Raw genomic sequence first — 63,896 nt, 5'->3', positions numbered from 1 at the left:
CAATCAAACATTTCCCAGGCATTTAGAAAACCCAAAAAACAATTCCCGACATATAACCTCATTAAACAAATTGTGGAACATATCTAAACAGCTACAGTGCGTCCCGGAATTTGCAAAGTATAGTCCTATATCACATAATGGCACCTTTGAGGAATTGGCAAAAATAAAGCAGAGCGCCTGATGGAGAGAGTTTGGGGTGACACACCTCCACCATATATTTAAAGATGGAGTTTTGTTACCCTTCTCTACAATGCAGGAAAGTTTATCCTTACCTCCACACATGTATTATTATTACATACAGCTGAGACATGTAGTAATAGTACAGGGGGGCACAGGTGGATAGAATATATCACCCACCTAAGTGTTCAATTTAATCCAGTCTGTTGACAGCGCTAAAGGTTGAATGTTATAATATGATACTTCCTGAATTTCCTAAAGGCCATCCATTCAATGCAACAGCACAATGGGAAAAGATTATAGGCCCGCTTATGGGAGACCCATGGGATGAGTCATTTTAATCTGTGGTGATATGCCCCCCTAATGTAGCTCAGAAGATGTCCCACTTATATATTGAGAACACAGTACACTCCACTATGACTTTACAAAATGGGTACCCTAAATTACACACTTTCCTGTAGAAGCACGAGAGATCATGATGACTTGATCAGTCTATTATTGGCGTGACACCCCTATTAGAAGGGGATGGTGGATAAACTCAATAGGTTGTTTTAAGATAATGTGCCACTAGACCCCAAATGCTGCCTTCTAGGTATTCTTGGTGAGGTGCTACCCGAAGAATTCACAAAGAAAGAATTAACTTGCCCTTTTCCAGGCCCATAAACTAGTTCTGCAGTTCTGGAAATGCCATGACCTACCCTTTCACAAGGCTTGAGTGACTAATGTAGGTAATGATCTTTCAATAGAACACCATATATACCAACATAGAGGTTTTCCTGGTAAATTTGAGAAAGTGCGAGGACCCGTGGCTTGATACTTCGAGAACATATACACATGAGATTGTTACAATGCCCAGGAGGGCAGAGACAATGTACAGTATTTGGTCCATCTTTTAATGTATCTTGTAGCCCCACCTTTTGTTCTCTTTTATTCTATATTTGAAGCTACTCTTGTTTATTTAGATGACAGCAAATCCCATGGAAATGTCTTTTTTTCTTGGTATGGTTTTACTGCTCTTGAATGCCACAATCTGTTCAGTAAAGCTTAACTTAATTAAAAACAAATCCAGCACACCGGCATGTGGGAACTTTCCATATTTCCTTAACTTTCCTACAGCTTTCCTAACCCCATCATTGGATTGTAAATTCACCACGCCAGGGTGTGAAACTGGGACTGGCACAGCCTCAAAGGAAACCATTAATACCAAGACCCTGATGCAGGCATGAAGATAGGGCTTTCCCCTGGACCTGAAGAGTCTGGACATGAGAGCAGACGAACAGACGTTTGTATGGAGGCAGGAAGATTCTGCACAGGACCATGTCTAAAGTCAGACCCAGCTACTCCAATCTGTGAGACTGGTCCAGCGATGACTTCCTCAGATTGAGGATTTAACTGAAGCTCCACTGTCTGGTAAATATGGGCTTACAGAGAAAGGGAGGACTGATCTATTAACAAGAGTTCTTCCAGGTACCCCACAACATGAAAATTCTAAGTGCAGAGCAGAGCCAAGAACAGGACAAGCACCTTGGTGAATATCCAGGGGGTCGCAGAAAGGCCAAAGGGGAGGGTGATGAATTGGTAATTCATATTGTCCATTGAAAAAAGCAGATAGAGTTGATGAGAAATAAAGAAAGTAATGTGCAAGTAATGATATTGGATGTCTATTGAGGCTAGAAAATCCCCTGGAAGGAGGGAAGATATTATCAACCCTGAAGTTTCCATGTGGAACAACTAGGAACAAATTGAGAGTCTTCAGATCCAGAATGGGCTGGACTCCTCCATTTGGTTTGGTATTTGTGAAAATGTTCAAGTAGAACATTGGCTTGAAAAATATTATTCTGCTGGTGCAGTTGCACTGACGCATTGAGACAAGATCTGCTGGACAGAAACACGCAGATCTGCCCACCAAAGGGAGAGAGTGGTGAGTTTGAAAGCATGAAGCAAAGAGGAGGCAGAATGTGATTCTGCATATTATAACGCCTGAAAATGACACTCTGGAGACAAGTTTTTTTCTAGGTCCAGAAGGTCAATAGATGTCTCCCTACTCTGAAAATGGGGTGTCCCATTACTGAGAAAGAGTCTCAGAACCAGATTTGGCTGGTTTATAGGGCCATGTCTTCTTACACAAGTAAATTTTGGTCTTAGATTTGTAACTGGAAGACTAAGAGGAAAGAAAAAAAGCTTTTTACCCTCAATCGGGGAAATCCTATTGGTAGAGGCAGAGACCTTTTTTCTTTAATCTCCACAATATACTTCACCTTCACCATCAAAGGATAACCGCTCAAGGCACTTCTTGCATGGGAACTCAGATCACCAGCATTTAAGCCAAAGGATCCTATGCATGCAGATGAAGAGAAAAATCATCCCCAAGATTTAACAAAGTGTGTCTGCCAAACCATTCACACAGTAGCATTGGGCCATAAGTAAAAGGTCTTAAATGACTGTGGCACTCGTTTGGATGGAACTAGGATCTTGGGCTATGAGTTTAGTCCAGACAGAAATTGTATGGCAGACTGCCGTAAAAGCAACCACAGGTTGCATGGCCAGACACTTTACAGAGGGCCTCTAACTTCGTCTGCTGGGACCTTGAACACAGGATTATGCTTCACAGGGGCTGTGGAGGTCTTGTCAAAACCGGAAATGGCAGTATCTACCACAGGAACACAGGCCAGTCTCCATACAGGCTCAACTAGAAAGTGGACCAGGGAAGTCTTACCTGGTTTAGGTATTTTAAGGGACTTCATACTGAATACCTTGGGGTGAGCAGACTCGGGCTGCTCTAATGCTAAGCAGAAGCATAAAACGTCAATAAGGATAGCTATGGTATCCTGAATATTGCATGAAATCTCTGCTATAGGTGTGTAATCCTGATCCATTTCCTCAGAAAGAGAGGGATCATTCTCAACTATCACCTTCTCCTCAGGGAATGTGCCTGGCTCAATGGCAAAGTCAATGATTGATTCAGGATGGGATGTTGAAAGGAAGGGACATGGGTGTGGCCTCTGCTATCTGCAGCCTCAAAAAGGTCCAAATTTATTTCCATGATATCTAACATTGTGGCAGAAGAGTCCTTTCTGCACAGGAAAGAGGAAGCTTGGGTGGCAGATAGGGCAGTAGAATGTCCAGAGGAAGTCAGGGGGTCAGATTCGGGGCAACAGTAAGTGTAAAGGGTACTAGGGCACAGAGTAAATAAACCACCACCACCACCACCTCTGTTGGAGTGGGATGGTGGTTTTATCCAATGGGGTTGATTTCCTAAAGACAAATAGGTTCTTTACTTTGCAAGTGAAGTTGTACTTTGAAAGGGTCTTTGCCCAGAGATTAGTGATTGACATGATGCTCTGCTAACTTCCATCATTCAATCACATGAAAGATCATCATGATTTTTTTTTCCTTGCACGCGATTTGGTATTCTTTGTAAGTGCAAACTTCACCACATTCAGCTAAGCTCTGGGGCACATTCTTTTGCAAAGTGCAACTTCCCTTGCAAATTGAACATCTTATTTGCCTTTAGTAAATCAGCTCCCTGTTTTGTTCATGATATGAGCAGCTTACATTCAGACCCCCTATTTTCAGATTTGTTACATTGCAGCCTGATTCTACAGTTGTTTAAATTAAATTTTTTTCTCTAATTAATCTACACTCAGTACCCCATATTGATAAAGTGAAAACAGAATTTTAGAAATGTCTGTTAATTTATTAAAAAGAAAAAACTGAAATATCACATGTACTTAAGTATTCAGACCCTTTACTCTTTAAGCACCCTTTAAGCACCTTTAGCAGCAATTACAGCCTTGGGTCTTTATGGGTGACCTGACAAGCTTTGTACACCTGGATTGGGGGATTTTCTGCCATTCTTCTTCACAAATCCTCTCAAGCTTAGTCAGGTTGGATGGGGACCCATTTTCAGGTGTCTCCAGAGATGTTCAATCGGGCTCAAGTCAGGGCTTTGGCTGGGGCACTCTAGGACATTCATAGAGTTTTCCATAAGCCACTACTGTGTTGTCTTTGCTGTGTGCTTAGGAACATTGTCATGTTGAAAGGTGAGAGAACCGAAAACGAATCTGAGGTTGATACTGTTTGAGAGCGAGGCTGGAGTGGAAACCGAGGGTCGGAGTGGTGCTATATTACCCATCATGGATGTGTTTGGGGTTAATCTCTAAAGTGCTGCTAGCTTTTCAATAGATTGAGAGCCCAACAGCTCCTGCAAGAGTTCCTACTTACTCTTGGTTGTCACCAGGATTTCTGAAGTGTCTCTTCTTCCTCTGAATCTCACTGGATGAGTGGTTGCTTGGAAGCACTTTTCATTTATTTGTGAACTTTATTTGACGATGTTTACACAAGAACTTGATTTTTAATTATCACTTCTTCTTTATTGTACTATTATTTTTTGTATAGCGCTGCACTTTTTGTATTGCATATTTTGACCTGTTCTAGCTGCTTTTTTTTTTTATTTAATTCTAGTACAGAAATTCACTTGGTTTTATTGGCTATGTTGGAAGGTGAACCTTTGACCCAGTCAGAGGTCCTGAGTGCTATGGAACAGGTTTTCATTGAGGATATCTCTGTACTTTGCTCGATTCAGCTTTCCCTCAACCCTGACCAGTCACCCAGTCCCCGCTGCTGATAAACATCCCAACAGCATAATGCTGCCACCACCATGCTTCACTGTTGGGATGGTATTGGGCAGGTATTGAGTGGTGCCTGATAATGTTTAGAATTGAGGCCAAACAGTTCAATCTTGGTTTCATCAAACCAGAGCATCTTGTTCCTCTCAGTCTGAGAGTCCTTCAGGTACTTTTTTGCAAACTCCAAGGGAGCTCTCATGTGTTGGGAAGAGGATTCTGTCTAGCCACTCTGCCATAAAGCCCAGATTGGTGGAGGACATCAGATTCTTGGTCACCTCTCTTCCTTAGGCCCTTCTACCCCGATTGCTCAGTTTGGCTGGGTGAACAGCTCTTGGAAGAGTTCTAGTTGTGCCAAACTTCTTCCGTTTGAGAATTATGAAGGCCACTGTGCTCTTGGAAACCTTCAGTGCAGGGGAATTTTATTTTGTAGCCTTCCCCAGATCTGTGCCCTGCAATAATCATGTCTGCAGGTAGTTCCTTTGACCTCATGGCTTTTGCTGTGATACAGTATGCATTGTCAGCTGTGAGGCCTTTTATAGAGAGGTGTATGCCATTCAAAATCATGTCCAATAAATTTAATTTACAATGGGTGGACTCCAATCAAGGTGTACAAACATCTCAGTAGCGATCAAGAGAAATGGGAGACACCTGAACTCTTTGTTGTTGCAAAGGGTCTTAATACTTATGCCAATGAGATATTTCAGTATTTAATTGTTCATAAATTTGCAAACATTTCTAAAATTCCGTTTTCACTATGCCATTATGGGGAACTGAGTGTAGATTAATGAGAAAAAAATGAACTTAAACAACTATAGTATGAGGCTGAAACATAACAAAATTGAAAAAGTGAATGGGCTCTGAATATTTTATGAACACACTATGTACATGTAGTCAGCACGTTTGATTGCTACTATCTCTTGTGACTTTGTTTGTAGGTGCTGTAACTTTCACGAAAACCAATCAATATATACTTATTGGAATTGATTTTAATCAAAAACATGTAGCAGAATACATTTTGGCCAAAATTTATGAAGAAATTAGATTTCTTAATTGTTTTATTGGATAGGTTTTATAGCAGAAAGTAAAGTATAGAAATAAAAAATATTGTTTTTTTTTCAAAACTTTTCAGTGTTTTTTTGTTTGTAGAGCAATGAATTAAACACCCAGTGGTGATAAAATACCACCAAAAGAAAGCTCTATTTGTTTGAAAAAATGATGTAAATTTATTTTGGGTACAGTGTTGCATGACCGCGCAATTGTCAGTTAAAGTAGCGCAGTGCTGAATTGCAAAAATGGCCTGGTCATGAAGTGGGGCAAATCTTCTGGAGCTCAAGTGGCTAATATATTAGTGTTTTATATTTTAAAAATAGTGTAACGCTGTTCATGTACCCCATGCACAATATAACATGATTGTATCAGAGTTATTTAGAAAGGTACATGGTGATTTATTTTTTATATTGTTCAGAGTGTACATGAATAGCACTATACTATTTTGCACATATACCTAAGTTCTGAGCTGGTGAATAAACAGAGGTAGGAGCAGCTTTTCAATTAGTTTATAGGACACTGGTTTGAAAGGCAGAATGGAAAATTTATTTTATTTTTATTTTAATAGTATTTTTGAGCATTTTTCCAGCAGAAAAAAATCACTAAAACGGTATTACCAGCATTTTTTATCCAGCGCTTTTTCCAGTGTTTTTTTAGCTAAAAAAAAATGCTAGTGTGCATGGAGCCTTACTCCCTCTTTTGATTTGCATACATAGACCCACAGTCCATCTGACGCTTGACTACCCTTGACCACAACTGGCCGAACAGAACTCTACCCATCCTGATCCTAAGCACGAGAACTCTTGTCACAGAAAGGTACAGCTACGGGATACGCCACTACACACCGACTATCTACAACCAAGCGCCCTGAGAGACTTTCCACCTCACTTGTCCGCCGCTTCCTCCCTAAAAGGCCACCTGTACTCCTCCTCCTCGTACTCTTCTCCTCCGTCCCCAAAATCTCTTCTATCTATCCCCCGCTCCTCCCAAACAACTATACATTGCACCCTCACTGCTTCTTTCTCTCCTCTACGGCTCTCCCCACCTCCTCCTGCTGCTCCACTCTCCCACTGCCCTGAACGCCACCAATGATAGAATCACACGCTCCTGTACATCTCGATCCCATGCCACCTTTCTTACCCTTCTTCTCCTGCTATCCCTATCTCCCCAAATCCTGGTCCTCCTCCACCTCACTCACCCACAAGGCACCTACCTACTTCCATAAACTGCCGCAACCCTCTCAACCTAATACCAGTCCCCCTGTTCCCCAAAACCACCCCTCCGTTTTCGTGTGCACTCCTGAACGCCCGTTCGGTTTGCAACAAACTTACCGCCATCCACAACCTCTTTGTCTCCCACTCCCTCAACCTCCTGGCGATCACCGAAACCTGGATCCAAACCACCGACTCTACCTCCCCTGCAGCACTCTCCTATGGAGGTCTCACCTGGACCCACTCACCCAGACCCAGCGGTCGAAAAGGTGGTGGGGTTGGTATGCTCCTGTCACTGCAGAGCACCTTTTAAGTCCTCCCAAACCCTCTCTCTCTATCCTTCTCCTCCTTTGAGGCCCACTGCATCCGACTGTTCTCTCCAATCCCCCTGAGGATTGCAGTAATCTATCGGCCCCCTGGACCCGTATCCCGCTTCCTCGACGACTTCTCCACCTGGTTACCCTTCTTTCTCCCCTCTGAGCTGCCTACCATCATCCTTGGGGACTTCAACATCCCTACCAACATCAATAGCCCGGCCACATGCCAACTCCTCCATCTAACCTCTTCTTTCGCACTCGCACAGTGCATACAGTCCTCCACCTACTCCGACGGGAACACTCTGACCTTGTGTTCTCTCATCTCTGCACACCCCACAACCTCACAAACACCCCTTTTCCCCTCTCTGACCACAACCTCATCACCTTCTCCGTCTCCTCGTCTTCTTACACCTACCCCTCCAAATGTCAAACCATCACCAGCGGAAACCTCCACAACCTGAACCCTGCCCCCTTCCACTCTGCGGCTGACCAACTTTACGACAGTATCCTTCCCCTGTCCTGCCCTGACCTGGCCACTACTGTCTATAACAACTCGCTGTCAGCCGCTCTTGACTCCTTAGCACCCCTAACCACACGAAATATTAGACCCCGACCGCTTCAACGCTGGCAGAATGACCACACCAAAAACCTCAAGCGACGCAGTCGCGTGCTAGAGTGACTATGGCGCAAAACCAGATCCCAGCAAGCGTTCACTCAATACAAAGCCGCCTTCCTGACCTACACGTCCTCCCTCCATGCTGCCAAGCAAGCCTACTTTGTAACCCTCATCAATACCCTCTCCTCCAGCCCTCGCCGGCTCTTTTCCACCTTTAATTCCCTGCTCTCTCCGCCCCCACCTCCACCCAGTACCTCACTCACCGCCCACGAGATTGCTAACCACTTCCAAAACAAGATCGACGCAATTCGTAGGGACATCACCACTGCTCAGACTTCCGCCCTACCTAGCATCCCTCACACGAAAACCCCCTCAACACTCCTCTCTTTCGACCTCGCCACTGTCCAGACCTCCACCCTGCGCAACATGCCTCATGCTAAAACCTCCTCAACACTCCTTTGACCACGTTACCACCAAAGAGGTCACTAAGGTCTTCTCTGAAGCTCGCCTTACCACCTGCCCCCTTGACCCTGTCCCCACACAACTCCTACGATCACCCTCCTCCTCCATCCTACGCTCCCTCACTCACATCTTTAATCTCTCCCTCTCTACTGGCAAATTCCCCTCCCCCCTGAAGCACGCGCACATCACTCCCATACTTAAAAAACCCTCCCTGGATCCCACCGACCTAAACAACCTTAGACTCATTTCCCTGCTGCCATTTTCATCTAAACTCCTTGAGCGCTTAGCCTATAATTGCCTAAGCTCCCACCTCACCGACAACAACCTCCTTGATCCCCTACAATCTGGCTTCCACCCTCTACACTCCACTGAAACCGCCCTACTCAAACTCACCAACGACCTGCTAACCGCCAAAGCCAATGGCCACTACTCAGTGCTACTACTCCTCGACCTCGACCAGCTTTCAACGTGGTCGACCACCCCCTCCTCCTCAAAAAACTATACTCTTTTGGCCTCAGAGACTCCGCTCTCTCCTGGCTCTCTTCCTATCTATCCCAACACTCCTTCAGTGTTACCTATAACACTGCCACCTCCCCCTCACTCCCCCTCTCTGTTGGGGTCCCCCAAGGCTCTGTCCTCAGGCCCCTTCTCTTCTCCGTCTATACCTTCTCCCTTGGCCAACTGATACACTCCCACGGCTTCTACTACCATCTCTATGCCGATGACACTCAAATCTATCTCTCTACCCCTCGCCTCACTCCTTCAGTCTCCGCCCGAATCACTAGCCTTCTGAACGACATATCAAACTGGATGTCACTCCACTTCCTGAAATTAAACCTTGCCAAAACCGAGCTCCTAGTTTTCCCACCAGCCCGCGCCCCCCCACCCGACCTCTCCATCACGACCAACAACGCCACCATCAGCCCCACCACACAAGCCAGAGTACTAGGTGTCATTCTAGACTCCAATCTGTCTTTCCAGCCCCAGATCCAATCACTGACAAATTCATGCAGACTCCACCTCTGCAACATCTCCAAAATAAGCACGTTCCTAACTCCAGGAACTACAAAGCAACTCATTCACTCCCTTATCATCTCCCGACTTGACTATTGCAACTCCCTCCTCGCCGGCCTACCCCAACACAGGCTATCCCCGCTTCAGTCTATCCTGAATTCTGCGGCCAGACTCATCCACCTTACCAACTGCTCCGTATCCGCCACTCCCCTCTGCCAATCCCTCCACTGGCTTCCGACTGCCCAACGCATAAAATTCAAAATATTAACATTAATGTACAAAGCTGTTCATAACACTGCCCCAAACTACATCACCGACCTGATATCCATCTACCACCCAAAACGCACTCTCCGCTCCTCACAAGACCTCCTACTCTCCAGTTCCCTGGTCTCCTCCTCCCATGCCTGTCTCCAGGACTTCTCCAGGGCTTCCCCCATCCTCTGGAACTCACTACCCCAATCCATCAGACTGTCACCTTCCCTCCTCACCTTCAGGCGCACCCTGGAAACCCATCTCTTCAGAGAAGCCTACCCCGCCCTCACCTAATTTGCTGATCTCCTCCGGTCTTCCCACCACTCCATCCCCCACAGCTATTTCCTCCTGTACCACTCTCCCCTCCTTCCTAGATTGTAAGCTCCAAGGAACAGGGCCCTCGAACCCCTCGTGTATTGTATTGTATTGTTACTGTTCTGTCTTGTGTACTGTCTCCCATTATAATGTACAGCGCTGAGCAAACCGTTGGCGCTATATAAATACTGTATAATAATAATAATAATATATATGAAATTGCCAATTTAAATTTAAATATAAAACACTTATCAGAGTTTTGCTGGATATGTACAATTTTGCCTCCCTTTTATGTGTATTTTGTTCTGTCATAGACAGTGTCAATCAGCCTGTACTGACTGGTCAGTTTGCAGCATTACTCATTACAGTTTGTTAATAATAGTCTACAGGCTTGTTTTCAATACTTTCAAAATTAAAACTATGTGTAAGAACTTGTCATAAAAACAGTTTTCTGATTTGTGATTTTACACATGCAGTACATGAGGACAGTGTGGGATTTATAAGGGCAACAGCTCTGGACCCCCTGACAGAAGGCCCCCCCATACAAAAATAGCATAAAACAGTATTACAAAATATATAAAATAATACAATATAAATAATAATAATAATAATAATACATTACTTTCTTTATTAAATGTATCTTGATAAATAATATTTTGCTTGCCATCATCTGTAAAAGTTTTTTACTCTGGACTGGTATATTGGGGTTGATTTACTAAAACTGGAGGGTGCAGAACTTCTAACTTCCTCTTGTTCAATTAAGCTTTGAAAACCTGGAAGCCAACTGATTTCTATGTAGAACTGCACCAGATTTAGCACTCTCCAGTTTTACTAAATCAACCCCTTTGCCTCCTTGATTTACTAATAGCAAATAGATTGTCCCCAAAAAAGTACCCTGGGCCCTCCAAGGTCTAAATCTGACCCTACCTGCGTAACTTGAGTCCCCGGGGGTTACAGGAAATATCCACTTTCACTTCACAGTGTATATTTACCTGTATGATGATGCGGTGTTAAAAAAATTAGGTCGCAGTCTTAATATCTGTTTATCCATGTGAAGTAAATCGTGTGAGTAAGCAGGTAACCATGCTTAAGACGCTATTAATACCAAAAGGTCAAGCACTGAACGTACCTACAGGTTCATAAATACAGCTGTCATTTTTTTAAATTAAAACTTTTTATATAGTATTGTTTATTTTGATACTGATTAATTATACAATAATATGGATTAAATTATAAATTTTGGGTATGTCCAAAATTGGTCCTGATTGCATTCCGATAGTTGACTCTGATAATTTAAAGTGACACTGGTTTTAAAAAAATCTGTCCAAATATGTACTCTTAACTCAGAAAATTATGTGTAAAAATTACGATATCTCCCTAAATAAAATTAAATTAAATACCAAAGTATACCCAATAGCATAAATAACACCTTCACCCTAAAAGTGTATAAATCTGTAAATAATCATATGCTACCTATACCATATATATTCAGAAAAAATATTTAAAAAATTATAAAAAATAAAAATATCAAAAAGTGTCCATAAATGACAATAAACCAAAAGTCCCAAATTCAGATCAGTGTATAAACATATACTAGTGTCCTTCAAAAATAATAAAGTCACACAGTGATAATTTAAGAAATCCTGGTGTTACAGCCTTTCCTGTGACTCCCACGACCAAAGTAACCTAAAAAAAAAAGAAAATTTACATAGTGCGTTATCTCTAATAAACCAATAAAAACAATGCACTGTTAAACATAAAAACACTATGAAAAAAACTGTGTAAGACACACATGATTACTGACAGTGAAAAAAGTGACCAGACCAGAGGAGAAGAGGAGTTGATGGAGGAGTTATATACCGTATTTTTTGCTCCATAAGATCCCCCCAAAAAATGAGGGGAAATGTCTGCGCGTCTTATGGAGCGAATATTGACCAGGACTTCCCCCCGCCGCCGTGTTAGAATATCGGGCCGGCCGCTCGGCTCTTCTGTGGCAGAAGAGAGGAGGAGTCTGAGTCAGCAGTGCAGCAATGCCAGGCAGGGCCCAAAGCAGCTGCCTCTTAAAGTGGAGTTCCAGCTGAAAAAAAAAAAAAAGTCAGCAGCTATAAAAACTGTTTCACTGGCCATCTTCTCTCCCTGGTGCCGGCATCTTTAGTGTGGGAACCCGGCTGTGACAGCTTGCGGCTCCATAGCCAGGTACCCTCTGCGCATGCGTGAGAATGGCTGTGCTTTGTGAATGACCCCGTAGTCTTCTGGGACCTGTCACATGTCCTCGAAGACTACGGGGAGGGAAGTGGAAGGACAACTTCTGCTTCTGATTGCCTAGGCGATTGCAGTGGAAGTGGGAGCGGGTAGCTGTCAAATTCGGGTACCCACTCCCCCCCCCCGCTCCCCAAAGATCTGCAGTCTCTGACCTGATCTCGGATTCTGCTCTTGACTTGTCGCTAGGTCCTGACCCGGCTTGATCCTGACTTTGGCTCTGCTTATGATTTGGTACTTCACTGATTTGGTACTACTTGATGACCCTGGCTAATCCTGTGACCTCGCTTCTGTCTCCAATCTTGGCTTCCTGACCTGTTTGATTGCTTGCCCGCTGTCTGCTGTTGCAGCTCTGCACTTTGCTAAGTATTCCGGCCGCCAGCCTGGTGAAAGCTCTGACAAGCCACATGTCCTGGGCCTGCAGCATAAGTGAAGTGCCCCTTTAACCTTGGCTGGACTACTGAGCATGGTTACTGTTCCTGACCTGATGGTTCACCAATCTCCTTGAAACCGCATCTCCTGTTGCAGATTCTCCTATCAACTTGTGCTGGCACTCATTTTCCTTCTGTCCCTTGGCACCCTCTGTTCCACTCCCAGTGGGCCTGGAGATACAAGAGAGGCCGACCTCGTCATTTCAGTCTCCTCTCAGGTACGTGACTGGAACTGACTGCAAGACTTCACCAAAGGGATCTGGTTTAAAGAAGGACTGTCTACTGGATTGTGTCTGGAGGAAGCCAGAAGGTGGCAGCTGTTCTTGGGACTTTTAAATAATGATCCTGAATTGATTCCTGTGACTTTTAGGATATAAGGGAAAGAGGTAGCTGGGGACTGAGACAGCTCTCATAGGATCTCAGATATTGGCCATTCCCCATCGTCAGCATTGCCCTGGACTGTGAGCTTAGATTACAGGACCTGCCTATACAGTGCAGTGTTCCTGAAATTGCATTGGGTACCAATAGCTGTGCAGTGGGGCAGGGTAACTAGATGCCAAAGAGACTTGCCTCATGGTCCCCAGCTGTGAGGCCTTAGACTGTCCAATAGTCACACTTGCATAAGTAGAAGATTGTCCTTTCACAGCCAATTGCTAACCATTTTGGAGAATCCCATGCCCTCAACCCCTCTCTAGTTTTAACAGCAATAAATCGCAAGAATGCAACCCCTAGACTGTTTATTGGTGCTGGAGTGAATAGACTGCTCCTTGGGTGGCTGGTGGCTTCTATGTTGTTTGGAGGAGAACCCTGCAGGGATAGCGCTACACAGGCAACAAGGTACCATGGGATATATAGTCCTTAGAAATTGAAAGTAAAGAGCAGAGGAGAGGCTGCAAAGCATGCAGGGAATCCAGGAAGTTGTGCAAATAGATGACCAGCAGATAGGCAGCATTCACAGCATAAAAGCAAATGTTTCAAGTAACCTTGTATTGGATTGTCAAATATAATTATTTGTTTTGCTTTTACAATGCTGATGTTTTAAAATGAAAGCGAATGCTGTGATCATAGATTTCCTTTAAAGCAGAGTTCCAGCTGAAAAAAAAACTAGCTGCTGACTATTAAAATACAGACAGTTACCTGTCTCTCGGTCTAGCTGTGACTTCACCATTGCTGGTTTCACTGGCCGTCTTCTCTCCCAGGCGCCAGCATCTTTAGTGTGGCAGCTTGCGGCTAGGCGATCAGAGCGCCCCCCCCCCCGCTTCCCAAAGGTGGCAATCCTTAAAGGGGAGCGGGGGACGAAGCATTAAAGCGGAAATTCCCCTTTTGGGTGGAACTCCACTTTAAGGTGAAGGTCACATGACAGCTTTTCACTCCAGGGATTTTTTTTAATATAAAATCACAGCATGTGGATAACTTATCAACCTTACCATTGCTGTATAATCAGTGTAACAGTGTATGGGGAACAAATCCATTCTAAAATTCAGTATTTAGAAGAAAAAAAAAGTGTTTTTTTTTTTCATTTGAGAGGAGGAAAATTGCTTGTGTGAAAATAGCATTTATTTATTTTGGGCCAGCTGGAAAAAACCCCAGAAAGCAATTGATAGATGGCAAACACTTAGCAAGTGCTACTGTGACAGAGTTTAAGGCACTTAAGGCCAGCCACTAACACTTCCCATCACAAGGAGGTAAAGGGGGCAGGATGGGGTGGGTTCTCCCAAGATGTTTAATGGGAGAACTTGGTAAAATTTGGATATCAGAGCTCCTAGGATTTAGTAGTCCTAGAGGTATCAACGGTAAATCTAAAGTAATATTCCTGCATCACAACAATGCATATACATTAAAAATCTTCTAAACTATATCTCAAGAGCTAAAGAGTGACACTACGGTTAAAAATAATGCATATTTAGGATCTTTTTAATTAAAATAACTTCAATAATAATTCACAATCATAGTCAAAATTGTTAAGTAAGCATGTAATTTACATTTTATAAGCCAAAATGAATAACAATTTGAATTAAATTACGTAACGCACATATAATTTTATTACACATTAAAAATAAATATATATGTATTTTACAATCAAAGTTATTCCATAAAAATATGCTGGACACAAAGTTTTAGTTGGAACTCCTGCAAGTGGTGTTAGAAAGAAGAAGAATAATGTAAGTGAAAGATGTGGAATTTCTCCTTGGGCAAAGAGGTAACAGCAGCTAGGGTACCTCCTGTTTTTATAAACACAGCAGATACTGACAACATGATAAAACCATTGATGTAATAACAAGTTGGTCAAGGGCAGCTACTTCCATCGGCATTCTCGGTGCAGGAAAAAAAGTTCTATGGCTTCGGCAATGCAAGCACAATCTTGTAGGCTTGGTATTTGAAGTTTTTAGCTGGTGTCAGAAACACTCACCAAATGTCTACTTTTAAAGTCAATCGGGTTGATTTACTAAAGGCAAATAGGTTGTTTACTTTGCAAGGCAAGGTTCTCCAAAGCGGTGAATGTTGTGAAATTTAATTTTGCAATGAATACATAATCACATGCAAGAAAAATAAAGAAAATTAATTTTTGCTTGCACATGATTGGACGGTGGAAGTTACCAGAGCTCATCTCATTCACTAAGTTCTGGGGAAACTTCCTTTGCAAAGTGCAACTTCCTTGCAATGTAAACATTCTATTTGCCTTTAGTAAATCAACCCCATTTTCCCTAAATTATTCATAATCAACAAATCCTCTCTCAACTGTTTGAATGAACCAGCTGGTGATAGAAGATTTCTGATCAATTGCTGGGGGGAAGGGGCACTTTGATGCTCTTTCCATTAAATAATAGATCATAGAGACTGCAAGCTTTATTCATTGCATTGACAATAATTTTTTTAATTACATGTTATATTTAATTACATGTTAAATTAAATACTGTAATTGAAAATTATCTACCAATGCACTAAGAACAGTGAAAATAATTTTTACAATGTTTTATACATTTTTTATATGATCATCTATATGCTAGTGTGGATAAAGCCTGAATTTTACCCCAAGCATGGATAGGGCCTTTTGTTCGCTTACTCTTTATTTCAAAAGTCCTTAAAGTAGAATTATGGCTTCTTATAAAATAGATGTTGCAACACTTAATTATGTATTTTCTCTATGCTTCTAATTTTCTCTGATTTCCCCTGTAAAGTCCCGCAAATACCTATTAATCCTGTCAGTGAAGTCCACCTAATGCAGCTTCCTGTGATGGTGTGGCAACAACACTGCACTGCTCGTTAATTTAGAGCAGAGTTGTCACCTTTTCATGTAGGCTGTATCTTCTAGTACTACAGTGAAATGAAAAAATGCTGCCGGGGGAGTGGTTATCATCTTTGTCACTACTGATTCGCAACCCAGTAGCTTGCCACATAGAAGAAAAATAGATTTGAAATAGATTTTAAAAATATTCTTCCCAAATATATTGCCATATATTTGAAATGCTACAATTTTGGCCATATTCCATATATTTCAAAATATATTTCAATATATATATATATATATATATACCACATGTTGAAATGCGTGTATATTACAAAATATATGAAAAATATATTTAAAAATATATTTTTTAAAAATATATTCTTCAGATTTTTTTTAATTCAAATATATTTTTCTTCCATATGGGTTGACAATCAGCACCTCCCCAAACCTAGCCCTGCCCACTGCTTTCTGGACTGACAGCACTGCTCCCTTGCTAAAAGTGTACTGTAATCTGCAGGGTCTGAGGGGGAAAGGGGAGGAGGGCAAGTGAGACATAAATGGACAATCTGGCTCAGTCAGGGAGGGTAAAGGATGATTTTTGTTTACTTTATGTGACTTGTGTATCACATAGTAACTGAATTTGGTACTTATTTAGACTGTCATACAGGAACCTTTATTGTACATGCATGAAATGATCTTTTACCATGTCAGCTAAATGCAAAAATCAGGCTTGCAGGAAAGGCAGCAGAGTCTTAAGATGTATATTTGTTACTCTGGGCAACAGGCATTTTTCTTCTGACAGAGAATGTAGAGTAATTACTTTTCCCCAAGATGGAGGCTGTAGAAGAAATTGTACACTACTCCTTTACCACTTTGGGTTCACAGCATGGTCACTATCTCTGATCTTCTATTAGGTGCCCATTTTTGAGTTGGAGTGCAAATAGAGAAAAATAGTTTGTAATAGGTTGGAATCGTATTTTCCTATGTGAAAAAATTGAAAATGTGATGTTGAATATAGATAATGAATGATAAACTTCTAAACAGCTGAAAAGACATTGCAACATGGAGAAGTAAAGAGCAGAATAACAGATCAAGAACAATGGAACTTTTTTGAAATTGGTAGTACATGACTCTATAGGGCACTTAGGAGTTGTTTATTTATGCACATCATAGTGAAATGTCCATTATGCATAGGATTTCAGGTGGATCTTCACAGATCTTTGATTCTGTAGAAATAAAAAAAAATCAAAATCAAATTGATACTTATTATTCTGTCTGTCCGCCCCATAAAAAAGCATTCCTGAGTGACACTTAAGCTACTGTTGCTTAGCAACACAGCATCAATAGCTGAAGCATTGCTCAGCGGAGTGATTCAGGGCTGGTGCGCTGTACGGTCTCCCTCCTACTTGTGTCTCCAGTTTTTGCAGCGGGCGCCACTTGTCCTTTAGAGTCCTTTAGAGTTGGAAGTGGCACGTAGAGCAGTGGTACCTGGTGGTACCCCCCTTGGCGCTCCTGCTGATGTGGCACCCGGGGCAAGTGCCCCCCCAAGTTTTGGACCTTTATTAAAGGGAGATTTTCATGGCTTTAGCTAATTAAAATGTTTATTTTTCGGATACAAATTCATCTCCCAAAAAGGTATTTTTATAATGTGTTTAACCGCTTACCTACAGGGCACTTATACTCCCTTCCTGCTCAGGCCAATTTCCAGCTCTCAGCGCTGTCACATTTGAATGACAATTGCGTGGTCATGCAACACTGTACCCATATGAATTTTTTTATCATTTTTTTGTGACAGATAGAGCTTTATTTTGGTGGTATTTAATCACTTCTGGGTTTTTTATTTTTTCTTAAACAAACCAAAAACCACTAAAAATTTTGAAAAAAAAAATGTTTTTTCTTAGTTTTTGGTTTAAAATTTTGTAAATAAATGATTTTTCTGCTTCACTGATGTGCGCTAATGAGGCTGTAGTGATGGGCACAGATAAGATGCACTGATGGACACTGATAGGTGCCACTGATGAGGAGGCACTGGTAGGTGGCACTGTTGGGCATTGACAGGCATCACTGATGGGCACTGAAAGGCAGCACTGATATATGGCACTGATATATGGCACTGATAGGCGACACTGATAGGCGGCACTGACTGGCACTGTTAGGTGGCACTGACTGGCACTGTTAGGTGGCACTGACTAGCACTGATAGGCGGCACTGACTGGCACTGATAGGCGGCACTGATAGGCGGCACTGATGCGCACTGATGGGTGACACTGAAGGGCAGCTAAGATGGGCACTGATATGTGGCATTGATGTGCACTGGTAGGCACTGATATGTGGCATTGATGTGGCACTGATGGACACTGGCACGTGGCACTTCTGGGCCACACTGATCATCAGGGCACACTGATCATCAGTGCCCTGATGATCAGTGTACATGTCCCCTCCGCGGAATGCCGATTACCGGCTCTCCTCTCCTCTCGAGCTGTCAGCGTGACAGCTCGAGAGGACAGAAATGCCGATAACCGGAATTTCCCTGTTTACATGTGATCAGCTGTGATTGGACACAGCTGATTACATTACCGAGCCGACATCTTTGGCTCTTTCCGTGGATTGGTGATCCGCTGTGTCCGAGGGACATAGAGACCACTGATCGCCGCGCTGCGCGCTCCCTGAGTCGCGCATGCGTGGTGAGAAAGGAAGGCCGTCAAAAAATGGCCTATCAGAACGAGAGAACCACCTTGTGCCCATCATTGGACTATGGCGGGCGGGAGGTGGTTAAATATTCCATTAACTAACTGATGTTGTTTAACTTGTTAATCCATATCAGCTAGGAAACAGAGAAAGAGATGCCCCTCCCAGGGGTGTATTTATTCCTTGTGCTGCCCTAGGCAACTCTAAAATTGGGTGTCCCCCACCCCACCAGCATCCCGACTCCCCACCTACCCCCGCAACCACCACCCTCTGCCACCTGCAACCACCGGTCACCAACAAACCCTGCCCGCTGTGGGATCTCTTGTGTGCTGGGTATGCCATGCCCCATAACTATATGTTGGTGGTGATGAGGGTGGCTCTGGGCTCTAGATGAGGAGTGGCTCTGGAGGGAGATGAAGGATGTGCCAGCCGGAGCATCTGGGTCCTCCTCAACTCCATCCGAGGGGATGGCCTGCTCTTGTTGAGGACAGGTGAATTGACCCGGTGTGCAGGGGCAGGAGTGGGGAACCTGCAGGAGAGTCGGTTTGGGAAGCAGGGAGCTTGGATGAGTTTGTTAGGGAAGCTGCTGTCCTACAACAGCAGGCGCTGGTGCCGCCCCCCCAAACATTGCCGTCCCACGCAAGCACCTTGTTTGCTTCGTGGTAAATACGCTGCAGGCCCCTCCTCTGACTATCCCCCAGATATTATTCCCTCCTCTGACTAGCCCCCAGGATATTCGGACAGTTCACCAGCTGGTGATTGGCTGCAGAATATCCTCAAGTGTATCATCAGCTTGCTGCAAGGGGCTGACTAGAGAGCAATAAAGACTTGAAAAAAAGTATTTTTATTACTGCTTAGTCCTGAACACAATAAAAATATCAAGAACATAAATGTATCAAGGAAATACAATATACTGGTACATTTCTCTTTGAAGGCATTTTCACCCACATGAAAAACAGCAGAGCTCATGTCTAGTGCCTTGAGAATATGAAGACAGATTCAGGTATTTGCAGATTCAGGTCATGCATTCGTAGCTAGTACCTGAATCTGTCTAGGTACCTTTTATATATTTGCCTGCAGTTCCTATTTGTTTTGCTAATGGAATAAAAGATACAGGAAGAATGATGTTCATGTGACACAAACTAAGCTGTTCTAATGAAAATGTGGGCACTCAACCCTTCATTCAAACATGCCAAAAACATGTCAGATAAGCCCTCAAAATTGATTGTCTATATTAGGGGTTCCAAAACTATTGCCCACAACCCACACACTTCCCACTGCAACATTTTATCTGTCCCCCAGCTAGGATCACTGGCATATTCTCAATGTACACTGATTGAGGATTAAGGTCAGCAGAGACTGCCTATGGTCACTTTCTGATGTAAGGGGGGCTCTGATGGGGTCCCTGAAGTAAAATGGGGGATCTGATGGAGACCCTGATGTAAAGGGGAAATCTGATGGAGACCCTGATATAAAAGAGACTTTAATAGGGAACCTGATGTAAGGGGGACTCTGATGTAAGGTGCACTCTGATACGGACCCTGATATAAGTGGGAGCTCTGATGGGGACCCTGATGTAAAGGGGGATCTGATGGTGACCCTGATGTAAAGGGGGATCTGATGGGGACCCTGATGTAAAGGATGACTCTGATGGTGAACCTGATGTAAGGCGACACTGATGTAAAGAGCACTCTGATAGGCCTCCTGATGTAAAGAGGAACTCTGATGGGGACCCTGATGTAAAGGGGGAATCTGATGGGGACCTTGATACAAAAGGGTGACTGTGATGGGAAACCTGATATAAGTGGGACTCTGATTTAAGAGCCACTCTGATGGAAACTCTAATGTTAGGGGTAACTCTGATGGGGACTCTGGTGAGGGGGGAATTTTTTTTCAATATTTGTAAAATACACTATATTGCCAACAGTATTGGGACGCCTGCCTTTACAAGCACATGAACTTTAATGGCATTCCAGTTTTAGTCCGTAGGGTTCAATGTTGAGTTGGCCCACCCTTTGCAGCTATAATAGCTTCAACTCTTCTGGGAAGGCTGTCCACAAGGTTTAGGAGTGTGTCTATGATAATGGTTGACCATTCTTCCAGAAGCACATTTGTGAGGTTAGGCAATGATGTCAGATGAGTAGTTCTGGCTCGCAATCTCCACTCTAATTCATCCCAAATCTGTTATACCAGGTCAGGACTCTGTGTAGGCCAGTCAAGTTCCGCCAACCCAAACTTGGTTATCCATGTCTTTATGGACCTTGCTTTGTGCACTGGTGCACAGTCATGTTGGAATAAGAAGGGGCCATCCCCAAAAATGTTCCTACAAAGTTGGCAGCATGAAATTGTCCAAAATGTCTTGGTATGCTGACGCCCTAAGAGTTCCCTTCACTGGAACTAAGGGGCCAATCCCAACCCCTGAAAAACAACCCACACCATAATCCCCTCTACACTTGGCACGATGCAGTCAGGCAAGTAATGTTCCCCTTGCAACTGCCAAACCCAGACACATCCATCGGACTGCCAGACAGAGAAGCATTATTTGTCACTCCAGAGAACACATCTCCACTGCTACAGAGTCCAGGGGTGGCGTGCTTTACACCACTGCATCCGACACTTTCCATTGCACTTGGTGGTGTAAGGCTTGGATGCAGCTGCTTGGCCATGGAAACCCATTCCATGAAGCTCTCTATTGCACTGTTGTGCTAATCTGAAGGCCACACAAAGTTTGGAGGTCTTTAGCTATTGACTCTGCAGACAGTTGGCGACTTCTGTGCACTGTATGCTTCAGCATGCGCTGACCCAGCTCTATCATTTCACTTGGTCTACCACTTCGTGGCAGAGTTGCTGTTGTTCCCAGTTGCTTCCACTTCATTATAATACCACTAACAGTTGACTGTGGAATATTTAGTAACAAGGAAACCTCACGGATGGACTTATTGCACAGGTGGCAACCTATCACGGAACCACGCTTGAGTTAACTGAACTCCTGAGAGCGACCCATTCTTTCACAAATGTTAGTAGAAGCAGTCTGCATGTCTAGGTGCTTCATTTTATACACCTGGGGCCATGGAGGTGATTGGAACACCTGAATCCAATGATTTGGAGGGGTGTCCCAATACTGTTGGCAATAAGTGTATATGACCTGTGCACTGAAACATTTGGAGACCCTTATATATCACAACCAACATCTTAAGTAGTGCTAGAAATCAGAATGACAAATGAGTATCCTACCTTTACTTTATATTCCTAATTTGAGTGGAGTATTCCTCAGGAAAAGCAGCGCTCATTGTTGTTGTATAGATGGTCATACTAAAATGAACAGACAAATAAGGGCCAATAAATGATTATTACGTAAAGAAGTCCTGCAGTTCCTGTACGTGTTCTTTGAGAAGGATGAGTAATGATGCTGTAATACTGGGGATTCATCATCTTTCATCACTATCTAAAGAAGAAAATCTAAAAAATATGGAATATCCATTGACAGAGATACTACACTAAATACTAGTACTAAATAGAAAAATATTATTCTCTACGCCTGAACATATTAGATAAAATATATAGAAAACACAATGCATTGCTTTTAATTCATCTTTTGTAAAAAAAAATGCTTTAACAATAATAATAATAAGATAATACTTACTTGTTGAGCACTGGCTCTACAGACAGCACCTATACGATAGAGGTGCAAAGAATAATTTTTAGAATTCTTACTGAAAATGTTAATTACTGGCAATACAAAATAGTACATATCTGAAGGCCACACAGATATGTACTATATCTTATTCTGTTATACTGATATAACAGTCTAGTACTTTAAACATTACATTTAGATTTCCTTTTAAAAAATGTTTTAAGTTCTTTTTACTTTTTTGTGCTGCAGTTCAGCACTTCCTCCTTTCTCGCCTAGGTTAGAATGATGTCACACTTGATTTCATGCGTGCTCACATTTACTGAAGGGCCCTGCCTGGCTGTTGGGACCCAGCAGAGATCTTTGACACATCTGTGCATGCATGGGGTTTCAAAAAATGCATGCGCAAAAGATGGTGCAAACATGGAGGTCTCCTATCTCTGGTTGTGTGCACATGCGTGGAGAAACTTGCCATATGAGCCGATGCACCACAGGTGTGTGCCAGGTCCCGATGGCCAAGGCAGAGCTCTTCTGTACATCTGCGCATGCTAACTAACATTTGCATGTTATCCTGTTGGTCTGTCATTTGTAATAGACCAGTTTGAGGTGTGACATACATGGCAAAGTAGTCCATTAAAAGGAATGGGCTGCCATATGAGCATAACATCATACTGCAAATGGGGTCTTAAGCTGCATTTACCTAAACAGAGTGTTTTTATTTGAAAAGGTTTGCGGGGTTAAAAGAAAATTTCAGAGCACAAACCTCAAAAAGGCACATGAGCTTCTTTGGCATGTTGCATAGGACAGTCCACAAAACAAGCACATAAAGGTACATATGTGTGTCACAGTGTGAATGAGGCACTAAGAGTGATCTGTGGTGGATCCCTTTTCAGAGAGCAGTGCAGGAGCGACCGAAAGACATTCAGGAGGCGATTCTGCCACCTCCTGAATGTCTCTTTTTTTTGCAGAGCTAAATTAGGTTTTATGAATAAGAAAACTGCGCTCCAACTGTGAGCCTAGTGTTTGGCTAAAAGTTGTGGTGTGGCCTCATTCACTTAAGTGGGTCGGACCTTGCGGTAGTACTGCCTGCTAAATGTGACACAGACATAATTCATGTTTTGCCACAAAGCAAAGCATTGTTGCTGGAACATGTGTCTGACCCCTATCCTCTTCTCTTTGTATTGCATCCTTTGTGTGAAATCCCTGGTGTTCCTGCCAGACCCTCTGCTTTCCTATGAAAAACTGACAACACTGTAGAACGCAGAATGGTCAGTTTGCTCGCTGTGCTGGGAACTCAGTGTGCTCTATTCCAATGATCAGACTTCTGCTCACACCCCCCCCCACCCCCTGCACAGCCATTCACTGGGAAGTTATGTGTTCTGCTGTTTCTCCTTCCCCAGCTCTCTGTTCTCAGCTGCATAAGGAGCTTAGAGGGTCACTTATAAAACAGGGGAAAAGTATTTATAATTTTTTTTATATCTAAACACAAATGTTTTGCCTTTCGTTTATTTTTTAAACTGAATGGGTTGTTTTACAAGATGAGGGTTTACTTATACTTTAATGGGGAGGTCTGGGGGTAGTACAGCCTTTTATAACTGGCCCTCAAAAGCAAACATAAACTCAGTATGAGGCTCCATGCACACCAGCATTTTTTATAAGCTCAAAAAATGCTAGAAACAAAAGCTGGATGAAAAACACTGATAATAGCGTTTTTGTGCTGGCTTGTAGTAACGTTTTAGTAGTGTTTAGGGGTGTTAGTGTTTTATTAGTGTTTTTACAGTACATGTAGAAAAAAAAGGTCGAATAAAAGCTGTTAGGAGTGTTTTAGTAACGTTTAGGAGAGTTCAGTGTTTTTTTCTCCTGGCAAAATGCTCCCAAAAACTCTAAAAATATTTTTTTTTGTTCTGCTCCTAAACGCTGAAGTTAGCCTAAAATAGTGTGCATGTACACATAGGGTAACACTATTTTGCTTCCAGGAGCAGAAAAAATGCTGATAACAGCTTCTAGGAGCTTAGAAAACACTAGTGTGTATGGAGCCTTAAGCTACATTCACACTGGCAATAGGGCAAATTGCAGTGATGGGAAACTTCTGATTCTTGCTGCAGCTGTGAGCTGCTAGATGTGGCCACTGGCCCCATTCACTTTAGTGACAGGTCGCCAGCAGCCACACCTATTCACGGCTGTCCATGATTACCTGCAGTAATCGCTGCTGGATGCACACAACAATGTGGCTGCCACTGACCTTTCATTATACTGGAATGGGCCAGTGACTGCACCTAGTTGCTGTCAGCTGCAATAGCTATCTTTAGCAGGCTACCGTGCAAGTAAAACTGATTCTAAAGGCATATTTTTTTTTTAAGAAAAAATAACAAACATGTTATACTTACCTGCTCTGTATAGTGGTTTTGCACAGAGCAGCCAGGATCCCCCTCTTCTTGGGTCCCCCGCAGGCTCTCCTGGCCCCTCCCTTCTGTCTGGTGCCCCCGCAGCAAACAGCTTGCTATGGGGGCATCCGCTGTTCTGTGTGTCCATTGACACACGGAGCCGTGGCTCAGCTCCCTCTCTTTTCTCACTGACTCACTGGCTGTGATTGATAACAGTGGGAGCCAATGGCTCCTGCTTCTGTCTCAGCCAATGAGGAGAGGGAGACCCAGGATTTCCAAGACTCCAGTGCTCATCGCTGGATCTAGAGGGAGCTTAGGTGAGTATTAGGAGGGGCTGGGATGTTGCGCACAGAAGGTTTTTTACCTTCATGCATAGAATGCAAATCTTGACACTTTGGAACCACTTAAAGGCTAGCTAATTAAAACTGACCACGTACAAATCTCCTTATGTTCAAATATAAAACAATGAAATCAGAAGAAGAGCATGACATATGAATTGTTCAGTATTCAATATTCTTATACATTTTTTTGGTGTTAGGTAAAGTAATAGGATGGATCCAACCTTATATAAAGAGACAGTATTGATGTTTGCTTGTCCAGTAGCATTCATGGCTTTTATAGCTGGAGTTCTAAAAAAGAAAAAAAATAACAAAAATAACTTGAATCAGAAGCAGTCCTGGAGCTATGAGAACCAACAATTTTTTTTACAACCTTAGGACAATTTTAAACAAATGTGAAAATACCTGTGAGCCACTGGAAATGTATAATGTGATATATATAATGTAAAATCTTTATATATAATAAAAGTGAGTTCACTAGCTCCTCTTTACATCCTCATATATGTATGCTAAAATAAAAAATAAATATTAAATAAATATGTGGTGCTGCGCCCTCTATGTGAACAGGTGTCTAAATATTAATAATGGTATTAATCATCAATAATCAGAAATAATATATTATAAAAAAATATATCAAATTGCAATGATGAATATGGGATCTTATATTATATAAAAAATATTCAACTAATAAAAATAAGTCCAGCCAAGTATGAAGTTCCTTCATGAGATTGACATACTCAAAAGTACTTGTGGAATACTCACACTTTCGCATCAGTCTATAAGTGTATTGATTTTGAAGAGCAAAGGATTACCCTGATGTAATACTCTGTTGGGAGCTGAGTGGGTTATTCACCTCTTCACTGTTAAATATACTGCAGTGAGTAAATGTGGGATGAGAATCCTCCTTTCCTTGGGCTTTCCATTCCTGGATATACTGCTGTAAATGAGTATGGGATATGAATCCTCCCTTCCTTAGACTGTGTGCTCCTTCTCCGCATGTGTGCCGGGAAAAAAAAAGATAAAGGGATACTTCGTACTTGGCTGGACTTATTTTTATTAGTTGAATATTTTTTATATAATATAAGATCCCATATTCATCATTGCAATTTGATATATTTTTTTATAATATATTATTTCTGATTATTGATGAGTAATACCGTTATTAATATTTAGACACCTGTTTGCTTAGGACAATTTTACCTGTGATGATGATGATACCATCACAATTTACTGTTTTTGTCCTCCTGCTAAATTACACTCAAGGTTTTTGATTCTTTGAACTAATTCAACCCTCAGACCTCACCATTTCCCGTAGCTTTTCTTACTTTGTACAAGATTAGATTATGAACCAATAGAAAAACAAAACTCTTCCTATCAAAAACTATGATAACAGAATGCCTTCCACACTCTTTCCCTGTGCTAAAAACTTCATGTACCACATCAACCCTATCCACACAGCAAAGAACAGCAGCATCCTATCCATCCACCACATTAAAGGCAGTCAAAATCTGGTAACTAACTTGGCGATGGGTTCCCTGGTAGCAAGAGGGTCAGTGCTCTGACTCCCTCCCCAGCGGCTGGTTCCCCATAAGCAAAGGGACCCAACCCATATAATGGAGACAGACAATCTTTTCCAGGCTCCAGACTACATAACAGTAACCAGCCACCATCTAGGCACAGCTGCCCAGGGATTGGCCAGACCTTGCTAAATATTTAGGCTGGGTATTTGAATTCCCCCCGCTTCTAGAAACTTCTTTCAGAGCAGGAGTCTCCAAACTTTTTGAACAAAGGGCTAGTTTACAGTCCTTCAGACTTTGAGGGGGCAGACAGTGGCCAGTGTGAGTAGAAAACGTCCTGGCATCAATGGGAGTTGGAATTAGTAGGAGAAATAGTGCCCCATTGTTGGTTTTAGGGAAGAAATAGGGCCCCATAATTGGTGTCATTGGTAGGAATTGTGCCTCAATATTGGTATCAGGGGAATAAATGCCCCATCATTGGTGTCAGTGGGAGGAATAGTGCCTCACTGCTGGTATCAGGGCAAGGAATAGTGCCCCATCATTGGTGTTAGTGGAAAGAATTGGGCCCTGCAGTTTCTCTTTCTTTCTTTCTCTCTCTCTCTCTCTCTCTCTCCTGTTTTCCTCCCTCCTGTTTTCTTTCCCTCCTTCTCTCTTTCCCTTCTTCCTTCTTTCCCTCCCTCTTTCCTTCTTTCCCTTTTTCCTTCTTTCTGTCCCTCCTTCCTTCTTTCTTTCTATGTGTCTCTCTTTCTCTCTCTCTCTCTCTCCTGTTTCTCTCCTTTTTTTTCTTTCTTTCCCTCCTTCTATACATCTCTCTCTTCTCTTCTCTCTCTCTCTCTCTCTCTCTCTCTCTCTCTCTCTCCTGTTTTCCTCCTTCCTTTCCCTCCTTCTTTCTTTACCTCCTTCTTTCTTTCCTTTCAGTCAATCACCTGAGCTGAATCCGATTGAGCATGCATTTCACTTGCTGAAGACAAAACTGAAGGGAAAATGCCCCAAGAACAAGCAGGAACTGAAGACAGTTGCAGTAGAGGCCTGGCAGAGCATCACCAGGGATGAAACCCAGCGTCTGGTGATGTCTATGCGTTCCAGACTTCAGGCTGTAATTGACTGCAAAGGATTTGCAACCAAGTATTAAACAGTGAAAGTTTGATTTATGATTATTATTCTGTCCCATTACTTTTGGTCCCTTAACAAGTGGGAGGCACATATGCAAACTGTTGTAATTCCTACACCGTTCACCTGATTTGGATGCAAATACCCTCAAATTAAAGCTGACAGTCTGTAGTTAAAGCACATCATGTTTCATTTCAAATCCATTGTGGTGGTGTATAGAGCCAAAAATGTTAGAATTGTGTCAATGTCCCAATATTTATGGACCTGACTGTAGGTGGATAGAAGAGCTTGTCTTGAATATTAATAATGAATTGTATAGTATTTTTGGTTTGTGGTACTGTGCAGTTCCACTTTAACCACAATTCATCTGGGTGTCTCCCTAATTCAGACATTAGCAGCCTAGTATTCAGTGATTTTACTATGAAGGGCTGTCCCTCCCTCATGCCATGCATTCAGGTAGACAAGGGCATGGCTGAATTTGTCATAAGATACCTGTAATTAAAGGCCACAGAAAAAAAGAGACTGCTTTTCCTACTGTCACAATCTTGATCAATCTGACTGATTATTTTGAGGCTCTGTCTCATACCGTCGGTCATCATATGGTGGTGGGGTGGTCCAGTGATCGTAGTTTGTTTCTACATGGAACCATCTGTAATGAGAGATAAAACAAAGGTTTAAAACACTTGAGATGTTTTTACAGCTAAATCACATTTGCAAATTTGCTCCACAAACATACTAATCTTTTCTTTATTACCACTTAACATGTATCAGGTATTCAGCAGTGACATGATGCATGACATTACCTACTGGAACTTCTTTAACTTAAGTAAAATCATGTTGTATACATTTCAGTGATACAAGAACCCAAGCCCATTCATAGTCTCATGGTTTACAGTTTGACTGCATTATATTAGTGGCATTTGATCTTAAAGACACAGGAATTAATTTATTAAAAGCAAAAAAGTAGTTCAATTTGCAAAGGAAGCTGTACAGTGCAATGGAATTTCCCTAAGAGCTTAACTAATGTGGTGAAATTTCACTTTGCAAAGAATAGCCATTTGCAAGCAAGGAAAATAAAAAACAGCATTTTGCTTGCACCGAGCCTAACCTCATTCACTAAGATTTGGGAAAAAATTCCCTTGCAAAGTGCAACTTCCCTTGCAAAGAGAGTAGCCTAATTATCTTTAGTAAATCAATCATATATGATCACTTAAAGGCTTAAAAGTTACAGTGAGGCCAGTTGCACACAGGCGTAATAATTTACTGATGTTTATACTTGTTGACAGAAAGAAGAGTATTGTTACGTAAAGACCTTGTATAAACACATGTATAGAGTTGCGTAAGTGTATAGACCAGTAAAATTCTTCTTCATTGCCAGTGTTATAAAAAAAACTCATTTATACTCGCATAAACATGCTTATAGATGCGTAAACACGTGTTTGCACATAAATCACTGCACTCAAATGTAACATTTTCTATTTTTGTTTTATGGCTTTGTACTCAATACAGTATTACTGATCTTTACTCAGCTGTGTTCATTGTTCCATAGAGAATAATGCATCTCATTTCAAATCAGTAAAAAATTTGGTGTTTTTACTCCCGTGCGCAAGAGGCCTAAATGCAACCAAAACAGATTAAAAGTTTGTTTTAGTGTCACTTCCATATAGAACTAGCTGGCGCCTATAGGAACAGGAGGTCAAGGGGAGCCTTGTGGGAAATTTCCTACTCTCTTCCATACCCTAATTAAAGCAGATCATTTGCCAACCTTTCCAAGTGCTGAACCTAATATATATTTATCACACAATAAAATGTGATATTGTGTACAAACCATATTGACCAGTGACGCATGTCGTGTGATGAATTGTAATTAGGCTTCACTCACTCTCCTCTTTGGGGATCCAAAGGCCAGAGGTCTGCAGGCCCATCCCGATTTCTGGTGATGACCAACCCTTCTCTTGCCTTAGTGCCACCCATAATGTAATATGTATCAGCTATAATTGGAGTCTTTGAAAGCAGCAGTGCAGCCTCCTCAAAATCTCTGGCATTATTCAATACCTGATGGAGAGAAGGATACAACAGAATATTATTTTTCTTATTTTACTTCTGCAGCCCTTACAGTTTCAACACTGAATTGGTAAAGCAACAAACAAATTTATTTGAAAGTGAATTATTCTATAATTATGCTAGACAGCTTGGCTCTTGTACTTACATCTCTTATCAGCCAGCTGACAGGTGAACTTCTCTTGAAAAGTGCAGAGATGGCATTCTCCCACCACTTCCCTTTTGCTGTGTTTCAGTGAAATATAAAAGTTAAAATTTCTCCTTAATAAATACAAGGTTTAAATCTGTGAATCTACATGTCTGCATGCAATGCTAAAACCAGGAAGGAATCACATATTGTATTTAAATTAAATTCAACGTGGTTTATACATTCTTCCTTTCTGTGTTAATCAGGGCTGAAATATACAATTTTATATTTGTAATAATTAACAGTGGTGTTCCATTCAACGTTGGTGCATTTAGGTCATTTTTATAATCAAACCCTTTAAATATTTGTTCTGATGTGGTGATGTTTAACAACTTGCCACCCAGGCTAATTCTGGCATTTCTCTCCTACAAGTAAAAATCATAATTTTTTGGCTAGAAAATTACTCAGAACCCCCAATATATATATATATATATATATATATATATATATAAATATGATTATTATTATTGTTATTAAAATTAATAATAATAATAATAATAATAATGCGGTTGCTGCAATTTTTTATGTCACAAGGTATTTGTGCAGTGATTTTTCAAACGCATTTTGTTTGGAAAAAATATTTTCATGCAAAAAACACAATATACACCCCATTTTTTTGTAAAATATAAAAGATGATGTTACGCCGAGTAAATAGATACCTAAAATGTTATGCTTTAAAAGTGTGCATGCTTGTGAAATGGCGCCAAACTACGATACTTATAAATTGTTTTTTGTGAATTGGTGCCCAAAACTGAACTATAGTTACATAGTTAGTCTGGCTGAAAAAAGACAAAAGTCCATCCAGTTCAACCATATAAAAAAAAAAGTTATAATCCTATACCCACAGTTGATCTAGAGGAAGGCAAAAAACCCCCCAGCAAAGCATGATCCAATTTGCTCCTGCTGGGAAAATTGTGATAGAAATAAGGGATGATGGGTCCTCTTTCCGGAGACATATGGGGTCTAAAAGACCCACATCTCTCCTCTACCCTGGAAAGCATGAGATAAAAAAACATTGATCTTTGCTTTCCAGGTAAAAAACTGGCAGTGTTTACATCTGCCAATGCCAGAACTGACTTCATGATGCCACTTCCGGCCTCCCAGGATCATAGAGATGGCTGGGGACCACCCAGGAGAACCTGGAAAGGTGCCTGTGGGTAGCGGGAGGGGCTAATCAGCTGCTAGGATGGCTTTTACACAAGAAGGAATTGCCGACTGAAAAGAAAGATATATGGCATCATCCAGATATCTCCACTTCAAGTCTAGGATGTTTAAAATGTGTGTGTTTGCGGTCTTGGACTACATAATGAACAAGGAATATTACGTTTGATATCTTTGTCGCTGTTTATTTTGGCTAGTGTGACCTCCATTTATGGGCCGGGTTGGGTTTACCATTAGGCATGATAAGTGAAGAGCCAGCTTTTTCTCTCACAGCTTTACATTTTTTTTTCATCATAAGCAAACTAAAGTAATTGTAAAGGCAGATTTTTTTTTAAATAAGAAACATGCCATACTTTCAGCTATGTTTAGTGGTTTTGCACAAAGCAGCCCTGATCCTCTTCTTCTCGGGTCCGGCACTCCTGGTCCCTACCTCCTGCTAAGTGCTCCCACAACAACCAGCTTGCTATGGGGCACCTGAGAAGGCTTACTCATGAGCCCCGTCCCTACTCTCTCCTCCTTGGCTCACGGACTGTGATTGAAAGTAGCGGGAGCCCATCTTTCAGCCAATGAGGAGGGAGAGACCAAGGACAGCTGAGGCTGGCTGGGGGGCTGCTGCATACAGCAGGTTTTTTACCTTTATGCATGAAGGTAAAAAAAACTTGAGCTTTTACAACCACTTTGAAGCAATCAAATGTAAGGTATTTAACACCTTATTACAATATTTTAGGCCAGGATAGGACCAAAAAGACAAATACAGTTAGGTCCATATATATTTGGACACAGGCACAATTTTCATACTTTTGGCTCTGTATGCCACCAGAATAAATTAAAATAAAACAATCCAAATGAATCTGAAGTGCAGACTTTCAGCTTTAATTCAAGGGGTTGAACATAAAAATCAAGTACAAATTTTAGGAACTGCAACCATTTTTATACACAGTCCCTACATTTTCAGGGGCTCAAAAGTAGTTGGACAAATGAATATGATCATAAATAAAATGTTCATTTTTAATATTTTGTTGAGAATTCTTTACTGGCAATGACTGCCTGAAGTCTAGAACCCATGGACCAAAGACTGGGTTTCCTCTTTTCTGATGCTTTGCCAGGCTCTAACTGCAGCTGTCTTCAGTTGTTCTTTGTTTGTGGGTCTTTTTGCCTTTAGTTTTGCCTTCAGCGAGTGAAATGGATGCTCAATTGGGTTGAGATCAGGTGATTGATTTGGCCATTGCAGAATATTCCACTTCTTTTCCTTCAAAAGCTCCTGGGTTGCTTTTGCAGTGTGTTTTGGATCATTGTCCATCTGTACTGTGAAGCGCCATCCAATCAACTTTGCTGCATTTGGCTGAATCTGGGTTGACAGTATATCTCTAAACACTGCAGAATTCATCTGACTGCTTGTGTCTTCTGTCACATCATCAATAAACACCAATGACCCAGTGTCACTGGAAGCCATGCATGCCCATGCCATCACACTGCCTCCTCCATGTTTTACAGATGACGTTGTGTGCTTTGGATCATGAGCTGTTCCAAGCCTTCTCCACACTTTTTTCTTCCCGTCTGGTACATATTAATCTTAGTTTCATCTGTCCAAAGAATGCTTTTCCAGAACTGGTCTGGCTTTTTTAAATGTTTTTGGCAAAGTCTAATCTGGCTTTTCTGTTCTTCAGACTTATGAATGGTTTGCACCTTGTGGTGAACCCTCTGTATTTGCTCTCGTGAAGTCTTCTCTTGATTGTAGACTTTGACAATGATATTCCCACCTCCTGGAGAGTGTCCTTTGCTTGTCTGGATGTTGTGAATGGGTTTTTATTCACCATAGAGAGGATCATGTGATCATCCACCACTGTTGTCTTCCACGGCTGTCCATGCCTTTTTATGTTGCTGAGCTCACCAGTGCGTTCTTCTTTCCTCAGAATGTACCAAACTGTTGATTTGGCCACTCCTAATGTTGCTGCTATCTCTTTGATGGATTTGTTTTGTTTTTGAAGCCTCACAATGGCCTGTTTCACTTGCATGGACAGCTCATTTGAACACATGATGTACGTAGGTTCACAGCAATAGATTCCAAATGCAAATACCACACATAGAATCAACTCCAGACCTTTTACCTGCTTACTTGATGAAGAAATAATGAAGGAATAGTCCACACCTGGCCATGAAACAGCTTTTGATTCACTTGTCCAATTACTTTGGTCCCTTGAAAAAGAGGGGTTGGCTATTCTTAAGAGCTGTAATTCCTAAATCGTTCCTCCAATTTGGATGTACATACCCTCAAATAAACCTGAGAGTGTGCACTTTCAGCTCATATTCATTATCTAGCTATAGCTTGAATATGTTTTGGTAAATACCTGAAAAAAAAACTAAAATTGTGCCTGTGTCCAAATATATATGGACCTAACTGTGTATACAGTATATATATTAATTTTCTTATTTCTGATCATAAGTTGTTGCTTTCAGCTTCACTGTCTTGACAGCAATAACTGCATGCGTAGCACAAAGACTTCTCCCTCTGTATAGGTTAAAGGGAACATAAAATCTTGCAAATTTAAAAAATGCACTAGATCAGCGGTGGTCAGTTTTCTTGATGCAGGGGGCTGCACATAATATTTATTAGATGTAGTGCTCCAGAAAAGTCTCAGAGACAGCAGACATGCAACTGGCGATTGTCATAGACTATGAAAATGCTATTAAGTAGTTGGGGACTGGGGGCATTATTCAGGAGACAGTCATAGACAGGAGAAATGTGGCCTGAGACCACTGCTACTACAGCCCCACAATGTTCACATTTGTGCTTTGTATAGCCCCCTTAAAGCCTAAGTGTACTTAAAGCAAAAATCCGGGAACAAAACTAGGTAACATTTATTATTAACATGTTTTACTCCTTATAAATATAAATATAAAGCTTTATGTATGGATATAAATATAAATATAAAGATTTCTGTATGGATATACATAGCAATAACAACAACATTTTGTTTACCTCTTTCATCACCTGATACAGTAAACTTGTAAGGGCTTTGACCAGTCCATAATCCCACATAACCTAGGAAGGTTGTTCCTGTATATGCAATCTGGAGGACAAATTATAGGTACAGTTTAAAGATATCCTAGTGTTGTATAAAATCTGCAAATTAAAAATGTTTTTTATTGCCAATGTTATCTATTCATTATCTTATTATGGAGAAGTAGACAAATTCACTTGTCAGAAATACTGCTACAGGGCAGCAGGGCTATGCAAAATCAGGTATATATACGTGATTTGCATTTCTGGGTAGGGAGCACATGTGCCGCCCTATCCTTGCTGCCATTGGCGACCTCAGCTGTCAGTCACTGGGTTCCGGATGGTGATTCCCTGCCGGCACCCAGCGATCGCCGAGTAACACTGTGGGAGAGACCTGTGTGTAAACAACACACGTCTCTCTCATACCAGCAAGAACATTCTGCTGTGTATTTCTCTGCACAGCAGGGAAATACACAGCAGCATGTTTCCCTAGTAAAACACACACAGCACATGATGTAAAACAGCACATAGTTAACCCTTTGATCGCCCCAGATGTTAACCGCTTCCTGCCCAGTGTCATTAGTACTGTGTCAGTGTCTTTTTAATTAGCACTGATCACTGTATTAGTGTCATTGGGATGTCAGTAGCAGTTAGTCAGTTCCCACCAGTGTCAGAATGCCCGCTGCAGTTCTACAATACGTCGCTGATCGCTGCCATTACTAGTGTAAAAATAAAAATCCAATATATATACCGCCATTTGTAAATGCTATAACTTTCACGTAAACCAATTAATTTACACGTATTGGGATTTTGTTTAGCAGAGACATGTAGCAGAATACATTTTGGCCTAAATTTATGACAAAATTTGATTTTTAAATTTTTTTATTGGACATGTTTAATAGCAAAAAGTCAAAAATATTGGGGTTTCATTGTGGGTCTTTTTTTGTTTATAGCGCAAAAAAGAAAAACCACACAGGTGATCAAATACCACCGAAAGAAAGCTCAATTTGTAGGAAAAAAGGACATAAATTTAATTTATGTAGAGCATTGCATGAATGCGCAATTGTCAGTTAACGTAACGAAGCATCGTATCACAAAAAATGGCTTGGTCAGGAAGGGGGGGGGAAATCCTCTGGAGGGCAAGTGGTTAAGAGGTACTAGATAGTTCTAGGAAACGTCATTTCTACAAACAATATCCAAGGCGCAAAGCATTTGGTGCCAGTTGTCTTTTTTTATTCCAAAGCTGGTATGAAGGTTCCTAGGATCTGGCTGAAAATGTGTGTTTTTTTTTATAACAACATAGGCTAAATTCCCAATTTTACTGATTCTCAAAGTGGTGCTAAACCCAGAACCCTGCGTTCACGATATCAGGTGTCCACTGTACACAGAACATGGAATTGCAATCACTTTAGTAAATATAAACTGCTAAATACCTTTTCTCATGAGCAGTTAGAGCAGTCATGTGACTTCTATCAGTGTCCAGCAGAGAACTGGTTAAATCTTGTAGGAGGAGTTTTCATTCTCCCCTGATTGTTCTATGAGGCTGCAGGACCCCTGACCCTCTGTCTGGACAGTGCTGATTGGCCCTGTGCTGATCACATGAAAAAAAAAAACTCTCTAGCAATACACACCAAACTGAGCTGCCCTAAATGCTCTGTTTTAGCAGGAGATGGATTGGGGACTGTGGAAGAAGGGGTGGATAAGAGAATACAGGATCAAATATCCTTTTTACACAATGCAGAGGATTAACCCCTTAGATCCACAGTGAGTATAACAACCATGCGTTAGTGCAGATACAGACTGATTTTACTGTTGTGGGGTTAGTAACACTTTGGGGTTGATTTACTAAAGGCAAATAGACTGTGTACTTTGCAAAATGCAGTTGCACTCTGCAAAGGAAGTTGCTCCAGAGCTTAGTAAATGAGGCAAATCTCTGCTGACTTCCATCATCCAATCACCTGCAAGCAAAAATTCAGTTTTTTTTAATTTTCCTTGCACGTGATTGGGTATTCTTTTTAAAGTGAAGGTTTACCTCATTTACTAAGCTCTGGGGCAACCGCACTTGCAGAGTGCAACTGCACTTTACAAAGTTCACAGTCTATTTGCCTTTAGTTAACTCCATTAAATCTGTTATCTGTAGTGTTTCAACAGTAAAAATTTGCATTGTTGTAATTGTGGAATAGTGCACCCCGTCCAGCTTTCTCCACAAAGTTAAATTAATTGCGATCTGAGAATTCAAACAATGCAAAATATTTACCACATATTAATTCCTAAATTACAACATAACCCAGTAAAAAATCACTTTAGATTTCATCAATATATCTGTAGTTTCAAAGCTAATCTATAAATGTCTCTATTAAAGTCTGTCCATTATTTTTGGCTATGAGATTAACTTTAATGCTGAGTACTTGGACATTTAACTGTCTAAATCTGGCCATGCATGTGTAGACCAGTTCACTCAACTCACCTCAGGTTCAATCTCAGTGTCCTAAGCGCCCCAAAAAGATTTTAAATATATAAACTGGCAATTGCAAATATGACAAGGTTATGATCCTGTCATTTAGCACTCCTGCATAATTTGTGGACCTGTGGATTTAAAGTCCAATTGACCCCTCGGGTTAAATTTGCTAAATACATTCCAGGAGCATCAAAACAAAAGGTGATCAATGTCTTACTAATTGTTTTCTATCTAAAGCAGCCACAGCCAAATTAGAAAAACCTGTCCCATGCCAGCATGCTGCAGAGTGGACCCTTTGCTCTCTGTATGGAATCATTGAACTCTATGCAGAGGTCCGACACCCCTGCTGAGCCAGGGACAGAGCTCTCCAGTCAGTGGGGAGCATGAGCTTTGCTGATTGCAGATTGCTATGTATCCCTTACTCATTAACATGGAGGGAGGGGGGATCTGGGGGCCCCCTTATTGTTAAAGAGGGGTTCCAGTTTCTGATAATCCTCCTGCCTGCAATCCCTCACAACCACTAGGCCAGGGTTGTGGGGCCCTTGGCTCTTTTCCTTGAGGGCATGTTGCCTTGTATGATTTGGAGGGAGGGGGTTAAAACATGAACACTCATCTCCCCTTTTCTGCATACTCGAGATAAGGGTCTGGTATGAATTTGGGGGGAGGCATACAATTTGTTTTATTTTTTTATGCTGTGTGGCCCCCCTTAAAATCCATGACAGATCCTAAATAGGAGATTTACTAAAACTGGTTGACTCAGAATCTTGGGCACCTGTGCATGGTAGCCAATCAGCTTCTAACCTCAGCATGTTCAGTTAAGCTTCAGCAATAAAACCTGGAAGCTGATTGGTTTTTATGCAGAAGTGGACAAGATTCTGAGTCAACCAGGTTTAGTAAATAAACCCCTAAGGGTCTGGTATGAATTTTGGGGGTGAGGGTACGCAACCTTTTTGTTTTTTGGGTGTAGGGTGTCCCCCTTAAAATCCATACTGGGCCCTTCCGATTGTGGGGGGACTCCACAATTTAAATTTTCATTGACAGGCTTCTTTGTTTACATTCTGCTGTAGAATGACATTCCGAAAGCAGACTGTAAATAAAGGAGCTGACAGCAGGGATGAGTCATTGGTTGTTAAGACGCGGCCTAGTGCCTGCTCCCTAACAACCAGCATCCATTCTCCTTCCCCTACCAAAAAATGCCCTACGCTAAAAACCCGTCAAAGTGCAACCAAGTCACACTACGCAATGAAAATTGGGATTAAATTGCAGCCACACTAATGTGAACCTAGCCTAAGTGCTTGAGAACAATCTTAAAGTATTACTAAACCCAGGCCCCTGCATTCACTATATCTGGACTCCCTCAGTACACAGAACATGGAAGTGCAATTATTTTAGTAAATATAAACTGCTAAATACCTTTTCTTATCAGCAGTTAGAGCAGTCTTGTGACTTTTATCAGTGTCCAGCAGAGCACATGTTAAAGCTTGTAGGAGGAGTTTTAATTTTGCTCTAGGAGGATGCAGAGCCTCTGACCTCTGTCTGGACAGTGAAAAAAAAACCCCTCTAGCAATGCACACCAAACTGATCATGTGCAGAGTGTCTCCATACGATATGTCTTATCAGGAGATAAGAGAGGGACACTGGAAGAAGGGGAGGATCAGAGAAGTCAGGATCAAACAATGTTTTTACACAATGCAGAGGATTAACCCCTTAGGTTTCACAGTGAGTATAACCAGCATGCTTTATTGTATATACAGACTGATTTTCCTGTTTTGGGTTTAGTAACACTTTAATTATATGGAGACTGAGCAGATGCTAGTGATTTTAAGTAGCAGCGAAAAAAGCAAGCAGACACATTGCAACACCTTGAAGTACTAAAGGCAAATAGAATGTTCACTTTGCAAGGGGATTTCCACTTAGCTTGGTTCAAAGTGTAGCTGCACATGATTGGCTATTCTTTGAATTCTTTTCAGAATGTTCAGGTTATTCACTGAACTATAGGAGTCTATTTGTCTTTAATTGCTGCTGCTTCTCTTGTAGTGCCTGCTTACCTGCCTCCCTAGAATAGGCATAAAACACATAGGCCCCCCAGAATTCAAGATTATGCTGCATATATAATTTATAGGCAGCAGAGCAGCTCCAGTCATTTTTGTGTTCATTACAAATCAGCAGCTACAAAAACTGTAGATGCTGACTTTTAATAAAGAGACACTCACCTATCCCAGGATGGCACAATGTGCTGACCCGAGCCATTCCTCCCCTCAGTCTTCTTTCCTCGTAGTCAGCATCTCAACTGTGGGCACCCAACTCTGACAGCTTGTGGCTTCACAGCCGAGTGGCCACTATGCATATACGAGTCAATCTGTGCATTGTGAATGGTCCTGAAGTCTTCTGGGACCTTTCATGTGTCCCAGAAGACTTCAGGGAGGTAAGGGGGAAGGAGAATTTCAGCTTCCAATTGCCTAGGTGGTCATGGGAGCAGACACCTGTCAAAATCTTCCCCTCTTGGGTGAAGCTCCACATTAAGTGGTTTCTATTTACATACAGTATCACAGAAATAAAAGTACTACTTTTGAACACAAATTATACTCTACCTTCCCATTCTGAATAAAATCCAAATCCACGGTGATGTTTCTGAGTATTTCAGGAAAAGCATAGTCCAAGTTTCTCCCATGATAAATATTTCCTTTTGTATCTTGAGCAACTATACTAGTGCAATACCTGTATTACAATATACAAAATTTTAAACAATCTTTACATAATATTAGCTGTGTTCTATGCCAATATAGACAGAAGTGTTAAAGAAGAACTCTGCTGGGCAGCATATACACCTACACTGACCACGCATCGATGCCTAACCAGAAAAACAACTGTACTATAAAAATATGCTTACTGGGTATGCAAACAAGCATGCTTTCAACCATCAGACCTGAAAAAGTATTGAAAAAATTAAAGCTGTGTGACTGTTTGGTTACTTCTGCTCAATATGTCAAAGCATCGCTCAATGAGGTTTTAAATGTAGGTGGTCAGACGCATTATTATGTTTTCTAATTAAAGCAGACCTTCACCCTAAAATTAAAACTAATCTCCTCTTGCCCTGCCCCCCCCCCCCCCCCACTTTCTTTAAATTTGGATATAATTTGCATTTATTTTATTTTTAAACATTTATTGTGCTGCGAAGCAGCACTTCCTTAATTTTTGCCTAGGCAAGAATGATGTCTGTGCCCTCCTAGATTCTATTTATGTACAGATGTGCCACATGTTGCTCAAGACAGCTATGAATGCTGCCCAGCACAAAATCGGAAACTTACCTAACCACTTGCTGCCCGATCACAGTACATTTGCTGCAGCAGGGTGGCATGGGCAGGCTGGATCACATACTTGTATGTCATTCAGTCTCTTCCGGGTTAAGGACACTGATTGGCCGGGGGAATCATGTGATCGCTATGTGATCATATGTTCACAATGTTAACAAAGCTGTTATAAACGGATTTCATTCATAACAGCTGTGGTTTCTATTGTGATGCTGTGATTGGTTTACAGTTGTCACATGGTACCTGGGTCAATCACAGCACTCTGTACCATGTGTTAGCTGTGGGCCAATCACAACACACAATAGTAAATCACAGCTGTTATGAATTTGAAACATTGCTGTTACAATGTAAGCACTGTAACATCAATCAAAGTGCACACACAAAAACAATTATCACCCCCTGAAGTACTCTGATGAAAATATGTAAAAAAAATAGTAAAAAATACATTTCAAAATTGAATAAAAATGATTATTTTTTTTTAGCATATTGTCACCAGTCAGTACCCCTAATCACCGCCACACCAGTCATATGATAATGCTATACTGTACTGGTGACAAAAAAAGTGAAAAAAAACAAACAAATTTGATTTAATTTCTTCTTTTTCCAAACACTTGTGACAAAAAAATTACAACTTCAAAACTTGCCATGCCTCTTACTAAATATCTCAGACTGTCTACTTTCCAAAAGGGGTCATTTGGGGGGTATTTGTACTGTCCCGGCATTTTAAGGGCTTCAAGAAATGAGATAGGCATCAGTACATCAGGAGTGATCAATTTTCATATATATGCCATAGTTTGTAGACTCTATAACTTTCACACAGACTAAATGATATAATAATATACTTATTGGGATTTTGTTTTTTTACCAAAGACATGTAGCAGAATACATTTTGGCTTAAATTTATAATGAAATTAGATTTTATTGCATATGTTTTATAACAGAAAATATTGTTTTCTTTTTCAAAATTTGCAGTCTTTTTTTTGTTTATATAGTAAAAAAATTGAAAACCCCAGTAGTGATCAAATACCACCAAAAGACAGCTCTGTGAAAAAATTATGTAAATTTAAATTCTTGAATGACCCTGCAATTGCCAGTTAAAGTAGCACAGTTCTGAACAGCAAACAAATGGCCTGGTCATGAAGGGGGTAAAACCAAAGTGGTTAAAATTGTTGATTTTTGTTTTGGACTTTTCTGTAAAAATGCATTTAAATTTAGTGAATACATGCGGCTGAAGAAAAATTTGATAGTGTCTCTTCACTGGACTTTACTGGCTTAAAACCACAAGGCACAACAGAGGCTAGATGCTACTTGTGTAGAGATCGCACGGTGGTGTAGACTGTGGATGAAGCAGAGATTGGTACAGTGGAGACTCAGAATGTGAATGCAGTGAAGGCTGCAATTGCAGCAGAGGATTAGACTGTGGATGAAGCTAAAGAGCAGTGGAGGTGAAATGACAGCCCCCCTGTCTATAGAGATACTCCACCTGCCTCCAGGGGTTGGGAGGCACTAAAATGCAAAGGGGCATACTCATGTGGCCCCTGGGCAATAGGAAATTATGGGGCCCCTGTGTCCTCACCCACACTCAAACCACACTAAAAAAAGCCTATGAAAGGTACCAGGGGCATCTCATGGGGCCCCCTACTGACCCCAGGCCCTCGGGCAGTGCCGAGTCCCCCGAATGGTCAGTCCGCCACTGGAGACTGTGGATGTAGTGGAGATGAAGCTGCGGTAGAGCTGAGGCTGTGGGTAATGCTGAGTTGCAGCAGAGGTGCAAGGGAGATTGCAGGTGCTGCAGAGCATGGCTGAGAGTACAGTGGACACAAGGGCTATAATGCTAAAGCAAATCCTTCGGTAGCTTAGAGGAGCTTTCGGACTGACTGGATCCTTGCTGGTGGAGAAACTATTCCCTTGCACACAATGTGCGAACAGCAGTGGTTCAGCCACTTGTACAAAAGCACCATTGATGTTTGCATGTAACCGTTCATCTGAACAGTTACATGTGATTAGGTAATCTGACTGGCCCTGGACGCGAAACATTTGGTGTTTCTGGAGATCAGCAGTAGATAATGTGGTAATTTTTGTTTGCTTTATTAATCTATTACAGTGTTACTGAACCCACAACAGTAAAATCAGTGTGTATATGCAGTAAAGCATGCTGGTTATACTCACTGTGGAACCTAAGGGGTTAACCCTTTGCATTGTGCAAAAAGGCTGTTTGATCTTTTCTTCTCTGCCCCTCCTCTTGGTGAAATGACCACCTGATACAGACTGAACCCGTTGTCACGTGCACATACTCAGTTTGGTGTGTATTGCTAGAGAGGATTTTTTTTTCTTGGGAGGGTGCATGTGATCGGCACAGGGCCAATCAGCACTGTCCAGACAGAGGGTCAGAGGTTTCACATCCTCCTAGAGCAGAAAGAAAACTCCTCCTACAAGCATTAATCAGTGCTAGATGGTGTGGCCTGACCAGCACTTTGTCTTGCAGAACCTGCTCGCTGCCTGCTACGTCTGTATGCAGAGCCTCAAAATATAGGGGGGTTGGCTAAATTTAATGGCAAATATGGCAATTGGGGAAAAACTATGTGGTGCTTTAGTACACAATACTTGTGTGCACTGCATAAGTATGCAATGACATCCTGCAAACAAAGAGGAGCTTTGCCTGTGTCAGCAAGTGTGCACTGTGGCTCCCAAAATAAAAAAAAGAAAGCCCTTGAAAATAAAATAAAATATGTTGGTGGCATGGGTAAATTAATAAATAATGGTGGTGAAGCGCTAGACACAAATATCCATAAATAAATACTATAAATAAATATATATTCCCCTTGAGGGCACATGTGAATACACACATATATACACTCAATATATATATATATATATATATATATATATATATATATGTCATAAATATTATATGTATATGTGTTGTCATTGGTGATCCAAGATGATCCCTGGATATATTGCATGATAATAATTTTTTTTTTTCTCTGTTTCTGATTGGGCTATTGTTAATGGGTGGGAGGGTTTCTTGACCCTCATTTTGACATTTGTTGGTATATAGGCCAGGGACCAGCAGGCACACTGTGAGTATATTTCCATTTTATTTAATAAATACGTGGGTCTCCACGGTAATGCACGATGAGAGTGCGCCCTTGTCTGTTTTTGTTCACCACTATTCAGATTTCCTGGTCTTTGAGGGGCAGCACCTCTTCATTTGGCATTTTCAATTCCCTGGTCTGCATGAAGATTTGAGCGCTGGTATCATTTGTATATCTTCACTTCTACTCATTAAAGTCCTTGGCTTGTTCCTCAACTGTGCTTTTGCTCAGTCCCAATCTACAACCATTCATTATTGACCTTGGCTTGTTCCTCAACTACTCTTCCATTTGATCCCAACCTACAACCTCTTGTTACTGACAATTAAGCATTTTACTCACCATGCTTCTACTTAATCCCCAACGGGTACATCTGCTACCAAACCCTGGCTTGTTCAACTCTTCTTAAGGACCGCAACCTGGCACTAGCCCACAACAAAAACCCATCTCCACCATCAGGAGATATGGTGAAAACCAGCTAGTGCTTAGACCTCTCGTCTCAGGTAAGTCCATGCTATCTGCTAGGATGACTTGCTTGTGTACTCATCCTGCTGGTCAGTGGGAACCTCTCTACTACTTTAGCTACTGATCTCATAGTTTGGAATTGCCTATGATAAAAGTAGATCTATCTGAGTGTGATCTCCTTACCCTTTTTCAACAGATTGCTAATACCAACATTATCTATATTATCCGCATACCCTGTTTTATTAATTTATATATGATTATTTAAAAATTCTGGACATTTGAGGGATAAGTGGCATCCCTATGTTTTAAGTGTTTTTATGTGCAGAGGTTATTCATCGCTGGCTGATTTTGGTATTATTTATTGATTTATGAGTAAAATTTTTTGATTTTTGGGAGTCTTTCATCCAAACGTTGCACGTAGAAACTCAAAAATCTATAGAGCAATGCTTTCAATATACCCGATGGTATCAACTCCAAATGACGCTTCACCTCCCATTTAAACTGTATTGCACTTACCAATCTAAAAATTGAGACCTCCCCCAATCCTTCCCTTTGCCCACTACTTAAGCTGGCCATAGATGAGCAGAAAATATGTTTGCATTTGATAAAGATCTGTCGAATGAGCTTGCAATTACGCCAATATTGACACAATTTTTCCCCCCACTTGAGGACATATTGTTCGTTTACAGCATAAAAGGTAAATTCTTTGTCGATTGATTTCACATGCTTATGCACAGTACATTTTTACGTGTTATTTGCGATCTAATTGTTAGTTGGTACTTCAAATCGTTCACTGGCACTACAAAATTCGGAAATGCAAGTTTGTTTTTTTGCCATAAATCTTTGCATTTTAAGAACTGAAATGAGCCCACTAACAAAACGAATGATCAAGCGCTTCAAATGATTTTTCGAACGATTTTCTACCAATCTATGACCAGCTTTACTAGCCTGACCACCATCCATTTAAGTGTTTCTTAATGTTCATCCCTAGACCCAGCACTGTAAGCTTGCGCTCAACCTATACTAACACACTGTACATTGTCTTTCCTGCATTGACTTTTTGGACAAATGTTGCGGCCATTCTTATAGTCAATCACATTCTCTCATTAAAAGAAAAATGTAATTAAAAAAAGAGAGTGAGCACACTGAGTGAACTGCATTGAGGAAGAAAAGAAAGCCAGACTCTGTGCGGTGCTTGTAAGGAGGAAGCACAGCTTTTAAATGATGTAAGCAAATATAGCTGCCCAATGTTCATATATAATTAGTTTTAAAATATCACAGCACAATAAAAACTATAACTAATAATTATTCATATTAAATAGAAACTCAAAAAATGTTTACCTATGCAGTTTTTAATAGGCGATCATATCTTAAATGTCATGGTAATCACTGGAATATGTACAATGTATATGATGCACATGTTAAAACCTTTTTACACCTAAGGAAAACAAAAGACCATGGAATTTGAACCTACCTTATGTTGATAGCATATCAGTATAGAAATCTGCCCTTTAAACTCCAATCTCTGAGGTTATTTTATTAACCTTGGAAATAGTCAGTACTATGTGTACGCAGGTTTTAAATGTGCTTAAAGATTAACAGCTGTATTTTCATATTCATTTTGGATTAAAATTAATCTAATAGCACACATTTAAAAAAACCCAAAATGCTGGATAGAATGAGGGCATTTAATAGACGTTTAGAATATCTGTCAAGTTTTTTTTGCTCTCTGGGAGCTTAATTTGCTCTAATTGTCCCAATGGTCTTCGTCAAATCGATTGAAAGATTACCGGCTCTCCTCTTTCCGGCTTAGTCACTTTAAGTGCCGGTTCACATATATGTGGATTGGATGCAGTTTGAACCGCATTCAATCTGCATGACAAGTGAAATAACATTGCTTCTTATGGTGCATGTTCACATATGTCCGGTGCACTGGCGATGCGGATTCAGTGTGCATTGTAAAAGAGTCCTGTACGATTTTTGAGCAGTACGGTCCAGTTCAGCTGCGGATTACAGGCTATTGACTTCTATGGGAACTGTTTCTAAACCGTATATGTGTGAACAGGATAAGATCCTGAGCTATTACTGTCCTGAATCTGATGTATACCTGGCCTGAACCACTGAACAACTACTGTGTGAATTAGCTGTGAAACCTGAGCTTCATTCTGCACTGCACATGTGTGAATCAGCTCTTAGTCTAGCTCAACCTTTTTCAACCACGGTGGCCAGGCACCCTGGGGTGCCTTAAGGTTTCTTCAGGGGTGCCTTGGCAAAATGTCTAAAAATTGCCCTAAACTTGTATGCAAAGCAGTGGGTGGAAAAAGCCTGCGTTTTAGTTACATACAGCCACAGGTTTTCTTTGTGCACCATTACAACCTTCTAGCCAACGGCATCCTGACAACCAATGACGTCAGTTGATAATGAGGATGTCGGTTGCCTGCACAGCATCCTTGTTTCATCCTCCCTTGCCCCTCTCTGTTAATGCTGGGGTCACATCATCACAGTGATGGAGAAAAACTGAGGAAGAAGAGAAACATGGGACTACTGCTCAGTACCAGTGTGCAAAAGTGTATTTGCTTTGGAAGAATAAATCACCTCTAATGTTGGGTGTCCTACATGTATGGATGTTGCTGCATTATATAAAAATATTAGAATAGTTTTTCACATTGTACAATGGGGTGCCTCAAGACTGTCCCTAATTTTAAAGGGTGCCTTAAAATTGTCCCTAATTTAAAAAGCTAAGAAACACTGGTCTAGCTTATATGAAAGATTCACTGACAGAACATACATGGCCAACCTTAGTTGCTGACGTGACAACAAATAATAAAGACAGTGTCTCAGGGGGAAAAAATAAAAAAAACACTTTAAGGCCCATGTCACACTATGGCAGGTTCTCTATGCAGGGCACGGTTAAACACTCACCTGCTTCTATGTAACACTCCTTTACTTGCTGACCAAGCATAGTTTTGGTCTCACACTGGCGTCTTACTGTACATTCTGCAGTGGTTTTCACCACCAAGAGTGTGATGCCTCACTTGGCTTGGGAACAAATCAAGTAGAGGTGAGTGTTTTTCCTGCACAACAGCCCTGTTGCTGGTGAGTACATATACACATAGAAATTAGAGAGTTTTTGTAATATGTCATAAAAAGAAGAATATATTTCAGCTTTTACAGTGTTACTTACGCTGTAGCTTCATAGGCAAGGTTTGTGGCCAATATATATCCAACATCAATTTCAAGTGTTTTAGCTATTCCTCTCATCTCACCAGAATAGGGTTCCCCAACTAAAAATACTAATTCGATTTCTTCCAGAGGAAAGAGGATGGCTTGAGCCCATTTTGGAATTGTTCTGCAACGGAGATATACACAATTAGATACAAAATTTAGCATTTTTAACAAACAGGGAAATTATCCAAAATTGACACATATTTCCACCATTACCTGTATTGCCAGAGAGCCAATAATATAATTTTTTGAAATTTTTTCCCTTACAGCTTTCTCTTTCCCATAGAGCTTTCAGAGTTTGTAAAAGCCCCCCCCCCCCCCATATCATATTTTCTGAAAGCACATGACCAGTAGAATAAAAAGAAGGTGCTAATGATTTTTAAGGCCCCACGATATATAAGTAAATGTTTATCAAAGCAATATTTTAGCTGAAAATACAATAAAATCATTATTAGCAGATAAAATTTCTTTTTGTGTGCAATTGTCAGTGGGAGAGGCACTGGAGGGAAGCATCGGAACCACAGAGATGGGGGGGGGGGTGTTTGGTGGCGCTGATGCTGGGAGTGAAGATCGGTGCTAGACAACAGGTGTGAAGACAGGAAACAGGTGGAGGGGTGGGCATTTTAGGGTGGGAATTTTAGGGACTGCAGGAGAAAAGAAAGCAGCAAATGGGATGGTAAAAGGTGGCGGTGGTATCGGGGGGGGGGGGGGGGGGGTCATTTTAGGTGAACAGCTGTGATCAGCAGCTTGTTAGCTGCTAATCAGTGCTATTGTTGTGTTCAGCAGAGTCTGCTGAACATTTTTGCTATAATTTCATGGCCACTTAAGTGACCATGAACTTATAGCAGAGAGGAATACAGGTTCGTATGGCGTATGGACCTGGCCTGTTGGAAGCAGTGTTGTAGGGCCATAAGGACCTGGCAGTGAAAAGGATAAATGCATAGAGTGGGCAGCAAGGGGTTGACTTTTCTTTTTATAACATAAATTCTGCTTCTGTGGAGAACTAAGCACAGATCTTCTTTGCATGTAGGCTGCCTCAAACCCTTCTGTCTCTTCATGTAATCCCAGACAGACCCCATGATGTTGAGATCAGGGCTCTGTTGGGGCAAAACCAGACTCCTTGTTCTTCTTTACACTGAAGATAGTTATTAATGACATTGGCTGCATGGTTGGGGTCATTGTCCTGCTTCAGAACAAATTTAGGGGGCGGTATGGCATGATGGATAAGTATCTGCCCGTATTTCTCAGCAGAGAGGATACCATTGATCCTGACCAAGTTCCTTTCCAGGATAACCAGTCCCCACCAATTTGTTAAACTTTCCCTCTTGCTAGTTACTTTCCCTAACCAGTGGGGTCTCTCTCTCTACAATAGCCATATGCCAGAAGCGCTTCAAAACCTGGGGGCAAGGACCTAAATAGACCCCACTGACCCAAGATGGCTACCAAGAGTCACATGGGTGCAATGTAACCAACCAGACAGTTTGGTTGACGGCAAATCAAATGTGACAGTTGTCAATCACGGCATGCCTTAACAGTAACAGTTTGGCAAACAATTAAAGTGTTACTAAACCCACAACAGTAAAATCAATATGTATATGCAGTAAAGCATGCTTGTTATACTCACTGTGGAACCTAAGGGGTCAATCCTCTGCATTGTGTAAAAAAAGGCCTGTCTTCTCTGACCCTCCCCTTCTTCTACTGTCCCCAATCCATTTGCTGATAGTATAGAGCTCTACGAGTTACTCTGCACATGCTCATTTTAGTGTGTGTAGAGTCCTCCTAGCTTAGCTAGGGGGAGCTAGACTCCATTGGTTAGACAGGGACTGAGCAGCAGCCTAGGTGTAATAGCCAGAGAGGGGTCAAATTGTGGTCAGGGCTGGGAAGCTCTGCAGGCCAGCCCCTCTGGAATTTCCCCCTGCTCTAGGGATTTTGGAGGAAGGCCTTAGAGGCAGTGGGTGAATCTGAGTGGAAGAAGAGAAGGTTGTAAATAGTTCCAGGAAGTTGTCCTCAGTTATCAGTACCCTTATGCATCCTGTAAACAACTAACCCTATCCCAGTTTAAATCCCCTAAATAAAACAACAAAACCAAAGCTCAAGGACTGATTTCTGACTCTGGATGCAAGCTTTTGTGAAGATGTATGATGCCTGGCTGTGCAGTGCTATAGGGAGACCTAAATCTTCTAGTGACTCCTAAAGGGGTAGTGTTACATGTGTATTGCTAGAATGTTTTTTTTTCTTTGGAAGGGTACATGTGATCAGCATAGGACCAATCAGCACTGTCAAGACAAATGGTCAGGGGTTATGTAGCCTCATAGGACAGTCAGAGAAGAATGAAAACTCCACCTACAAGCTTTAACCAGTGCTCAGCTGGACAATGAATGAAGTCACAAGATTGCTATATACTGCTGATGAGAAAATGATATTTAGCAGTTTATATTTACTAAAATAATTGCAAAAACACCTGAAACTTTTTTTAAAAAACCCACTTTTCTTCATTTCTGTTATAAAATTTTGCAAATAAATAACATTTCTTCATAAATTTAGGTCAAAATGTATTCTGCTACATTTCTTTGGTGAAAATAATAATAATAATAATTGAATTTGTATTTTTTTTCAAATGTTTCAATTTTTTTTTTTTATAAAATGTTTTCTTTTTTTTTACTATTTTATTTTTCAGCACACTGTGACCAAAGCAATATAATGTTACCAGAGTAACACTGAACTACTCTGGGCAAGTGATCATGATTTTTTTAAATTTATTATGATTGCTAATACAAATGTATTTCATTGATATTTTCAATCAATGTTACTGAATTAAACTGATTCATTCAGTCTTTTGCTGTGATTAGCTGTGATTGGGCAAAGCTGATCACATGATACAGATGGGCTGTGATTGGCCCTGTTTGTATCATGTGACTGCCTTGACCAGTCACAGCTAACAACATAATTGTATACAATGGATGGCATGACAGGAAGCCATCCAATGTATACAATTGACATGTGATTTGCTGTGATTGGTCACTGGCAAGGGGCCAGTGTAGTGATATGTCATTGGCTGTGTCCCATGGACACAGCTGGTGACAGATCAAGCCGCTACGCGGCCCCGCAGCCGCGTGAGCGGCTCATTTTGACAGGACGTCATATGACGCACAGTCACACCGGCGAGTGTCTCGCCCCCCCGTCAATCTGTTATAGGCCGGGCAGGAAGGTGTTAAACTGACCCCAGAATTAAACTTGAGGGCATAGCCCATAAAGCAATATCAATCGCTGGCAAGGTAAAACCGCCAATAAAGTTGTGACGAAACTCACAACAGGTGGGAGGGTGGGCAACTCTTGTGATGTCTGAATCTCCTCAGAGTAGTGGAACATGCCCCTGCGTAGCCTTTTTCTATAGTTCAGGCTCCACCCAGTCACTTCATGTCTTGGTGGCCAATCCTGTTGGATCCACTTAATATCCCTGATTTAGGTTTACTCACATGTAGCTGCCAAGCTTCCAGCAGTCAAGGCTCCCTTTACCTAGGAGGGAGGGGGGTCAAGTAGCCTTCACACTACTTTGTATGGCTCTGCTATGCAAAGCCATACAAAGCAGTGTGCAGGAGCTGACAGGGGAGAGATCTGTGTTGTTTATACACAGGTCTCTCCCCCGTCGGAGATACTTGGCGATCACCAGGTGCCGGCGAGTAATCACCAGCTGGGACCCGGTGACTGACAGCCGAGGCCGAAACTGCAAAATCACGTATATATACATGATTTTGTACACCCATGCCGCCCTGTAGTAATATTTCTGCTATAGGGTGCCACGGAACTGGTTAACCGCTTACCCGCCACCGTATAGCAGATATACTGCTACACGGGTGCGTGAAATCATGTGTATATATACGTGATTTCGCATTTCTGGGTAGGGGGCGTGCGCAAGCCTCACACACGCCCTACCGTTCGTGGCCATAGATGTCAAACACCAGATCCCAGCCAGTGATTACCTGCTGGTGCCCGGTGATTACCGACAATCACCAACGGGGAGGAAGATTGTTTTGTTTACAGTCTTCCTCCCTGTCAGCTCAGGCACACTGCCCGGGAAGGCTGTGCACAGTACAGCCATCCTGATCAGTGTGCTTACAGTGAAGCACACCCCCCCTGCTCCCTAGTAAAACACTCCCAGCACATAGTTAACCCTTTGATCGACCCTCACATTAACCCCTTCCTGCCCACACTGATCACTGTATTGGTGACACTGGGGATGTCAGTGCCACCAAGTTAGTTCCCCCCCCGTGTCAAAATGCCCGTCGCAGTCACACAGTCCTGCTAAAAGTCACTGATTGCCACCATTACTAGTAGGGAAAAAAAATCCCAGTATCTATTGCCATTTCTAAACACTATAACTTTCATGTAAACCAATTAATTTACACGTACTGGGATTTTTTTTTAGCAAAGACATGTCGCAGAATACATTTTAGCCTAAATTTATGACAAAATTTGATTTTTTTATTTTTTTTACTAGACATGTTTAATAGCAAAAATTACAAAATATTGTTTTTTTCTCAAAATTGTCGGTATTTTTTTGCTTATAGCACAAAAAATAAAAACCACACAGGCGATCAAATACCACCAAAAGAAAGCTCAATTCGTGGGAAAAAAAAGACGGGTACAGCATTGCATGACCGCGCAATTGTCAGTTAAAGTAACGTAGCACCGTAACACAAAAAATGGCCTGGTTAGGAAGGGGGGTAAATCCTCAGGAGAGCGAGTGGTTAAAGTGGTAAAAGCTACACTGAGTAAAAACAAATAAACTGGTCCCCCCACAAGCTCATAACAAACTTGCCTAAAAATGTACGCCTCTAGCAGCGCGCTGTTACCACTGACAGGGGATCCATCTGATCTACAGGTGAACATAAGCTTCCGGTCACATCAAGCCCAACTTTGAAATCGTGCCACTTACAGTGAAGTGTTACGATTTCAAAGTCGGGTGAACCGCCGATTTCAGGTGCGATTTGCAAAACATCTGACAGAGATGTCTATGCAAATCGCACCAAAAGTAATGCTTCCACTACTTTAGAAATCGGTGCGGCTCCAACCAAGTCGGAACTGCACCAATATGACCGCTCCAATTGTGGGCAATAGGGTGCGACTTGGCATATGATTTGCAAGTTGCATGGCATGCAAATCGCATGCCAAATTGCACCCTATGTGACCGGGGTGTGAAGTAAAATGAAAAAAAAAAAATGAATACAGCCACCATGTCTAAGAACTGATCAGCTGCAATATAATACATGTTCGTTTTTGGGTTTAAAACTGCTTTAACACCCCAGTCACATTGGGTGCGATTTGCATGCCACGTGACTTGCTAATTGTATGCCAAGTCGCACCCTATTGTCCACATTTGGAGCGGTCATATCAGTGTGGTTCCGACCAGGGATGGACTGACAACTCATGGGGCCCCCGGGCAATAGGGGATCATGGGGCCTCTGTGTCCTTGCTCAAATTCAAAAAAGCCTATGAAAAAGGTACCAGGGGCATCTCATGGGGCCCCCTACTGTCACCAGGCCCTCAGGCAATGCCTGAGTTTTCAAATGGTCAGTCCGCCCCTGGTTCCGACTTGGTCGGAGCTGCACCGATTTCTAAAGTAATATATTCATTACTTTTGGTGCGATTTGCATAGACACCTGAAATCAGCGGTTCACCGGACTTTGAAATCGTGCGACTTCACTGTAAGTTGCACGATTTCAAAGTCGGGCTTGATGTGACCGGGGGCTTAGTCCCTTGAATTTCTATACTGCAAAATCAATGGTGACAGGTTGCTGGAGTTTCTAAACTAAACAAAAAGACTTACTTGTAGATGAATTTCAAGCTTTCCCTGAGATAAGTATGGTTGTAATGTGAGAGGATTGTCTTCCAGCGTTGCTCGGGTGGCAGGTCCAGGCTGACGTTATAACGTGGGGCTGCCCAGTCCTGCAGTGTGGAGGAAAAGGAGCCCCAGAGCAGGAGTAGCAGCAAAAATGAGGGTATTGGGGACATGTTAGGAATAGCACAGACAGACTGGAGAAATCAGCTGACTGGGGACACAACACGGCATGCTGTAAAAGGGAACTGAGAAAAGGGAGGGAGTGCAGCTGCCCCGCACAGGGAGGGGCATACGCTTACGTAGCTCTGCACACTGATACAGTTCACTTTGTACAGGCAGAACTCTGAGAATGTGGAGTCTGTGCATGCAGTTTCATTTCTAACCTGTAGTGCCAAGTGTCTGATTTTTCAGGAACTTTAGCAAGTTTTGAAGTTTTCCCCCAAGGGTCATCACACACATTACATGGGACTGTAGGCAGTGTTCTTTACCCTATACAATAAAAGACCACAACTCTTATTGTTTTGGTGCTAACTTGGCTGTGGCCGTATTATTATTGCTTTAAATATCATTCTTTATAATAACACTTTATTTTTACATATTAGCTTACTAATAATTGTAAAACATTTCTACTTAAATTAATTTTACTCAAACCCCCCCCAGCTTAGTCACTATGACTCAATCTGTACTTATGAACACAACACTTATGAACCATACTCATTAATCATACAACTTTTTTCAATTTACATACGTATGGATTTTACCATCATTAACCGCCTCCTGCCCGCCATATAAGGTAACGATGGGCGCAAGGGGTTCTCTCGTTCTGGGAGGATGTCATATGAATCCTTCCCACTCTAATCGTGCGTGCGCGGTCCCGGAGGTGTGCAGTGCAGCAATCAGTGGTGCGCTGTGTCCAGGGGCGGACTGACCATTTGGAAACTCAGGCATTGCCCAAGGACCCTGGGTCAGTAGGGGGCCCCATGAGATTTTATGATGGTTTTAGGTCTGTGTGTATTGTCTCATACTGAGGTGATGGTAAACCAGGGCGATTGCCCATATGTCAAATATTTATATGTAATAAAGCATAATTTTTGGAAATTTTTCTATCACATTCTGTTCATAATGTAGCCGCTTTCTGTGAATTCCTTTTCACAAACCCTTCTTTTTTGTAGGCCCCATGAGATGCCCCTGGTACCTCTTTCATAGGCTTTTTTTGATCCCCTATTGCCCGGGGGCCCCATGAGTTGTCAGTCCGCCCCTGGCTGTGTCCCTGGGATACAGCAGATCACGATCAACGGAAGAGCCGATGATGCCGGCTCTGTCATGTGATCAGCTGTGTCCAAACACAGCTGATCGCATGTAAATAAGGAAATGCTGGTTATCAGCATTTCTCTCCTTGTGAGCTGTCACGCTGACAGCTCGTGAGGAGAGGAGAGCCGGTTAGACAAAATTAGAATTAGACAAAATCTACACTTGAAGTGGCCCCCACAGCAAGGGTTAAACACTTATAGTCTAAGGGTACAGGTATAGATTGTACCCTATATCTTTTTCTGAGGACTCCAGCACTGGCTTCTAGTTCTGAGCTTTGGGTGGGCTGGGGAAGGTTCTTTAGCATCATCATGCACAGCGCAGGGATTTTAACCTTGCATTTTATGTGCGGGAGAGAGCATGTGTCCCAAAGCTGCAAACAGGACTCTGCGAGGGACTGGTTGCATAGGTTGAGGAAGCCTATCAGAGCTAGAAATAAGACAACTAATATACTGTACCTTATCTCTGCCCCCCCAAATGAACTAAATGAACAGTTAAGGCCTCATTCACATTGGCAAACCTTCATATATATGCATTTAGTCGACATTTGTAAATGCCCATAAATACCGTATTTTTCGCTCCATAAGACGCACCTGACCATAAGACGCACCTAGGTTTTAGAGGAGGAAAACAAGAAAAAAAAATATTCTGAACCAATGGACTGCAGACATAGTACAGGAAATGACCAGAGACTGCGGACATACTATAGGAGTTGACCAGAGACTGCAGACATACTACAGGAGATGACCAGAGAGTGCGGACATAGTATAGGAGATTACCATAGACTGCGGACATAGTACAGGGGATGGCCATAGACTGCTGACATAATACAGGGGATGACTCGAGACTGCTGACATACTACAGATGACCAGAGACTGAAGACATCGTACAGGAGATGAACAGAGACTGCAGACATAGTACAGAGGATGACCAGAGACTGCGGACACAGTACAGGGGATAACCAGAGACTGCGGACATAGTACAGCGGATGACCAGAGACTGCGGACATAGTACAGATGACCAGAGACTGCAGACATAGTACAGGAGATGACCAGAGACTGCAGACATAGTACAGGAGATGACCAGAGACTGCAGACATAGTACAGGAGATAACCAGAGACTGCAGACCTTTGGGGAGCAGAAGGGGGAGGGAGCAGGTACCCGAATTTGACAAGTTCTCGCTCCTTCTTCCGCGGAGTTGTCCTCCCTCCCCGTCTTCTGGGACACGTGACAGGTCCCAGAAGACTGCCCGACCATTCACAAAGTGCAGCGTTCTTGCTCATGCGCAGTGCGCACCTGGCTGTCAAGCCGCAAGCTGTCACAGCTGGGTGCTCACACTAAAGATACCTGTGCCAGGGAGAGAAGGCGATGAGAATACAGCTGGACCGAGGAACCGATAGGACTGAGGAGCAGGTTCTGCTGCACAGAAGAGCCGAGGAGCCGGCCCGGTATTCTAACATGGTGGCGGCGGAAATACTGGGCCGCCCATTCCATATTCGCTTCTTATTCGCTGCATAAGACGCACAGACATTTTCTGCCATTTTTTGGGGGGGAAATGCGTTTTATGGAGCAAAAAATACGGTACATGTTTTTTCAATGGTGCTATTCACACTGTGCATGTGTATGCAGGAACCTCTTAAGCTACGTATACACATATCAAAATCCAGCTGCTTCAGCAGGATCCAGCTGAATTTCAATCCATATGTAGCCCTCTCTGTTCAACAGAAGCCGGTCATTAAACTGGTGTAAGGATCTTCTGCCTTCTACTTTTAGCTGCTTATATCACAGTTTTAATGTAACCAGGTACCGGTAATAGCATTATACCTTTTAGGGAAATTTACAGATGAGCTATGGGTAATACTTTCCCCCCTAGTATCCAGTACTGGGACTGCTACATCACTACCTGTTAGCAGAGTAGATTAAATTCTATTGACATCTTGGGACCTGTAGTCCTATAGCCAAAACATACTGTATTTATGAGTGTTGGTTGAAGTACAACTACCGGAGTACGGGCAAAGCAGAGGGATGCTGGGAGAGCAGATATATTCTATGCAAGATATATGCAATCTTGGTGCGGGGTTCAGAGCTGAATACCGGGGGACTACCATTCTCCTCCAGAGAAAGATCTTTAGCCTACTGCTGCAGGACTCTGCACATCAGTTCAGAACAGTAGTGGCACCGATTGCCACACCGGAATCACATTAGCCTCTGTGCATTAGGACTGTCACTATACGGTCTTTACACAGACAGTGCTGTGCTGACAAGCCATCAGGCAGCAACTCTGCACATCCCTGCAAACAGCCAAGAGCCTGTGTAAGAACTCTTGTTCCTCGTAGGCTGTGCTATCCATGGGATTGGTGAGCAGGCATATGCCCAAACTTTTTCTGTCATCACTCTGAGACACTGCATGCAGACACCTTTACACCTCAGTATCAGGAAATCTTTCCTATGAACAGTACCACAGCCTATCTGTTTAACTTCATTGAATTACCAGTACTCACTACTGTTTATGGGCCCCAACATTGCTAGCAGAAGACAACAGACACTACCATATCATGAACTTTAAACATCACAGGACTCAAGTTGCAATCTCTAATTAAAGGGACCCCCTCTCTTCTAAGGCCATTGTTATTCAAATTAGGATATTTATAAATATTTATTTATGCCAGAGTATCAGTTTTACATAATTCTCTGCATCCACCATTGCTGTGCCGGTGGCTTAGAGGGAGCTGAAGTCAACAAGCCTTTTGTTACCCCTCTTACTGCTGGTGTTGCAGTTTAATAATTGAAGCTTACTACTCATGACTGTATAATTTGTTAAACGCTGCTTATTGTTTATTTCTATTTTAACAGTATTCTATTTTAATGCGTGAAGTGGGGATTTATATCCTATACCCACTATTCTTGTGGTCTTCACTTCTGAACAAGGCTAATACAGAGGTGTTACTAAAGAATTGTGTCTCTTGCATTATTATCCTGTAATGTTGAAATATATCTGAACCCATAATGTCAGAGGTGCTGGGAGGCTTACAAGGACAGGCAAGAACTAACAAGCGGTCTTTGCAGGGTTAGCACTACATATAATTATGTACATCATTTCATGTCCTTGCTGGTTGGGCGGTGAGATTCTTAAAGAGGGAGTTGAGAGGGATAGAGAAAGTGTCAGCCTCATGTGGCTTGTTAACCTTGTGAAAGCATGGGCCACTGAGATCAGTTTGATCTGCTGCTACACAAGGGGGGTGGAAGAGAGAGAGAGAGAGAGAGAATCACACATCTTTTGAACACAGAGAAACACAGCATTCTGGTGTGAACATGACACATAGAGAGCTATTGTTTTCTATGTGTCATTGCAATTACCTGCATTTTTCCATAAGGAGAATGTGCAGGTAACTCTATATAGTTTGAATGGGTTCTAAGGAATTAAACCTTTACAATATAATACTAAGTTTTGTTGAACATCTGACTTCTTCTAAAAATGCTAGAGTGTGTGGGGTCTACTCACCTTTCACTTGGGGATTCCTTTTGCTTGTATGCACTTGCCAATGCTTGGGACCAGATGGGGCCACATTCAAATGAAAGCTGACATTAAGGCAGAACCCTGACTTAGAGATGAGCCCCATACACTTTGTTCAACTGTGAACCAACATTCTGGTCCCTCCTGTGAGATGCTCTCTGTCCCATATCATTGCACACTTTGTTTTCCCGAATGTAGCATTTAGGAGGAGCATCTCTGAGCCTCTGCCCCATTTCCTCAGTCCAGCATTACTCTGCCACCTTACTCCCAGTGACAGCATGGTGTCCTGTTGTGCACTAACCGCAGACCTCTTGCATGCACAAATTAACTCCTTCACCTCTCCCGTACCATGTGGTTAGGTCCATAAGATCTACATACCGTGGGTTTTCTCACAATTGGTTTGGGGGAGATGACGGCTAGGGAGGGAGTCAGTGTACTGACCCCCTCACTAGCAGAGGCCCGTCACCCCGTGCTTGGTACAGGGGCGGACTGACAACTCATGGGGCCCCCGGGAAATAGGGGATCATGGGGCCCCTGTGTCCTTGCCCAAACTCAAAAAAGCCTTTGAAAAAGGTACCAGGGGAATCTCATGGGGCCCCCTAATGACCCCGGGCCCTCGGGCAGTGCCCGAGGTTCCAAATAGGCAGTCTGCCCCTGGCTTGGTACCACTTTATGCTGACTGGCTGCTATACATTGTCACCAGTTCATGGTTACCCATATCAACTTCACTCCTTTTGACAACTCCTTCATGGTGACCTCCCATTCTTTCCTCTTCAGCCCCTTAATTGCTTTACAGGCCCTGTTCCTTTGATACGCCATATACCACCATGCAACCCTTTGCAAATAACTTCAGACCAGCAGACCAGGCTATCAACAGTTAAAGAACTTTACTTGGAAACTCTGCAGCAGCACAGTAGTCCATGAACACATACAGTAAGTCCCTTCCTAACTATCTATTCCTAGGCTGCCCAGGCATACCTTTTTCAGGTAGAGGTCCAAAGCTGGAAAAGTCCATTGTCAGGTTGGTTCCCTTGGGGTTGTGGTTACGGGTTGCTCTTGGTTACATCCTCTCCTGTGGACCTCTCACTCTTCTCCCATGTGGTTTCTTCTGGCCCTAGCATTCCCTTTTTTTAATGTGCATCACAGTGTGGAGGGCAGAGCCCAGAAAAACTGCAGAATCAGAGTTAACCCCTTACCACCTTGGCAGCCTAGTCTCACTGTCAGCTTAATTTGTAGGCACCTGCCTACAAGTGGCCTGAGTGTAAAAGCCTGTGTAAGAGAGGAACTGCCTGTGAAAATACGGTGGCTGGCTATGGTTGACAGTGCAGTGTGTCTGCAACCCTTTTCCAGTGCCCAGAAATCTCTAGGCTGTATCTGCACTGCCTCCCATCCTGTCCCCTGTGTCCTCCCACACTGCAACCCCCTGTCTGCAATGGGATAATTTAATGCACACACGGTGCAAATGAAAAAGGGTTCTGTGGGCACTGAGCAGCAGATTTGAAACAGAGCATACAGTTCTAGATCCTGGCTGCTTGCTGCTTGAACCTCATGAAGACCAGGTTTGGGGGCTATAATTGGTAAGTAAGAATACTGCACACTATCCACTCTCTCTCTTCTCCCTTTATCCACCCCCCACTTCCCCCTTGCTCCCTCTCTCTCTCTCTTCCTCCTCCCTTTCACCCCCCCACCCCCTTCTTCTTTTGCTTTCTCCCCCTTCTCTTTGCCCTTATCTTTCTCTCCTATCCCCCTCTATCTCCCCTTCCTCTCACCTCCCCATCTCCCCCCTTCTCTCTATTGCTTTTCTCCTCTCTCTCTCTCTCTCTCTCTCTCCCTCACCCCCCTCTCTCTGTCCCCTTCTCTCTCTACCTCACTTCCCTCTTTCTGCCCCCCCCCCCCCACCCTCTGTTTCTTCCCTTCTCCCTTCCTCTCTCTTCCCTTTTTTCTAACCCCCCCCCTTCTCTCTCCACCCTCTTTCCCCCTTGTATCCCTTCTATTCCTAAATGCTGCACTCTGTACGTTGTATTTTACATAGTCCTGATCAACGTGTTGTCTCAAGACTTGAGTGAATGTAATGGACACACCCCCTCTACACACTCTCATAGGGAAACATGGACAGCTGATGCTATCAATCACCCGCTGTGTGTTGAAGGTGGGTGTGAGGCCAACTCACTTTATGGTATGCTTAGTCAGACAAACTGATATCTTTTTGTGTGCAGAAAAGTATATGTAATTGAAAATTTAAAAAAAAAACAATGATCCTTTGTACTGAGCTTTTTGTGTGTCTATAAGGCTATAACTTGTGGCACAGTAATTATAAATATGTTGTGGATACAAGGACTGTGACATATGTGTGCAGTGTATACATTGACTAGGCTCAGGTTCTGTTTAATCATCCCTCTTTAAGCTACTCCCAGGGTTAGGTTGAATCTGACCATGACCACCGTTTACCACATCATGCTACATGTGCTGCAGAACCTGTTTTTGTGCTCCATACCAGGGTTTCTCAGGACTTTTATAATCCTGGTCATGCTCACATTTTGCCACACTGTTTTGACTTTTTAATTGTAATGCCAGTATAGACAGAACAGAAAGTGTTCTGTTTCATATGCCGATATATGCAATGACATACCTCAGACCCAGTATGTGTAGACAGCCTTGCCACTTGCTGACTTGATAGAATCCACAGGCAACTTAACTCTTCCATAAGACACAAAATTTGAATCTAACATAGTTTTACTTCAGTGCAATACAAAGGATTTTATTATTCCAGCCTTTTGAAGTGTAAGAAGACACTTTCCTAAGCCCAGCCTCTGCAGTCCTAAAGTAAAACTAACTATAGCTGGGAGTATCTAACTAAAGACTATACCAACTAGCACCAAACAAGAGGGGTGTCACAGTATAGGGGCCTGGCCAATTATTAATTCCTGCTTACTGATCTGGAGTGTCACGATACGAGTTCTCTGCCAGCCCAGTTATTAATTCCCAGTTATTAATTCCTTGTTCCTTTAATTCCTCCTGGCCATAGGAAGAGCATCCTCCAATTAGTATTCACTGCTGTGTGCCAAAGGCCCCTAGCTGTAATTAACTCGCCCCTCCACAAAAGGTCCCAAATTCAATTAATATATCTTCCCATTGTTATCCTGTTTACAAATGCAAATTCAATTATTGTGTTTCCATCTCCATCCTGTCTTGTGCCCAGATGTCCTACATCCCTAATTAGTGCCTTACTTTTGTATTAATGTGTTGTGTTTCCTTATCCATCCTGTCCAACCAGTTACAGCTACAAATTAAATTACTGTAGTTCCATTCCTGTCCATTCTCTCCATTGTCATCAAAAATGTCCCTAAACTCAATTAAGGCAGTCCCTACATTTAATCCTGCTAATGACCTCCCTCCACCTCTCATCCTGCTCAGGGGGTTTAAGAGGACAGTGCTGGTCTCTCCTAGGAAGCCATTCTGCTGTGCAGCCGCTGAGAGACCCAGCTGGACTCTAGTGGCCCAGGTTCTGCCCGGGACCCCCCCAAGCCTGGGGGCGAGATCGTCTGTCCCTACCTGAGACCCCCAAGCTAAGGGGAGACCGCCTGCCTGCTACCTGAGACCCTCCAACTGAGGGGAAACTGCCTGTCAGCTACCCAAGACTCCAGTCCAGGGGTAGATTGCCGCCTGTTGCCCGAGACCCCAGTCCAGGGGTAGGTTGCCGCCTGTTGCCCGAGACCCCAGTTCGCTGTGCAGTCACAGAGGGAGCCCAGCTGAGGCGGGACCCTTGTGACCAGGCTCTGCCTGGGACCCCCCAAGCCTTGGGGGGAGATCGCCTGCCTGTTGCCCGAGACCCCCAGACCAGGGGTAGATTGCCGCCTGTCGCCTGAGACCCCTGCCAGGGGTAGGTTGCTGCCTGTTGCCCAACACCCCTGCCAGGGGTAGGTTGCCGCCTGTTGCCCAAGACCCCAGTCTGCTGTGCAGTCACGGAAGGAGCTGAGCTGAGGTGGGGCCCTCGTGACCAGGCTCTGCCTGGGACCCCCCAAGCCTAGGGGGGAGATCGCCTGCCTGTTGCCCGAGACCCCCGGACCAGGGGTAGATTGCCGTCTGTTGCCCGAGACCCCTGCCCAGGGTAGGTTGTCCACCTGTCGCCCGAGACCCCTGTCCAGGGGTAGGTTGCCGCCTGTCGCCCGAGACCCCTGCCAGGGGTAGGTTGCCGCCTGTTGCCCGACACCCCTGCCAGGGGTAGGTTGCCGCCTGTTGCCCAAGACCCCAGTCTGCTGTGCAGTCACGGAAGGAGCCGAGCTGAGGCGGGGCCCTCATGACCAGGCTCTGCCTGGGACCCCCCAAGCCTAGGGGGGGATTGCCTGCCTGCTGCCCGAGACCCCAGCCCAAGGGTAGATCGTCTGCCTGCTGCCTGAGACTCCAGTCCAGGGGTGGATTGCCTGCCTGTCGCCGGAGACCTCAGCCTGGGGGGTGATTGTTCGCCTGTTGCCCGAAGACCCCAGTCCAAAGAGAGGGGAAAACCACACAAGCCAGCCTGCCTGAGACCCCTCGCCTGTCTCGGACCTCCAACAGGTATCTGTGTCTTACTTTCTTATCCCTGGGGGACCAGACACCCTGTCGGATCCGTGGGCACATGCTTTCCCCTGTTTTATCTGAACCGCTTCTGGGACGATCCCATTTTACCCGAACTGTTCCTGTGATGACCCTTGCCCCTTGTGGGATTATCATCCGCCACAGAGACTCTTCCTTTGCCCTTGGTGCTGGGCTACCAGTATCTTAGCCCCGCCTCGCTGTCACCCCCCTATTGTCCAGACCACCTGTGCCGGGACTCGTCTCTATTCTGCGCACAGATCACCCTTCCTGCCATTTCCCCATCGAGTGACTGTCATTTTGTTGTCTTAATAAAGCTTGGTGTGTTCTCCATCCTCTTTGTGTGTTCTGTCCTGCCTGCGCTTCCATCACAAGGGGTAACAGGGTAAATGACCAACAAATAGGCAGCACAGACATAATGACCTAACAGACAATTAAAAAAAACCTATCAAAGGTTATAACTAGAGATGAGCGAAGAAATGAAAAATTCGATTCGACTGATTCGGCGAATTCGTGGACAATATTCGATTCGAGTCGAATAAATTCGCTGTGAATTTAACTTAAAAAAGGGTGTTTCTAGGCTTCAGAGAGACTTAATATTAGTGCAGAACACTGTACCTTTAATTTAAATGCCCTTGGAGTCTGCTGGGGAAGAGAAATAATACTGTCTGTCAGTATGACATGCAGATGAGTGCCGTCGATCTTAGAATCACTGCACACTTCACTCCTTTGGCCAGTCACGGGGCCAAAACCAGTGTTTGGAGCCACAGTGTGGCGGTGGAGGCAGCAGCAATGGGAGGCCATACAGCAACCTATGACAAAATGGAAACCAGCAGGAGCGTGAGGAGACCTGAAAGTGGCACATGGCAGAGTGGGAGCAATGGGAGGCGGTACAGGGACCCAGGTCACACTGTGGGCCCAGCAGCAGCGTGACCAGGCGGTACGGGGGCCCATGGGCGATATGGGGCTTGGTGGCACCTATGGAAGGCCTGTAATCTGCCAGCAACCTATGACAAAATGGACAACCGCAGGAGTGTGAGGAGATTTCAAAGTGGCACATGGCAGAGTGGAAGCAATGGGAGGCCGTACAGGGACCCAGGTCACACTGTGGGCTCAGCAGCAGCGTGTCCAGGAGGTACGGGGGCCCATGGTCGATATGGGGCCTGGCGGCACCTATGGAAGGCCGCTAATCTGCCAGCAACCTATGACAAAATGGAAAACCGCAGGAGTGTAAGGAGACCTCAAAGTGGCACATGGCAGAGTGGAAGCAATGGGAGGCCGTACAGGGACCCAGGTCACACTGTGGGACCAGCAGCAGCGTGACCAGGAGGTACGGGGGCCCATGGCCGATATGGGGCCTGGCGGCACCTATGGAAGGCCGCTAATCTGCCAGCAACCTATGACAAAATGGAAAACCGCAGGAGTGTAAGGAGACCTCAAAGTGGCACATGGCAGAGTGGAAGCAATGGGAGGCCGTACAGGGACCCAGGTCACACTGTGGGACCAGCAGCAGCGTGACCAGGAGGTACGGGGGCCCATGGCCGATATGGGGCCTGGCGTAACCTATGGAAGGCCGCTAATCTGCCAGCACCCTATGACAAAATGGAACCCTGGGCTGGGGCAGGCAGAACCGCCGTATCTTTATCACGTTTTTCACAGGCCACCGAATGGCGACGCTGCATATGCTGACGCAACGCTGTAGTCCCAACATGGGCCCCCTGGCCACGCTTGACTTTCTGGCCACATAGTCGACATACGGCTACGTTTACTTCCTCGGGCGGCTTGACGAAAACTTGCCACACCGCCGAGTAGGAAACTTTGCACCCGCTACTCCTCACTGGCTGACTGCTACTTCCTCCGTGCACACCGGCACCACTACTGGCTGTGGTGGTAGGCTGCAGTGGAGCTGCTGCTCTACTCCGTGGCCGTTTGCCTCCACTGACACAGCTGCGACCCTGCTGCCTCCTGGCAGCAGCAATGGGAGGCCGTACAGGGACCCAGGTCACACTGTGGGCCCAGCAGCAGCGTGACCAGGCGGTACGGGGGCCCATGGCCGATATGGGGCCTGGCGGCACC

At 43.0% G+C, this 63,896-nt stretch overlaps 1 protein-coding gene across 2 annotated transcripts; it reads right to left on the bottom strand.

Moving 5' to 3' along the window:
- Window positions 1-14,627: 14,627 nt before the first annotated feature.
- Window positions 14,628-58,793, bottom strand: LOC149447622 (N-acylethanolamine-hydrolyzing acid amidase-like). 2 transcript variants are annotated; one of them, XM_089652307.1, is made up of 11 exons: window positions 58,227-58,793; window positions 46,547-46,711; window positions 39,086-39,212; window positions 34,016-34,106; window positions 29,836-29,912; window positions 29,509-29,681; window positions 28,213-28,275; window positions 25,224-25,290; window positions 22,290-22,318; window positions 21,881-21,958; window positions 14,628-17,184 (listed from the first exon to the last, which is right to left on the bottom strand). In XM_089652307.1, exons 2-10 carry the CDS (start codon window positions 46,621-46,623, stop codon window positions 21,883-21,885), a joined length of 780 nt encoding a protein of 259 aa, XP_089508433.1. In that variant the 5' UTR covers window positions 46,624-46,711; window positions 58,227-58,793; the 3' UTR covers window positions 14,628-17,184; window positions 21,881-21,882. The 2 variants fall into 2 exon arrangements, with proteins under 2 accessions (XP_089508433.1, XP_089508432.1); XM_089652306.1 differs by lacking the exon at window positions 58,227-58,793 and adding an exon at window positions 52,415-52,682.
- Between the last annotated feature and the right edge of the window lie 5,103 nt (window positions 58,794-63,896).

Source organism: Staurois parvus, unplaced genomic scaffold (genome assembly GCF_062004578.1).
Source record: "Staurois parvus isolate SC_StPar_1 unplaced genomic scaffold, SC_StPar_1.0 ptg000679l, whole genome shotgun sequence".
Taxonomy (NCBI): Eukaryota; Metazoa; Chordata; class Amphibia; order Anura; family Ranidae; genus Staurois; species Staurois parvus.
Note: the sequence above shows the minus strand (reverse complement) of the source record. Positions and strands in the feature narration are given on the sequence as shown.

Coding starts and splice junctions, on each gene's coding strand:
- LOC149447622 (XM_089652306.1), bottom strand. CDS start 52,599: ATGTCCCCAATACCCTCATTTTTGCTGCTACTCCTGCTCTGGGGCTCC. Junction 39,213..46,546: donor CTTGCCTATGAAGCTACAGC/GTAAGTAACACT, acceptor ATTGTAATACAG/GTATTGCACTAGTATAGTTG. Junction 29,913..34,015: donor TGTATCAGGTGATGAAAGAG/GTAAACAAAATG, acceptor ACTGAAACACAG/CAAAAGGGAAGTGGTGGGAG.